The sequence below is a fragment of the Phyllobates terribilis genome, unplaced genomic scaffold, assembly GCF_046119375.1.
Source record: "Phyllobates terribilis strain yellow unplaced genomic scaffold, ASM4611937v1 Scaffold_2__4_contigs__length_985480577, whole genome shotgun sequence".
Lineage (NCBI taxonomy): Eukaryota > Metazoa > Chordata > Amphibia > Anura > Dendrobatidae > Phyllobates > Phyllobates terribilis.
This window is the reverse complement of record NW_027362762.1, coordinates 699271917-699344005: the sequence shown is the minus strand read 5'-3', so window position 1 is coordinate 699344005 and position 72089 is coordinate 699271917.

The following is a 72089-nucleotide window of genomic DNA, read 5'->3' as shown; positions in this document are numbered from 1 at the left end:
AGCCTTTATAGTCTATACTTTATACTGTATCCGTACCCCAGAGCTCATACCTGAGAGCGCGCACAAAGCATGGTATGGATGTAGTAAGACACAAAGCCTTTATAGTCTATACTTTCTACTGTATCCGTACCCCAGAGCTCATACCTGAGAGCGCGCACAGAGCATGGTATGGATGTAGTAAGACACAAAGCCTTTATAGTCTATACTTTGTACTGTATCCGTACCCCAGAGCTCATACCTGAGAGCGCACACAGAGCATGGTATGGATGTAATAAGACACAAAGCCTTTATAGCCTACACTTTATACTGTATCCGTACTCCAGAGCTCATACCTGAGAGCACACACAGAGCATGGTATGGATGTAATAAGACACAAAGCCTTTATAGCCTACACTTTCTACTGTATCTGTACCCCAGAGTTCATACCTGAGAGCGCACACAGAGCATGGTATAGATGTAATAAGACACAAAGCCTTTATAGCCTACACTTTATACTGTATCCGTACCCCAGAGCTCATACCTGAGAGCACACACAGAGAATGGTATGGATGTAATAAGACACAAAGCCTTTATAGCCTACACTTTATACTGTATCCGTACCCCAGAGCTCATACCTGAGAGCACACACAGAGAATGGTATGGATGTAATAAGACACAAAGCCTTTATAGCCTACACTTTCTACTGTATCCGTACCCCAGAGCTCATACCTGAGTGTGCACACAGAGCATGGTATGGATGTAATAAGACACAAAGCCTTTATAGCCTACACTTTCTACTGTATCTGTACCCCAGAGCTCATACCTGAGAGCGCACACAGAGCATGGTATGGATGTAGTAAGACACAAAGCCTTTATAGTCTACACTTTCTACTGTATCCGTACCCCAGAGCTCATACCTGAGAGCACACACAGAGCATGGTATGGATGTAATAAGACACAAAGCCTTTATAGCCTACACTTTCTACTGTATCCGTACCCCAGAGCTCATACCTGAGAGCACACACAGAGCATGGTATGGATGTAATAAGACACAAAGCCTTTATAGCCTACACTTTATACTGTATCCGTACCCCAGAGCTCATACCTGAGAGCGCACACAGAGCAAGGTATGGATGTAATAAGACACAAAGCCTTTATAGCCTACACTTTCTACTGTATCCGTACCCCAGAGCTCATACCTGAGAGCACACACACAGCATGGTATGGATGTAATAAGACACAAAGCCTTTATAGCCTACACTTTCTACTGTATCCGTACCCCAGAGCTCATACCTGAGAGCACACACAGAGCATGGTATGGATGCAATAAGACACAAAGCCTTTATAGTCTATACTTTCTACTGTATCCGTACCCCAGAGCTCATACCTGAGAGCGCACACAGAGCATGGTATGGATGTAGTAAGACACAAAGCCTTTATAGTCTATACTTTGTACTGTATCTGTACCCCAGAGCTCATACCTGAGAGCGCACACAGAGCATGGTATGGATGTAATAAGACACAAAGCCTTTATACCCTACACTTTATACTGTATCCGTACCCCAGAGCTCATACCTGAGAGCGCACACAGAGCAAGGTATGGATGTAATAAGACACAAAGCCTTTATAGCCTACACTTTCTACTGTATCCGTACCCCAGAGCTCATACCTGAGAGCGCACACAGAGCATGGTATGGATGTAATAAGACACAAAGCCTTTATAGCCTACACTTTATACTGTATCCGTACCCCAGAGCTCATACCTGAGAGCACACACAGAGCATGGAATGGATGTAATAAGACACAAAGCCTTTATAGTCTATACTTTATACTGTATCCGTACCCCAGAGCTCATACCTGAGAGCGCGCACAAAGCATGGTATGGATGTAGTAAGACACAAAGCCTTTATAGTCTATACTTTGTACTGTATCCGTACCCCAGAGCTCATACCTGAGAGCGCGCACAGAGCATGGTATGGATGTAGTAAGACACAAAGCCTTTATAGTCTATACTTTGTACTGTATCCGTACCCCAGAGCTCATACCTGAGAGCGCACACAGAGCATGGTATGGATGTAATAAGACACAAAGCCTTTATAGCCTACACTTTATACTGTATCCGTACTCCAGAGCTCATACCTGAGAGCACACACAGAGCATGGTATGGATGTAATAAGACACAAAGCCTTTATAGCCTACACTTTCTACTGTATCTGTACCCCAGAGTTCATACCTGAGAGCGCACACAGAGCATGGTATGGATGTAATAAGACACAAAGCCTTTATAGCCTACACTTTATACTGTATCCGTACCCCAGAGCTCATACCTGAGAGCACACACAGAGCATGGTATGGATGTAATAAGCACAAAGCCTTTATAGCCTACACTTTCTACTGTATCCGTACCCCAGAGCTCATACCTGAGTGTGCACACAGAGCATGGTATGGATGTAATAAGACACAAAGCCTTTATAGCCTACACTTTCTACTGTATCTGTACCCCAGAGCTCATACCTGAGAGCGCACACAGAGCATGGTATGGATGTAGTAAGACACAAAGCCTTTATAGTCTACACTTTCTACTGTATCCGTACCCCAGAGCTCATACCTGAGAGCACACACAGAGCATGGTATGGATGTAATAAGACACAAAGCCTTTATAGCCTACACTTTCTACTGTATCCGTACCCCAGAGCTCATACCTGAGAGCACACACAGAGCATGGTATGGATGTAATAGGACACAAAGCCTTTATAGCCTACACTTTATACTGTATCCGTACCCCAGAGCTCATACCTGAGAGCGCACACAGAGCAAGGTATGGATGTAATAAGACACAAAGCCTTTATAGCCTACACTTTCTACTGTATCCGTACCCCAGAGCTCATACCTGAGAGCACACACACAGCATGGTATGGATGTAATAAGACACAAAGCCTTTATAGCCTACACTTTCTACTGTATCCGTACCCCAGAGCTCATACCTGAGAGCACACACAGAGCATGGTATGGATGCAATAAGACACAAAGCCTTTATAGTCTATACTTTCTACTGTATCCGTACCCCAGAGCTCATACCTGAGAGCGCACACAGAGCATGGTATGGATGTAGTAAGACACAAAGCCTTTATAGTCTATACTTTGTACTGTATCTGTACCCCAGAGCTCATACCTGAGAGCGCACACAGAGCATGGTATGGATGTAATAAGACACAAAGCCTTTATACCCTACACTTTATACTGTATCCGTACCCCAGAGCTCATACCTGAGAGCGCACACAGAGCATGGTATGGATGTAGTAAGACACAAAGCCTTTATAGTCTACACTTTCTACTGTATCCGTACCCCAGAGCTCATACCTGAGAGCACACACAGAGCATGGTATGGATGTAATAAGACACAAAGCCTTTATAGCCTACACTTTCTACTGTATCCGTACCCCAGAGCTCATACCTGAGAGCACACACAGAGCATGGTATGGATGTAATAGGACACAAAGCCTTTATAGCCTACACTTTATACTGTATCCGTACCCCAGAGCTCATACCTGAGAGCGCACACAGAGCAAGGTATGGATGTAATAAGACACAAAGCCTTTATAGCCTACACTTTCTACTGTATCCGTACCCCAGAGCTCATACCTGAGAGCACACACACAGCATGGTATGGATGTAATAAGACACAAAGCCTTTATAGCCTACACTTTCTACTGTATCCGTACCCCAGAGCTCATACCTGAGAGCACACACAGAGCATGGTATGGATGCAATAAGACACAAAGCCTTTATAGTCTATACTTTCTACTGTATCCGTACCCCAGAGCTCATACCTGAGAGCGCACACAGAGCATGGTATGGATGTAGTAAGACACAAAGCCTTTATAGTCTATACTTTGTACTGTATCTGTACCCCAGAGCTCATACCTGAGAGCGCACACAGAGCATGGTATGGATGTAATAAGACACAAAGCCTTTATACCCTACACTTTATACTGTATCCGTACCCCAGAGCTCATACCTGAGAGCGCACACAGAGCATGGTATGGATGTAATAAGACACAAAGCCTTTATAGCCTACACTTTCTACTGTATCTGTACCCCAGAGTTCATACCTGAGAGCGCACACAGAGCATGGTATGGATGTAATAAGACACAAAGCCTTTATAGCCTACACTTTATACTGTATCCGTACCCCAGAGCTCATACCTGAGAGTGCACACAGAGCATGGTATGGATGTAATAAGACACAAAGCCTTTATAGCCTACACTTTCTACTGTATCTGTACCCCAGAGCTCATACCTGAGAGCGCACACAGAGCATGGCATGGATGTAATAAGACACAAAGCCTTTATAGCCTACACTTTCTACTGTATCCGTACCCCAGAGCTCATACCTGAGAGTGCACACAGAGCATGGCATGGATGTAATAAGACACAAAGCCTTTATAGCCTACACTTTATACTGTATCCGTACCCCAGAGCTCATACCTGAGAGCGCACACAGAGCATGGCATGGATGTAATAAGACACAAAGCCTTTATAGCCTACACTTTATACTGTATCCGTACCCCGGAGCTCATACCTGAGAGCGCACACAGAGCATGGTATGGATGTAATAAGACACAAAGCCTTTATAGCCTACACTTTCTACTGTATCCGTACCCCAGAGCTCATACCTGAGAGCACACACACAGCATGGTATGGATGTAATAAGACACAAAGCCTTTATAGCCTACACTTTCTACTGTATCCGTACCCCAGAGCTCATACCTGAGAGCACACACAGAGCATGGTATGGATGCAATAAGACACAAAGCCTTTATAGTCTATACTTTCTACTGTATCCGTACCCCAGAGCTCATACCTGAGAGCGCACACAGAGCATGGTATGGATGTAGTAAGACACAAAGCCTTTATAGTCTATACTTTGTACTGTATCTGTACCCCAGAGCTCATACCTGAGAGCGCACACAGAGCATGGTATGGATGTAATAAGACACAAAGCCTTTATACCCTACACTTTATACTGTATCCGTACCCCAGAGCTCATACCTGAGAGCGCACACAGAGCATGGTATGGATGTAGTAAGACACAAAGCCTTTATAGTCTACACTTTCTACTGTATCCGTACCCCAGAGCTCATACCTGAGAGCACACACAGAGCATGGTATGGATGTAATAAGACACAAAGCCTTTATAGCCTACACTTTCTACTGTATCCGTACCCCAGAGCTCATACCTGAGAGCACACACAGAGCATGGTATGGATGTAATAGGACACAAAGCCTTTATAGCCTACACTTTATACTGTATCCGTACCCCAGAGCTCATACCTGAGAGCGCACACAGAGCAAGGTATGGATGTAATAAGACACAAAGCCTTTATAGCCTACACTTTCTACTGTATCCGTACCCCAGAGCTCATACCTGAGAGCACACACACAGCATGGTATGGATGTAATAAGACACAAAGCCTTTATAGCCTACACTTTCTACTGTATCCGTACCCCAGAGCTCATACCTGAGAGCACACACAGAGCATGGTATGGATGCAATAAGACACAAAGCCTTTATAGTCTATACTTTCTACTGTATCCGTACCCCAGAGCTCATACCTGAGAGCGCACACAGAGCATGGTATGGATGTAGTAAGACACAAAGCCTTTATAGTCTATACTTTGTACTGTATCTGTACCCCAGAGCTCATACCTGAGAGCGCACACAGAGCATGGTATGGATGTAATAAGACACAAAGCCTTTATACCCTACACTTTATACTGTATCCGTACCCCAGAGCTCATACCTGAGAGCGCACACAGAGCATGGTATGGATGTAATAAGACACAAAGCCTTTATAGCCTACACTTTCTACTGTATCTGTACCCCAGAGTTCATACCTGAGAGCGCACACAGAGCATGGTATGGATGTAATAAGACACAAAGCCTTTATAGCCTACACTTTATACTGTATCCGTACCCCAGAGCTCATACCTGAGAGTGCACACAGAGCATGGTATGGATGTAATAAGACACAAAGCCTTTATAGCCTACACTTTCTACTGTATCTGTACCCCAGAGCTCATACCTGAGAGCGCACACAGAGCATGGCATGGATGTAATAAGACACAAAGCCTTTATAGCCTACACTTTCTACTGTATCCGTACCCCAGAGCTCATACCTGAGAGTGCACACAGAGCATGGCATGGATGTAATAAGACACAAAGCCTTTATAGCCTACACTTTATACTGTATCCGTACCCCAGAGCTCATACCTGAGAGCGCACACAGAGCATGGCATGGATGTAATAAGACACAAAGCCTTTATAGCCTACACTTTATACTGTATCCGTACCCCGGAGCTCATACCTGAGAGCGCACACAGAGCATGGTATGGATGTAATAAGACACAAAGCCTTTATAGCCTACACTTTCTACTGTATCTGTACCCCAGAGCTCATACCTGAGAGCACACACAGAGCATGGTATAGATGCAATAAGACACAAAGCCTTTATAGCCTACACTTTCTACTGTATCTGTACCCCAGAGCTCATACCTGAGAGCACACACAAAGCATGGTATGGATGTAATAAGACACAAAGCCTTTATAGCCTACACTTTCTACTGTATCCGTACCCCAGAGCTCATACCTGAGAGCGCACACAGAGCATGGTATGGATGTAATAAGACACAAAGCCTTTATAGTCTACACTTTCTACTGTATCCGTACCCCAGAGCTCATACCTGAGAGCGCAAACAGAGCATGGTATGGATGTAATAAGACACAAAGCCTTTATAGCCTACACTTTCTACTGTATCCGTACCCCAGAGCTCATACCTGAGAGTGCACACAGAGCATGGTATGGATGTAATAAGACACAAAGCCTTTATAGTCTACACTTTCTACTGTATCCGTACCCCAGAGCTCATACCTGAGAGCGCACACAGAGCATGGTATGGATGTAATAAGACACAAAGCCTTTATAACCTACACTTTCTACTGTATCCGTACCCCAGAGCTCATACCTGAGAGCGCACACAGAGCATGGTATGGATGTAATAAGACACAAAGCCTTTATAGCCTACACTTTCTACTGTATCTGTACCCCAGAGCTCATACCTGAGAGCACACACAGAGCATGGTATGGATGTAATAAGACACAAAGCCTTCATACCCTACACTTTCTACTGTATCCGTACCCCAGAGCTCATACCTGAGAGCTCACACAGAGCATGGTATGGATGTAATAAGACACAAAGCCTTTATAGCCTACACTTTCTACTGTATCTGTACCCCAGAGCTCATACCTGAGAGCACACAGAGCATGGTATGGATGTAATAAGACACAAAGCCTTTATAGTCTATACTTTCTACTGTATCCGTACCCCAGAGCTCATACATGAGAGCGCACACAGAGCATGGTATGGATGCAATAAGACACAAAGCCTTTATAGTCTACACTTTCTACTGTATCCGTACCACAGAGCTCATACCTGAGAGCGCACACAGAGCATGGTATGGATGTAATAAGACACAAAGCCTTTATAGCCTACACTTTCTACTGTATCTGTACCCCAGAGCTCATACCTGAGAGCGCACACAGAGCATGGTATGGATGTAATAAGACACAAAGCCTTTATAGCCTACACTTTCTACTGTATCCTCACCCCAGAGCTCATACCTGAGAGCGCACACAGAGCATGGTATGGATGTAATAAGACACAAAGCCTTTATAGCCTACACTTTCTACTGTATCCGTACCCCAGAGCTCATACCTGAGAGCTCACACAGAGCATGGTATGGATGTAATAAGACACAAAGCCTTTATAGCCTACACTTTCTACTGTATCTGTACCCCAGAGCTCATACCTGAGAGCGCACACAGAGCATGGTATGGATGTAATAAGACACAAAGCCTTTATAGCCTACACTTTCTACTGTATCCTCACCCCAGAGCTCATACCTGAGAGCGCACACAGAGCATGGTATGGATGTAATAAGACACAAAGCCTTTATACCCTACACTTTATACTGTATCTGTACCCCAGAGCACATACCTGAGAGCACACACAGAGCATGGTATGGATGTAATAAGACACAAAGCCTTTATAGTCTACACTTTCTATTGTATCCGTACCCCAGAGCTCATACCTGAGAGCACACACAGAGCATGGTATGGATGTAATAAGACACAAAGCCTTTATAGTCTACACTTTCTACTGTATCCGTACCCCAGAGCTCATACCTGAGAGCGCACACAGAGCATGATATGGATGTAATAAGACACAAAGCCTTTATAGCCTACACTTTCCACTGTATCTGTACCCCAGAGCTCATACCTGAGAGTGCACACAGAGCATGGTATGGATGTAATAAGACACAAAGCCTTTATAGTCTACACTTTCTACTGTATCCGTACCCCAGAGCTCATACCTGAGAGCGCACACAGAGCATGATATGGATGTAATAAGACACAAAGCCTTTATAGCCTACACTTTCCACTGTATCTGTACCCCAGAGCTCATACCTGAGAGCGCACACAGAGCATGGTATGGATGTAATAAGACACAAAGCCTTTATACCCTACAATTTCTACTGTATCTGTACCCCAGAGCTCATACCTGAGAGCGCCCACAGAGCATGGTATGGATGTAATAAGACACAAAGCCTTTATAGTCTACACTTTCTACTGTATCTGTACCCCAGAGCTCATACCTGAGAGCACACACAGAGCATGGTATGGATGCAATAAGACACAAAGCCTTTATAGCCTACACTTTCTACTGTATCCGTACCCCAGAGCTCATACCTGAGAGCGCACACAGAGCATGGTATGGATGCAATAAGACACAAAGCCTTTATAGCCTACACTTTATACTGTATCCGTACCCCAGAGCTCATACCTGAGAGCACACACAGAGCATGGTATGGATGCAATAAGACACAAAGCCTTTATAGCCTACACTTTATACTGTATCCGTACCCCAGAGCTCATACCTGAGAGCGCACACAGAGCATGGTATGGATGTAATAAGACACAAAGCCTTTATAGCCTACACTTTCTATTGTATCTGTACCCCAGAGCTCATACCTGAGAGGGCACACAGAGAATGGTATGGATGTAATAAGACACAAAGCCTTTATAGTCTACACTTTCTACTGTATCCGTACCCCAGAGCTCATACCTGACAGCACACACAGAGCATGGTATGGATGTAATAAGACACATAGCCTTTATAGCCTACACTTTCTACTGTATCTGTACTCCAGAGCTCATACCTGAGAGCGCACACAGAGCATGGTATGGATGTAATAAGGCACAAAGCCTTTATAGCCTACACTTTCTACTGTATCCGTACCCCAGAGCTCATACCTGAGAGCACACACAGAGCATGGTATGGATGTAATAAGACACAAAGCCTTTATAGTCTACACTTTCTACTGTATCCGTACCCCAGAGGTCATACCTGAGAGCACACACAGAGCATAGTATGGATGTAATAAGACACAAAGCCTTTATAGCCTACACTTTCTACTGTATCCGTACCCCAGAGCTCATACCTGAGAGCACACAGAGCATGGTATGGATGTAATAAGACACAAAGCCTTTATAGCCTACACTTTCTATTGTATCCGTACCCCAGAGCTCATACCTGAGAGTGCACACAGAGCATGGTATGGATGTAATAAGACACAAAGCCTTTATAGCCTACACTTTCTACTGTATCTGTAGCCCAGAGCTCATACCTGAGAGCGCACACAGAGCATGGTATGGATGTAATAAGACACAAAGCCTTTATAGCCTACACTTTCTACTGTATCTGTAGCCCAGAGCTCATACCTGAGAGCGCACACAGAGAATGGTATGGATGTAATAAGACACAAAGCCTTTATAGCCTACACTTTCTACTGTATCCGTACCCCAGAGCTCATACCTGAGAGCGCACACAGAGCATGGTATGGATGTAATAAGACACAAAGCCTTTATAGTCTACACTTTCTACTGTATCCGTACCCCAGAGCTCATACCTGAGAGCACACAGAGCAAGGTATAGATGTAATAAGACACAAAGCCTTTATAGCCTACACTTTCTATTGTATCCGTACCCCAGAGCTCATACCTGAGAGCACACACAGAGCATGGTATGGATTTAATAAGACACAAAGCCTTTATAGCCTACACTTTCTACTGTATCCGTACCCCAGAGCTCATACCTGAGAGCGCACACAGAGCATGGTATGGATGTAATAAGACACAAAGCCTTTATAGCCTACACTTTCTACTGTATCCGTACCCCAGAGCTCATACCTGAGAGCACACACAGAGCATGGTATGGATGTAATAAGACACAAAGCCTTTATAGCCTACACTTTATACTGTATCCGTACCCCAGAGCTCATACCTGAGAGCGCACACAGAGCATGGTATGGATGTAATAAGACACAAAGCCTTTATAGCCTACACTTTATACTGTATCCGTACCCCAGAGCTCATACCTGAGAGCGCACACAGAGAATGGTATGGATGTAATAAGACACAAAGCCTTTATAGTCTATACTTTCTATTGTATCCGTACCCCAGAGCTCATACCTGAGAGCACACACAGAGCATGGTATGGATGTAATAAGACACAAAGCCTTTATAGCCTACACTTTCTACTGTATCCGTACCCCAGAGCTCATACCTGAGAGCGCACACAGAGCATGGTATGGATGTAATAAGACACAAAGCCTTTATAGCCTACACTTTCTACTGTATCCGTACCCCAGAGCTCATACCTGAGAGCACACACAGAGCAAGGTATGGATGTAATAAGACACAAAGCCTTTATAGTCTACACTTTCTACTGTATCCGTACCCCAGAGCTCCTGCCTGAGAGCACACACAGAGCATGGTATGGATGTAATAAGACACAAAGCCTTTATAGCCTACACTTTCTATTGTATCCGTACCCCAGAGCTCATACCTGAGAGCGCACACAGAGCATGGTATGGATGTAATAAGACACAAAGCCTTTATAGCCTACACTTTATACTGTATCCGTACCCCAGAGCTCATACCTGAGAGCGCACACAGAGAATGGTATGGATGTAATAAGACACAAAGCCTTTATAGTCTATACTTTCTATTGTATCCGTACCCCAGAGCTCATACCTGAGAGCACACACAGAGCATGGTATGGATGTAATAAGACACAAAGCCTTTATAGCCTACACTTTCTACTGTATCCGTACCCCAGAGCTCATACCTGAGAGCGCACACAGAGCATGGTATGGATGTAATAAGACACAAAGCCTTTATAGCCTACACTTTCTACTGTATCCGTACACCAGAGCTCATACCTGAGAGCACACACAGAGCAAGGTATGGATGTAATAAGACACAAAGCCTTTATAGCCTACACTTTCTACTGTATCCGTACCCCAGAGCTCATACCTGAGAGCGCACACAGAGCATGGTATGGATGTAATAAGACACAAAGCCTTTATAGTCTATACTTTCTACTGTATCCGTACCCCAGAGCTCATACCTGAGAGCGCACACAGAGCAAGGTATAGATGTAATAAGACACAAAGCCTTTATAGCCTACACTTTCTACTGTATCCGTAACCCAGAGCTCATACCTGAGAGCACACACAGAGCATGGTATGGATGTAATAAGACACAAAGCCTTTATATCCTACACTTTCTACTGTATCCGTACCCCAGAGCTCATACCTGAGAGCACACACAGAGCATGGTATAGATGTAATAAGACACAAAGCCTTTATAGCCTACACTTTCTATTGTATCCGTACCCCAGAGCTCATACCTGAGAGCACACACAGAGCAAGGTATGGATGTAATAAGACACAAAGCCTTTATAGCCTACACTTTCTACTGTATCCGTACCCCAGAGCTCATACCTGAGAGCGCACACAGAGCAAGGTATAGATGCAATAAGACACAAAGCCTTTATAGCCTACACTTTCTACTGTATCCGTACCCCAGAGCTCATACCTGAGAGCGCACACAGAGCATGGTATGGATGTAATAAGACACAAAGCCTTTATAGTCTACACTTTGTACTGTATCTGTACCCCAGAGCTCATACCTGAGAGCGCACACAGAGCATGGTATGGATGTAATAAGACACAAAGCCTTTATAGCCTACACTTTATACTGTATCCGTACCCCAGAGCTCATACCTGAGAGCGCACACAGAGCATGGTATGGATGTAATAAGACACAAAGTCTTTATAGTCTACACTTTCTACTGTATCCGTACCCCAGAGCTCATACCTGAGAGCGCACACAGAGCATGGTATGGATGTAATAAGACACAAAGCCTTTATAGTCTATACTTTCTACTGTATCCGTACTCCAGAGCTCATACCTGAGAGCACACACACAGCATGGTATGGATGTAATAAGACACAAAGCCTTTATAGCCTACACTTTCTACTGTATCCGTACTCCAGAGCTCATACCTGAGAGTGAACACAGAGCATGGTATGGATGTAGTAAGACACAAAGCCTTTATAGTCTATACTTTCTACTGTATCCGTACCCCAGAGCTCATACCTGAGAGCACACACAGAGCATGGTATGGATGTAATAAGACACAAAGCCTTTATAACCTACACTTTCTACTGTATCCGTACCCCAGAGCTCATACCTGAGAGTGCACACAGAGCATGGTATGGATGCAATAAGACACAAAGCCTTTATAGCCTACACTTTCTACTGTATCCGTACCCCAGAGCTCATACCTGAGAGAGCACACAGAGCATGGTATGGATGTAATAAGACACAAAGCCTTTATAGCCTACACTTTCTACTGTATCCGTACTCCAGAGCTCATACCTGAGAGTGAACACAGAGCATGGTATGGATGTAGTAAGACACAAAGCCTTTATAGTCTATACTTTCTACTGTATCCGTACCCCAGAGCTCATACCTGAGAGCACACACAGAGCATGGTATGGATGTAATAAGACACAAAGCCTTTATAACCTACACTTTCTACTGTATCCGTACCCCAGAGCTCATACCTGAGAGCGCGCACAGAGCATGGTATGGATGTAATAAGACACAAAGTCTTTATAGTCTATACTTTCTACTGTATCCGTACCCCAGAGCTCATACCTGAGAGCACACACAGAGCATGGTATGGATGTAATAAGACACAAAGCCTTTATAGCCTACACTTTCTACTGTATCCGTACCCCAGAGCTTATACCTGAGAGCACACACAGAGCATGGTATGGATGTAGTAAGACACAAAGCCTTTATAGCCTACACTTTCTACTGTATCCGTACCCCAGAGCTCATACCTGAGAGCACACACAGAGCAAGGTATGGATGTAATAAGACACAAAGCCTTTATAGTCTACACTTTCTACTGTATCCGTACCCCAGAGCTCATACCTGAGAGCACACACAGAGCATGGTATGGATGCAATAAGACACAAAGCCTTTATAGTCTACACTTTCTACTGTATCCGTACCCCAGAGCTCATACCTGAGAGCGCACACAGAGCATGGTATGGATGCAATAAGACACAAAGCCTTTATAGCCTACACTTTCTACTGTATCCGTACCCCAGAGCTCATACCTGAGAGCGCACACAGAGCATGGTATGGATGTAGTAAGACACAAAGCCTTTATAGTCTATACTTTGTACTGTATCTGTACCCCAGAGCTCATACCTGAGAGCGCACACAGAGCATGGTATGGATGTAATAAGACACAAAGCCTTTATAGCCTACACTTTCTACTGTATCTGTACCCCAGAGCTCATACCTGAGAGCACACACAGAGCATGGTATGGATGTAATAAGACACAAAGCCTTTATAGCCTACAGTTTATACTGTATCCGTACCCCAGAGCTCATACCTGAGAGTGCACACAGAGCATGGTATGGATGTAATAAGACACAAAGCCTTTATAGCCTACACTTTCTACTGTATCTGTACCCCAGAGCTCATACCTGAGAGCGCACACAGAGCATGGTATGGATGTAATAAGACACAAAGCCTTTATAGCCTACACTTTCTACTGTATCCGTACCCCAGAGCTCATACCTGAGAGCGCACACAGAGCATGGTATGGATGTAATAAGACACAAAGCCTTTATAGCCTACACTTTCTACTGTATCTGTACTCCAGAGCTCATACCTGAGAGCACACACAGAGCATGGTATGGATGTAATAAGACACAAAGCCTTTATAGTCTACACTTTCTACTGTATCCGTACCCCAGAGCTCATACCTGAGAGCACACACAGAGCATGGTATGGATGTAATAAGACACAAAGCCTTTATAGCCTACACTTTCTACTGTATCCGTACCCCAGAGCTCATACCTGAGAGTGCACACAGAGCATGGTATGGATGTAATAAGACACAAAGCCTTTATAGCCTACACTTTCTACTGTATCCGTACTCCAGAGCTCATACCTGAGAGCACACAGAGCATGGTATGGATGTAATAAGACACAAAGCCTTTATAGACTACACTTTCTACTGTATCCGTACCCCAGAGCTCATACCTGAGAGCGCACACAGAGCATGGTATGGATCTAATAAGACACAAAGCCTTTATAGCCTACACTTTCTACTGTATCTGTACTCCAGAGCTCATACCTGAGAGCGCACACAGAGCATGGTATGGATGTAATAAGACACAAAGCCTTTATAGTCTACACTTTCTACTGTATCTGTACCCCAGAGCTCATACCTGAGAGCGCACACAGAGCATGGTATGGATGTAATAAGACACAAAGCCTTTATAGTCTACACTTTCTACTGTATCCGTACTCCAGAGCTCATACCTGAGAGCACACAGAGCATGGTATGGATGTAATCAGACACAAAGCCTTTATAGACTACACTTTCTACTGTATCCGTACCCCAGAGCTCATACCTGAGAGCGCACAGAGCATGGTATGGATGTAATAAGACACAAAGCCTTTATAGCCTACACTTTCTACTGTATCTGTACCCCAGAGCTCATACCTGAGAGTGCACACAGAGCATGGCATGGATGTAATAAGACACAAAGCCTTTATAGCCTACACTTTCTATTGTATCTGTACCCCAGAGCTCATACCTGAGAGCGCACACACAGAGCATGGTATGGATGTAATAAGACACAAAGCCTTTATAGCCTACACTTTCTACTGTATCTGTACCCCAGAGCTCATACCTGAGAGCGCACACAGAGCATGGTATAGATGCAATAAGACACAAAGCCTTTATAGTCTACACTTTCTATTGTATCCGTACCCCAGAGCTCATACCTGAGAGCACACACAGAGCATGGTATAGATGCAATAAGACACAAAGCCTTTATAGTCTACACTTTCTATTGTATCCGTACCCCAGAGCTCATACCTGAGAGGGCACACAGAGCATGGTATGGATGTAATAAGACACAAAGCCTTTATACCCTACACTTTCTATTGTATCCGTACCCCAGAGCTCATACCTGAGAGCGCACACAGAGCATGGTATGGATGTAGTAAGACACAAAGCCTTTATAGTCTATACTTTCTACTGTATCCGTACCCCAGAGCTCATACCTGAGAGCACACACAGAGCATGGTATGGATGTAATAAGACACAAAGCCTTTATAGCCTCCACTTTCTACTGTATCCGTACCCCAGAGCTCATACCTGAGAGTGCACATAGAGCATGGTATGGATGTAATAAGACACAAAGCCTTTATAGCCTACACTTTCTACTGTATCCGTACCCCAGAGCTCATACCTGACAGCACACACAGAGCATGGCATGGATGTAATAAGACACAAAGACTTTATAGCCTACACTTTCTACTGTGTCCGTACCCCAGAGCTCATACCTGAGAGCGCACACAGAGCATGGTATGGATGTAATAGGACACAAAGCCTTTATAGCCTACACTTTCTACTGTATCCGTACCCCAGAGCTCATACCTGAGAGCGCACACAAAGCATGGTATGGATGTAATAAGACACAAAGCCTTTATAGCCTACACTTTATACTGTATCCGTACCCCAGAGCTCATACCTGAGAGCGCACACAGAGCATGGTATAGATGTAATAAGACACAAAGCCTTTATAGCCTAAACTTTCTACTGTATCCGTACTCCAGAGCTCATACCTGAGAGCACACAGAGCATGGTATGGATGTAATAAGACACAAAGCCTTTATAGCCTACACTTTCTATTGTATCCGTACCCCGGAGCTCATACCTGACAGCACACACAGAGCATGGTATGGATGTAATAAGACACAAAGCCTTTATAGCCTACACTTTCTACTGTATCCGTACCCCAGAGCTCATACCTGAGAGCGCACACAGAGCATGGTATAGATGCAATAAGACACAAAGCCTTTATAGCCTACACTTTCTACTGTATCCGTACCCCAGAGCTCATACCTGAGAGCACACACAGAGCATGGTATAGATGCAACAAGACACAAAGCCTTTATAGTCTACACTTTCTACTGTATCTGTACCCCAGAGCTCATACCTGAGAGCGCACACAGAGCATGGTATGGATGTAGTAAGACACAAAGCCTTTATAGTCTACACTTTCTACTGTATCCGTACCCTAGAGCTCATACCTGAGAGCGCACACAGAGCATGGTATAGATGCAATAAGACACAAAGCCTTTATAGCCTACACTTTCTACTGTATCTGTACCCCAGAGCTCATACCTGAGAGCGCACACAGAGCATGGTATGGATGTAGTAAGACACAAAGCCTTTATAGTCTACACTTTCTACTGTATCCGTACCCCAGAGCTCATACCCGAGAGCACACACAGAGCATGGTATGGATGTAATAAGCACAAAGCCTTTATAGCCTACACTTTCTACTGTATCCGTACCCCAGAGCTCATACCTGAGAGCACACACAGAGCATGGTATGGATGTAATAAGACACAAAGCCTTTATAGTCTATACTTTCTACTGTATCCGTACCCCAGAGCTCATACCTGAGAGCGCACACAGAGCATGGCATGGATGTAATAAGACACAAAGCCTTTATAGTCTACACTTTCTACTGTATCCGTACCCCAGAGCTCATACCTGAGAGCACACACAGAGCATGGTATGGATGTAATAAGACACAAAGCCTTTATAGTCTATACTTTCTACTGTATCCGTACCCCAGAGCTCATACCTGAGAGCGCACACAGAGCATGGCATGGATGTAATAAGACACAAAGCCTTTATAGCCTACACTTTCTACTGTATCTGTACCCCAGAGCTCATACCTGAGAGCGCACACAGAGCATGGTATGGATGTAGTAAGACACAAAGCCTTTATAGTCTATACTTTCTACTGTATCTGTACCCCAGAGCTCATACCTGAGAGCGCACACAGAGCATGGTATGGATGTAATAAGACACAAAGCCTTTATACCCTACACTTTCTATTGTATCCGTACCCCAGAGCTCATACCTGAGAGCGCACACAGAGCATAGTATGGATGTAATAAGACACAAAGCCTTTATAGCCTACACTTTCTACTGTATCCGTACCCCAGAGCTCATACCTGAGAGCACACACAGAGCTTAGTATGGATGTAATAAGACACAAAGCCTTTATAGCCTACACTTTCTACTGTATCCGTACCCCAGAGCTCATACCTGAGAGCGCACACAGAGCATGGTATAGATGTAATAAGACACAAAGCCTTTATAGTCTATACTTTCTACTGTATCCGTACCCCAGAGCTCATACCTGAGAGCACACACAGAGCAAGGTATGGATGTAATAAGACACAAAGCCTTTATAGCCTACACTTTCTACTGTATCCGTACCCCAGAGCTCATACCTGAGAGCGCACACAGAGAATGGTATGGATGTAATAAGACACAAAGCCTTTATAGCCTACACTTTCTACTGTATCCGTACCCCAGAGCTCATACCTGAGAGCGCACACAGAGCAAGGTATGGATGTAATAAGACACAAAGCCTTTATAGCCTACACTTTCTACTGTATCCGTACCCCAGAGCTCATACCTGAGAGCGCACACAGAGCAAGGTATGGGTGTAATAAGACACAAAGCCTTTATAGTCTACACTTTCTACTGTATCCGTACCCCAGAGCTCATACCTGAGAGCACACACAGAGCATGGTATGGATGTAATAAGACACAAAGCCTTTATAGTCTACACTTTCTACTGTATCTGTACCCCAGAGCTCATACCTGAGAGCGCACACAGAGCATGGTATGGATGTAATAAGACACAAAGCCTTTATAGTCTACACTTTCTACTGTATCCGTACCCCAGAGCTCATACCTGAGAGCACACACAGAGCATGGTATGGATGTAATAAGACACAAAGTCTTTATAGCCTACACTTTCTACTGTATCCGTACCCCAGAGCTCATACCTGAGAGCGCACACAGAGTATGGTATGGATGTAATAAGACACAAAGCCTTTATAGTCTACACTTTCTACTGTATCTGTACCCCAGAGCTCATACCTGAGAGCACACACAGAGCAAGGTATGGATGTAATAAGACACAAAGCCTTTATAGCCTACACTTTCTACTCTATCCGTACCCCAGAGCTCATACCTGAGAGCGCACACAGAGCATGGTATGGATGTAATAAGACACAAAGTCTTTATAGCCTACACTTTCTACTGTATCCGTACCCCAGAGCTCATACCTGAGAGCGCACACAGAGCATGGTATGGATGTAATAAGACACAAAGCCTTTATAGCCTACACTTTCTACTGTATCCGTACCCCAGAGCTCATACCTGAGAGCGCACACAGAGCATGGTATGGATGTAATAAGACACAAAGCCTTTATAGTCTATACTTTCTACTGTATCCGTACCCCAGAGCTCATACCTGAGAGCGCACACAGAGCAAGGTATAGATGTAATAAGACACAAAGCCTTTATAGCCTACACTTTCTACTGTATCCGTACCCCAGAGCTCATACCTGAGAGCGCACACAGAGCAAGGTATAGATGTAATAAGACACAAAGCCTTTATAGCCTACACTTTCTACTGTATCTGTACCCCAGAGCTCATACCTGAGAGCGCACACAGAGCAAGGTATAGATGTAATAAGACACAAAGCCTTTATAGTCTACACTTTCTACTGTATCCGTACCCCAGAGCTCATACCTGAGAGCGCACACAGAGCAAGGTATAGATGTAATAAGACACAAAGCCTTTATAGCCTACACTTTCTACTGTATCCGTACCCCAGAGCTCATACCTGAGAGCGCACACAGAGTATGGTATGGATGTAATAAGACACAAAGCCTTTATAGCCTACACTTTCTACTGTATCCGTACCCCAGAGCTCATACCTGAGAGCGCACACAGAGAATGGTATGGATGTAATAAGACACAAAGCCTTTATAGTCTATACTTTCTACTGTATCCGTACCCCAGAGCTCATACCTGAGAGCGCACACAGAGAATGGTATGGATGTAATAAGACACAAAGCCTTTATAGCCTACACTTTATACTGTACCCGTACCCCAGAGCTCATACCTGAGAGCGCACACAGAGCAAGGTATGGATGTAATAAGACACAAAGCCTTTATAGCCTACACTTTCTACTGTATCCGTACCCCAGAGCTCATACCTGAGAGCGCACACAGAGCATGGTATGGATGCAATAAGACACAAAGCCTTTATAGCCTACACTTTCTACTGTATCCGTACACCAGAGCTCATACCTGAGAGCACACACAGAGCATGGTATAGATGTAATAAGACACAAAGCCTTTATAGCCTACACTTTCTATTGTATCCGTACCCCAGAGCTCATACCTGAGAGCGCACACAGAGCATGGTATGGATGTAATAAGACACAAAGCCTTTATAGCCTACACTTTATACTGTATCCGTACCCCAGAGCTCATACCTGAGAGCGCACACAGAGCATGGTATGGATGTAATAAGACACAAAGCCTTTATAGCCTACACTTTCTACTGTATCCGTACCCCAGAGCTCATACCTGAGAGCACACACAGAGCATGGTATGGATGTAATAAGACACAAAGCCTTTATACCCTACACTTTCTACTGTATCCGTACCCCAGAGCTCATTCCTGAGAGCGCACACAGAGCATGGTATGGATGTAATAAGACACAAAGCCTTTATAGCCTACACTTTATACTGTATCCGTACCCCAGAGCTCATACCTGAGAGCGCACACAGAGAATGGTATGGATGTAATAAGACACAAAGCCTTTATAGCCTACACTTTCTACTGTATACGTACCCCAGAGCTCATACCTGAGAGCACACACAGAGCATGGTATGGATGTAATAAGACACAAAGCCTTTATACCCTACACTTTCTACTGTATCTGTACCCCAGAGCTCATTCCTGAGAGCGCACACAGAGCATGGTATGGATGTAATAAGACACAAAGCCTTTATAGCCTACACTTTCTACTGTATCCATACCCCAGAGCTCATACCTGAGAGCACACAGAGCATGGTATGGATGTAATAAGACAGAAAGCCTTTATAGCCTACACTTTCTACTGTATCCGTACCCCAGAGCTCATACCTGAGAGCGCACACAGAGCATGGTATGGATGTAATAAGACACAAAGCCTTTATAGTCTATACTTTCTACTGTATCCGTACCCCAGAGCTCATACCTGAGAGCACACACAGAGCATGGTATGGATGTAATAAGACACAAAGCCTTTATAGTCTACACTTTATACTGTATCTGTACCCCAGAGCTCATACCTGAGAGCGCACACAGAGCATGGTATGAATGCAATAAGACACAAAGCCTTTATAGCCTACACTTTCTATTGTATCCGTACCCCAGAGCTCATACCTGAGAGCGCACACAGAGCATGGTATGGATGTAATAAGACACAAAGCCTTTATAGTCTACACTTTCTACTGTATCCGTACCCCAGAGCTCATACCTGAGAGTGCACACAGAGCATGGTATGGATGTAATAAGACACAAAGCCTTTATAGCCTACACTTTCTACTGTATCCTCACCCCAGAGCTCATACCTGAGAGCGCACACAGAGCATGGTATGGATGTAATAAGACACAAAGCCTTTATAGTCTATACTTTCTACTGTATCCGTACCCCAGAGCTCATACCTGAGAGCGCACACAGAGCAAGGTATAGATGTAATAAGACACAAAGCCTTTATAGCCTACACTTTCTACTGTATCCGTACCCCAGAGCTCATACCTGAGAGCGCACACAGAGCATGGTATGGATGTAATAAGACACAAAGCCTTTATAGCCTAGACTTTCTACTGTATCCGTACCCCAGAGCTCATACCTGAGAGCACACACAGAGCATGGTATGGATGTAATAAGACACAAAGCCTTTATAGCCTACACTTTCTACTGTATCCGTACCCCAGAGCTCATACCTGAGAGCGCACACAGAGCATGGTATGGATGTAATAAGACACAAAGCCTTTATAGCCTACACTTTCTACTGTATCCTCACCCCAGAGCTCATACCTGAGAGCGCACACAGAGCATGGTATGGATGTAATAAGACACAAAGCCTTTATAGCCTACACTTTCTACTGTATCCGTACCCCAGAGCTCATACCTGAGAGCGCACACAAAGCATGGTATAGATGCAATAAGACACAAAGCCTTTATAGCCTACACTTTCTACTGTATCCGTACCCCAGAGCTCATACCTGAGAGCGCACACAGAGCATGGTATGGATGCAATAAGACACAAAGCCTTTATAGCCTACACTTTCTACTGTATCCGTACCCCAGAGCTCATACCTGAGAGCACACACAGAGCAAGGTATGGATGTAATAAGACACAAAGCCTTTATAGCCTACACTTTCTACTGTATCCGTACCCCAGAGCTCATACCTGAGATCGCACACAGAGCATGGTATAGATGTAATAAGACACAAAGCCTTTATAGCCTACACTTTCTACTGTATCCGTACCCCAGAGCTCATACCTGAGAGCACACACAGAGCATGGTATAGATGCAATAAGACACAAAGCCTTTATAGCCTACACTTTCTACTGTATCCGTACCCCAGAGCTCATACCTGAGAGCACACACAGAGCATGGTATAGATGCAATAAGACACAAAGCCTTTATAGTCTACACTTTCTATTGTATCCGTACCCCAGAGCTCATACCTGAGAGCGCACACAGAGCATGGTATGGATGTAATAAGACACAAAGCCTTTATAGTCTATACTTTCTACTGTATCCGTACCCCAGAGCTCATACCTGAGAGCGCACACAGAGCATGGTATGGATGTAATAAGACACAAAGCCTTTATAGCCTACACTTTCTACTGTATCTGTACCCCAGAGCTCATACCTGAGAGCACAAACAGAGCATGGTATGGATGTAATAAGACACAAAGCCTTTATAGTCTACACTTTCTACTGTATCTGTACCCCAGAGCTCATACCTGAGAGCGCACACAGAGCATGGTATGGATGTAATAAGACACAAAGCCTTTATAGTCTATACTTTCTACTGTATCCGTACCCCAGAGCTCATACCTGAGAGCGCACACAGAGCATGGTATAGATGTAATAAGACACAAAGCCTTTATAGCCTACACTTTCTACTGTATCCGTACCCCGGAGCTCATACCTGAGAGTGCACACAGAGCATGGTATAGATGCAATAAGACACAAAGCCTTTATAGTCTACACTTTATACTGTATCCGTACCCCAGAGCTCATACCTCAGAGTGCACACAGAGCATTGTATGGATGTAATAAGACACAAAGCCTTTATAGCCTACACTTTCTACTGTATCCGTACCCCAGAGCTCATACCTGAAAGCGCACACAGAGCATGGTATAGATGCAATAAGACACAAAGCCTTTATAGCCTACACTTTCTACTGTATCCGTACCCCAGAGCTCATACCTGAGAGCGCACACAGAGCATGGTATGGATGTAATAAGACACAAAGTCTTTATAGTCTACACTTTCTACTGTATCCGTACCCCAGAGCTCATACCTGAGAGCGCACACAGAGCATGGTATGGATGCAATAAGACACAAAGCCTTTATAGCCTACACTTTCTACTGTATCCGTACCCCAGAGCTCATACCTGAGAGCGCACACAGAGCATGGCATGGATGTAATAAGACACAAAGCCTTTATAGCCTACACTTTCTACTGTATCCGTACTCCAGAGCTCATACCTGAGAGTGCACACAGAGCATGGTATGGATGTAGTAAGACACAAAGCCTTTATAGTCTATAATTTCTACTGTATCCTCACCTCAGAGCTCATACCTGAGAGCGCACACAGAGCATGGTATGGATGTAATAAGACACAAAGCCTTTATAGCCTACACTTTCTACTGTATCCTCACCTCAGAGCTCATACCTGAGAGCGCACACAGAGCATGGTATGGATGTAATAAGACACAAAGCCTTTATAGCCTACACTTTCTACTGTATCCGTACCCCAGAGCTCATACCTGAGAGCACACACAGAGCAAGGTATGGATGCAATAAGACACAAAGCCTTTATAGCCTACACTTTCTACTGTATCCGTACCCCAGAGCTCATACCTGAGAGCACACACAGAGCATGGTATGGATGTAATAAGACACAAAGCCTTTATAGCCTACAGTTTATACTGTATCCGTACCCCAGAGCTCATACCTGAGAGTGCACACAGAGCATGGTATGGATGTAATAAGACACAAAGCCTTTATAGCCTACACTTTCTACTGTATCCGTACCCCAGAGCTCATACCTGAGAGCGCACACAGAGCATGGTATGGATGTAATAAGACACAAAGCCTTTATAGCCTACACTTTCTACTGTATCCGTACCCCAGAGCTCATACCTGAGAACACACACAGAGCATGGTATGGATGTAATAAGACACAAAGCCTTTATAGCCTACAGTTTATACTGTATCCGTACCCCAGAGCTCATACCTGAGAGTGCACACAGAGCATGGTATGGATGTAATAAGACACAAAGCCTTTATAGCCTACACTTTCTACTGTATCCGTACTCCAGAGCTCATACCTGAGAGCACACAGAGCATGGTATGGATGTAATAAGACACAAAGCCTTTATAGACTACACTTTCTACTGTATCCGTACCCCAGAGCTCATACCTGAGAGTGCACACAGAGCATGGCATGGATGTAATAAGACACAAAGCCTTTATAGCCTACACTTTCTACTGTATCCGTACTCCAGAGCTCATACCTGAGAGCACACAGAGCATGGTATGGATGTAATAAGACACAAAGCCTTTATAGCCTACACTTTCTACTGTATCCGTACCCCAGAGCTCCTGCCTGAGAGCGCACACAGAGCATGGTATAGATGCAATAAGACACAAAGCCTTTATAGTCTACACTTTCTACTGTATCCGTACCCCAGAGCTCATACCTGAGAGCACACACAGAGCATGGTATGGATGTAATAAGACACAAAGCCTTTATAGCCTACACTTTCTACTGTATCCGTACCCCAGAGCTCATACCTGAGAGCGCACACAGAGCATGGTATGGATGTAATAAGACACAAAGCCTTTATAGCCTACACTTTCTACTGTATCCGTACCCCAGAGCTCATACCTGAGAGCGCACACAGAGCATGGTATGGATGTAATAAGACACAAAGCCTTTATAGTCTACACTTTCTACTGTATCCGTACCCCAGAGCTCATACCTGAGAGCGCACACAGAGCATGGTATAGATGTAATAAGACACAAAGCCTTTATAGTCTACACTTTCTACTGTATCCGTACCCCAGAGCTCATACCTGAGAGCGCACACAGAGCATGGTATGGATGTAATAAGACACAAAGCCTTTATAGCCTACACTTTCTACTGTATCCGTACCCCAGAGCTCATACCTGAGAGCGCACACAGAGCATGGTATGGATGTAATAAGACACAAAGCCTTTATAGCCTACACTTTCTACTGTATCCGTACCCCAGAGCTCATACCTGAGAGCGCACACAGAGCATGGCATGGATGTAACAAGACACAAAGCCTTTATAGCCTACATTTTCTACTGTATCCGTACTCCAGAGCTCATACCTGAGAGCACACAGAGCATGGTATGGATGTAATAAGACACAAAGCCTTTATAGCCTACACTTTCTACTGTATCCGTACCCCAGACCTCATACCTGAGAGCGCACACAGAGCATGGCATGGATGTAATAAGACACAAAGCCTTTATAGTCTACACTTTCTACTGTATCCGTACCCCAGACCTCATACCTGAGAGCGCACACAGAGCATGGTATGGATGTAATAAGACACATAGCCTTTATAGTATACACTTTCTACTGTATCCGTACCCCAGAGCTCATACCTGAGAGTGCACACAGAGCATGGTATGGATGTAATAAGACACAAAGCCTTTATAGCCTACACTTTAAACTGTATCCGTACCCCAGAGCTCATACCTGAGAGCACACACAGAGCATGGTATGGATGTAATAAGACACAAAGCCTTTATAGTCTACACTTTCTACTGTATCCGTACCCCAGAGCTCATACCTGAGAGCGCACACAGAGCATGGTATGGATGTAATAAGACACAAAGCCTTTATAGTCTACACTTTCTACTGTATCCGTACCCCAGAGCTCATACCTGAGAGCGCACACAGAGCATGGTATGGATGTAATAAGACACAAAGCCTTTATAGCCTACACTTTCTACTGTATCTGTACCCCAGAGCTCATACCTGACAGCGCACACAGAGCATGGTATGGATGTAATAAGACACAAAGCCTTTATAGCCTACACTTTCTACTGTATCTGTACCCCAGAGCTCATACCCGAGAGCACACACAGAGCATGGTATGGATGTAATAAGACACAAAGCCTTTATAGCCTACACTTTCTACTGTATCCGTACCCCAGAGCTCATACCTGAGAGCGCACACAGAGCATGGTATGGATGTAGTAAGACACAAAGCCTTTATAGTCTATACTTTCTACTGTATCCGTACCCCAGAGCTCATACCTGAGAGCGCACACAGAGCATGGTATAGATGTAATAAGCACAAAGCCTTTATAGCCTACACTTTCTACTGTATCCGTACCCCAGAGCTCATACCTGAGAGCGCACACAGAGCATGGTATGGATGTAGTAAGACACAAAGCCTTTATAGTCTATACTTTCTACTGTATCCGTACCCCAGAGCTCATACCTGAGAGCGCGGACAGAGCATGGTATGGATGTAGTAAGACACAAAGCCTTTATAGTCTATACTTTCTACTGTATCTGTACCCCAGAGCTCATACCTGAGAGCGCACACAGAGCATGGTATGGATGTAATAAGGCACAAAGCCTTTATAGTCTACACTTTCTACTGTATCCGTACCCCAGAGCTCATACCTGAGAGCACACACAGAGCATGGTATGGATGTAGTAAGACACAAAGTCTTTATAGTCTACACTTTCTACTGTATCCGTACCCCAGATCTCATACCTGAGAGCGAACACAGACCATGGCATGGATGTAATAAGACACAAAGCCTTTATAGCCTACACTTTAAACTGTATCCGTACCCCAGAGCTCATACCTGAGAGCACACACAGAGCAAGGTATGGATGTAATAAGACACAAAGCCTTTATAGTCTACACTTTCTACTGTATCCGTACCCCAGAGCTCATACCTGAGAGCGCACACAGAGCATGGTATGGATGTAATAAGACACAAAGCCTTTATAGCCTACACTTTAAACTGTATCCGTACCCCAGAGCTCATACCTGAGAGCACACACAGAGCATGGTATGGATGTAATAAGACACAAAGCCTTTATAGTCTACACTTTCTACTGTATCCGTACCCCAGAGCTCATACCTGAGAGCGCACACAGAGCATGGTATGGATGTAATAAGACACAAAGCCTTTATAGTCTACACTTTCTACTGTATCCGTACCCCAGAGCTCATACCTGAGAGCGCACACAGAGCATGGTATGGATGTAATAAGACACAAAGCCTTTATAGCCTACACTTTCTACTGAATCTGTACCCCAGAGCTCATACCTGAGAGCACACACAGAGCATGGTATGGATGTAATAAGACACAAAGCCTTTATAGCCTACACTTTCTACTGTATCCGTACCCCAGAGCTCATACCTGAGAGCGCACACAAAGCATGGTATGGATGTAGTAAGACACAAAGCCTTTATAGCCTACACTTTCTACTGTATCCGTACCCCAGAGCTCATACCTGAGAGCGCACACACAGAGCATGGTATGGATGTAATAAGACACAAAGCCTTTATAGCCTACACTTTCTACTGTATCCGTACCCCAGAGCTCATACCTGAGAGCGCACACACAGAGCATGGTATGGATGTAATAAGACACAAAGCCTTTATAGCCTACACTTTCTACTGTATCCGTACCCCAGAGCTCATACCTGAGAGCGCACACAGAGCATGGTATGGATGTAGTAAGACACAAAGCCTTTATAGTCTACACTTTCTACTGTATCCGTACCCCAGAGCTCATACCTGAGAGCGCACGCAGAGCATGGTATGGATGTAATAAGACACAAAGCCTTTATAGCCTACACTTTCTACTGTATCCGTACCCCAGAGCTCATACCTGAGAGCACACACAGAGCATGGTATGGATGTAATAAGACACAAAGCCTTTATAGCCTACACTTTCTACTGTATCCGTACCCCAGAGCTCATACCTGAGAGCACACACAGAGCATGGTATAGATGCAATAAGACACAAAGCCTTTATAGCCTACACTTTCTACTGTATCCGTACCCCAGAGCTCATACCTGAGAGCACACACAGAGCATGGTATGGATGTAGTAAGACACAAAGCCTTTATAGTCTACACTTTCTACTGTATCCGTACCCCAGAGCTCATACCTGAGAGCGCACGCAGAGCATGGTATGGATGTAATAAGACACAAAGCCTTTATAGCCTACACTTTCTACTGTATCCGTACCCCAGAGCTCATACCTGAGAGCACACACAGAGCATGGTATGGATGTAATAAGACACAAAGCCTTTATAGTCTACACTTTCTACTGTATCCGTACCCCAGAGCTCATACCTGAGAGCGCACGCAGAGCATGGTATGGATGTAATAAGACACAAAGCCTTTATAGCCTACACTTTCTACTGTATCCGTACCCCAGAGCTCATACCTGAGAGCACACACAGAGCATGGTATGGATGTAGTAAGACACAAAGCCTTTATAGTCTACACTTTCTATTGTATCCGTACCCCAGAGCTCATACCTGAGAGCGCACACAGAGCATGGTATGGATGTAATAAGACACAAAGCCTTTATAGTCTACACTTTCTATTGTATCCGTACCCCAGAGCTCATACCTGAGAGCGCACACAGAGCATGGTATGGATGTAATAAGACACAAAGCCTTTATACCCTACACTTTCTATTGTATCCGTACCCCAGAGCTCATACCTGAGAGCGCACACAGAGCATGGTATGGATGTAATAAGACACAAAGCCTTTATAGCCTACACTTTCTACTGTATCTGTACCCCAGAGCTCATACCTGAGAGCGCGCACAGAGCATGGTATGGATGTAGTAAGACACAAAGCCTTTATACCCTGCACTTTCTACTGTATCTGTACCCCAGAGCTCATACCTGAGAGCGCACACAGAGCATGGTATGGATGTAATAAGACACAAAGCCTTTATAGCCTACACTTTCTACTGTGTCCGTACCCCAGAGCTCCTGCCTGAGAGCACACAGAGCATGGTATAGATGTAATAAGACACAAAGCCTTTATAGCCTACACTTTCTACTGTATCCGTACCCCAGAGCTCATACCTGAGAGCGCACACAGAGCATGGTATGGATGTAATAAGACACAAAGCCTTTATAGTCTACACTTTCTATTGTATCTGTACCCCAAAGCTCATACCTGAGAGCGCACACAGAGCATGGTATGGATGTAATAAGACACAAAGCCTTTATAGCCTACACTTTATACTGTATCCGTACCCCAGAGCTCATACCTGAGAGCACACACAGAGCATGGTATGGATGTAATAAGACACAAAGCCTTTATAGCCTACACTTTCTACTGTATCCGTACCCCAGAGCTCATACCTGACAGCACACACAGAGCATGGTATGGATGTAATAAGACACAAAGCCTTTATAGTCTACACTTTCTACTGTATCTGTACCCCAGAGCTCATACCTGAGAGTGCACACAGAGCATGGTATGGATGTAATAAGACACAAAGCCTTTATAGCCTACACTTTCTACTGTATCCGTACCCCAGAGCTCATACCTGAGAGCGCACACAGAGCAAGGTATGGATGTAATAAGACACAAAGCCTTTATAGTCTACACTTTCTACTGTATCCGTACCCCAGAGCTCATACCTGAGAGCACACACAGAGCATGGTATGGATGTAATAAGACACAAAGACTTTATAGTCTACACTTTCTATTGTATCTGTACCCCAAAGCTCATACCTGAGAGCGCACACAGAGCATGGTATGGATGTAATAAGACACAAAGCCTTTATAGCCTACACTTTATACTGTTTCCGTACCCCAAAGCTCATACCTGAGAGCGCACACAGAGCATGGTATGGATGTAATAAGACACAAAGCCTTTATACCCTGCACTTTCTACTGTATCTGTACCCCAGAGCTCATACCTGAGAGCGCACACAGAGCATGGTATGGATGTAATAAGACACAAAGCCTTTATAGTCTACACTTTCTACTGTGTCCGTACCCCAGAGCTCCTGCCTGAGAGCACACAGAGCATGGTATGGATGTAATAAGACACAAAGCCTTTATAGCCTACACTTTCTACTGTATCCGTACCCCAGAGCTCATACCTGAGAGCGCACACAGAGCATGGTATGGATGTAATAAGACACAAAGCCTTTATAGCCTACACTTTCTACTGTATCGGTACCCCAGAGCTCATACCTGAGAGCGCACACAGAGCATGGTATGGATGTAATAAGACACAAAGCCTTTATAGTCTACACTTTCTATTGTATCTGTACCCCAAAGCTCATACCTGAGAGCGCACACAGAGCATGGTATGGATGTAATAAGACACAAAGACTTTATAGTCTACACTTTCTATTGTATCTGTACCCCAAAGCTCATACCTGAGAGCGCACACAGAGCATGGTATGGATGTAATAAGACACAAAGCCTTTATAGTCTACACTTTATACTGTTTCCGTACCCCAAAGCTCATACCTGAGAGCGCACACAGAGCATGGTATGGATGTAATAAGACACAAAGCCTTTATAGTCTACACTTTCTACTGTATCCGTACCCCAGAGCTCATACCTGAGAGCGCACACACAGCATGGTATGGATGTAATAAGACACAAAGCCTTTATAGTCTACACTTTCTACTGTATCCGTACCCCAGAGCTCATACCTGAGAGCGCACAGAGCATGGTATGGATGTAATAAGACACAAAGCCTTTATAGCCTACACTTTCTACTGTATCCGTACCCCAGAGCTCATACCTGAGAGCGCACACAGAGCATGGTATGGATGTAATAAGACACAAAGCCTTTATAGTCTACACTTTCTACTGTATCCGTACCCCAGAGCTCATACCTGAGAGCGCACACAGAGCATGGTATGGATGTAGTAAGACACAAAGCCTTTATAGTCTATACTTTGTACTGTATCTGTACCCCAGAGCTCATACCTGAGAGCGCACACAGAGCATGGTATAGATGTAATAAGACACAAAGCCTTTATAGCCTACACTTTCTACTGTATCCGTACCCCAGAGCTCATACCTGAGAGCGCACAGAGCATGGTATGGATGTAATAAGACACAAAGCCTTTATAGTCTACACTTTCTACTGTATCCGTACCCCAGAGCTCATACCTGAGAGCGCACACAGAGCATGGTATGGATGTAATAAGACACAAAGCCCTCATAGCCTACACTTTCTACTGTATCCGTACCCCAGAGCTCATACCTGAGAGCGCGCACAGAGCATGGTATGGATGTAGTAAGACACAAAGCCTTTATAGTCTATACTTTGTACTGTATCTGTACCCCAGAGCTCATACCTGAGAGCGCACACAGAGCATGGTATGGATGTAATAAGACACAAAGCCTTTATACCCTACACTTTCTATTGTATCCGTACCGCAGAGCTCATACCTGAGAGCGCACACAGAGCATGGTATGGATGTAGTAAGACACAAAGCCTTTATAGTCTATACTTTGTACTGTATCTGTACCCCAGAGCTCATACCTGAGAGCGCACACAGAGCATGGTATAGATGTAATAAGACACAAAGCCTTTATAGCCTACACTTTCTACTGTATCTGTACCCCATAGCTCATACCTGAGAGCGCACACAGAGCATGGTATGGATGTAATAAGACACAAAGCCTTTATAGTCTACACTTTCTACTGTATCTGTACCCCAGAGCTCATACCTGAGAGCACACACAGAGCATGGTATGGATGTAATAAGACACAAAGCCTTTATAGCCTACACTTTCTACTGTATCCGTACCCCAGAGCTCATACCTGAGAGCGCACACAAAGCATGGTATGGATGTAATAAGACACAAAGCCTTTATAGCCTACACTTTCTACTGTATCCGTACCCCAGAGCTCATACCTGAGAGCGCACACAAAGCATGGTATGGATGTAATAAGACACAAAGCCTTTATAGTCTACACTTTCTACTGTATCTGTACCCCAGAGCTCATACCTGAGAGCACACACAGAGCATGGTATGGATGTAATAAGACACAAAGCCTTTATAGTCTACACTTTCTACTGTATCCGTACCCCAGAGCTCATACCTGAGAGCGCGCACAGAGCATGGTATGGATGTAATAAGACACAAAGCCTTTATAGTCTATACTTTGTACTGTATCTGTACCCCAGAGCTCATACCTGAGAGCGCACACAGAGCATGGTATAGATGTAATAAGACACAAAGCCTTTATAGCCTACACTTTCTACTGTATCCGTACCCCAGAGCTCATACCTGAGAGCGCACAGAGCATGGTATGGATGTAATAAGACACAAAGCCTTTATAGTCTACACTTTCTACTGTATCCGTACCCCAGAGCTCATACCTGAGAGCGCACACAGAGCATGGTATGGATGTAATAAGACACAAAGCCCTCATAGCCTACACTTTCTACTGTATCCGTACCCCAGAGCTCATACCTGAGAGCGCGCACAGAGCATGGTATGGATGTAGTAAGACACAAAGCCTTTATAGTCTATACTTTGTACTGTATCTGTACCCCAGAGCTCATACCTGAGAGCGCACACAGAGCATGGTATGGATGTAATAAGACACAAAGCCTTTATACCCTACACTTTCTATTGTATCCGTACCGCAGAGCTCATACCTGAGAGCGCACACAGAGCATGGTATGGATGTAGTAAGACACAAAGCCTTTATAGTCTATACTTTGTACTGTATCTGTACCCCAGAGCTCATACCTGAGAGCGCACACAGAGCATGGTATAGATGTAATAAGACACAAAGCCTTTATAGCCTACACTTTCTACTGTATCTGTACCCCATAGCTCATACCTGAGAGCGCACACAGAGCATGGTATGGATGTAATAAGACACAAAGCCTTTATAGTCTACACTTTCTACTGTATCCGTACCCCAGAGCTCATACCTGAGAGCACACACAGAGCAAGGTATGGATGCAATAAGACACAAAGCCTTTATAGTCTACACTTTCTACTGTATCTGTACCCCAGAGCTCAGACCTGAGAGCACACACAGCATGGTATGGATGTAATAAGACACAAAGCCTTTATAGTCTATACTTTCTACTGTATCTGTACCCCAGAGCTCATACCTGAGAGCACACACAGAGCATGGTATGGATGTAATAAGACACAAAGCCTTTATAGTCTACACTTTCTACTGTATCTGTACCCCAGAGCTCATACCTGAGAGCACACACAGAGCATGGTATGGATGTAATAAGACACAAAGCCTTTATAGCCTACACTTTCTACTGTATCCGTACCCCAGAGCTCATACCTGAGAGCGCACACAAAGCATGGTATGGATGTAATAAGACACAAAGCCTTTATAGCCTACACTTTCTACTGTATCCGTACCCCAGAGCTCATACCTGAGAGCGCACACAAAGCATGGTATGGATGTAATAAGACACAAAGCCTTTATAGCCTACACTTTCTACTGTATCCGTACCCCAGAGCTCATACCTGAGAGCACACACAGAGCATGGTATGGATGTAATAAGACACAAAGCCTTTATAGTCTACACTTTCTACTGTATCCGTACCCCAGAGCTCATACCTGAGAGCGCACACAAAGCATGGTATGGATGTAATAAGACACAAAGCCTTTATAGCCTACACTTTCTATTGTATCCGTACCCCAGAGCTCATACCTGAGAGCGCACACAGAGCATGGTATGGATGTAATAAGACACAAAGCCTTTATAGCCTACACTTTCTACTGTATCCGTACCCCAGAGCTCATACCTGAGAGCGCACACAAAGCATGGTATGGATGTAATAAGACACAAAGCCTTTATAGCCTACACTTTCTACTGTATCCGTACCCCAGAGCTCATACCTGAGAGTGCACACAGAGAATGGTATGGATGTAATAAGACACAAAGCCTTTATAGCCTACACTTTCTACTGTATCCGTACCCCAGAGCTCATACCTGAGAGCACACACAGAGCATGGTATGGATGTAATAAGACACAAAGCCTTTATAGCCTACACTTTCTACTGTATCCGTACCCCAGAGCTCATACCTGAGAGCACACACAGAGCAAGGTATGGATGTAATAAGACACAAAGCCTTTATAGCCTACACTTTCTACTGTATCCGTACCCCAGAGCTCATACCTGAGAGCACACACAGAGCATGGTATGGATGTAATAAGACACAAAGCCTTTATAGCCTACACTTTCTACTGTATCTGTACTCCAGAGCTCATACCTGAGAGCGCACACAGAGCAAGGTATGGATGTAATAAGACACAAAGCCTTTATAGCCTACACTTTCTACTGTATCCGTACCCCAGAGCTCCTGCCTGAGAGCGCACACAGAGCATGATATGGATGTAATAAGACACAAAGCCTTTATAGCCTACACTTTCTACTGTATCTGTACCCCAGAGCTCATACCTGAGAGCACACACAGAGCATGGTATGGATGTAATAAGACACAAAGCCTTTATAGCCTACACTTTCTACTGTATCCGTACCCCAGAGCTCATACCTGAGAGCACACGCACAGCATGGTATGGATGTAATAAGACACAAAGCCTTTATAGTCTACACTTTATACTGTATCCGTACCCCAGAGCTCATACCTGAGAGCGCACAAAGAGCATGGTATAGATGTAGTAAGACACAAAGCCTTTATAGCCTACACTTTCTACTGTATCCGTACCCCAGAGCTCATACCTGAGAGCGCACACAGAGCATGGTATGGATGTAATAAGACACAAAGCCTTTATAGCCTACACTTTCTATTGTATCCGTACCCCAGAGCTCATACCTGAGAGCGGACACAGAGCATGGTATGGATGTAATAAGACACAAAGCCTTTATAGTCTACACTTTCTACTGTATCCGTACCCCAGAGCTCATACCTGAGAGCACACACAGAGCATGGTATGGATGTAATAAGACACAAAGCCTTTATAGTCTACACTTTCTACTGTATCCGTACCCCAGAGCTCATACCTGAGAGCGCACACAGAGCATGGTATGGATGTAGTAAGACACAAAGCCTTTATAGCCTACACTTTCTACTGTATCCGTACCCCAGAGCTCATACCTGAGAGCGCAAACAGAGAAGGTATGGATGTAATAAGACACAAAGCCTTTATAGTCTACACTTTCTACTGTATCCGTACCCCAGAGCTCATACCTGAGAGCACACACAGAGCATGGTATGGATGCAATAAGACACAAAGCCTTTATAGCCTACACTTTCTACTGTATCCGTACCCCAGAGCTCATACCTGAGAGCACACACAGAGCATGGTATGGATGTAATAAGACACAAAGCCTTTATACCTACAATTTCTACTGTATCCGTACCCCAGAGCTCATACCTGAGAGCGCACACAAAGCATGGTATGGATGTAATAAGACACAAAGCCTTTATAACCTACACTTTCTATTGTATCCGCACCCCAGAGCTCATACCTGAGAGCGCACACAGAGCATGGTATGGATGTAATAAGACACAAAGCCTTTATAGCCTACACTTTCTACTGTATCCGTACCCCAGAGCTCATACCTGAGAGCACACGCACAGCATGGTATGGATGTAATAAGACACAAAGCCTTTATAGTCTACACTTTATACTGTATCCGTACCCCAGAGCTCATACCTGAGAGCACACACAGAGCATGGTATGGATGTAATAAGACACAAAGCCTTCATACCTACAATTTCTACTGTATCCGTACCCCAGAGCTCATACCTGAGAGCACACACAGAGCATGGTATGGATGTAATAAGACACAAAGCCTTTATAGCCTACACTTTCTACTGTATCCGTACCCCAGAGCTCATACCTGAGAGCGCACACAAAGCATGGTATGGATGTAATAAGACACAAAGCCTTTATAGCCTACACTTTCTATTGTATCCGCACCCCAGAGCTCATACCTGAGAGCGCACACAGAGCATGGTATGGATGTAATAAGACACAAAGCCTTTATAGCCTACACTTTCTACTGTATCCGTACCCCAGAGCTCATACCTGAGAGCGCAAACAAAGCATGGTATGGATGTAATAAGACACAAAGCCTTTATAACCTACACTTTCTACTGTATCCATACTCCACAGCTCATACCTGAGAGCGCACACAAAGCATGGTATGGATGTAATAAGACACAAAGCCTTTATAGCCTACACTTTCTATTGTATCCGCACCCCAGAGCTCATACCTGAGAGCGCACACAGAGCATGGTATGGATGTAATAAGACACAAAGCCTTTATAGCCTACACTTTCTACTGTATCCATACTCCACAGCTCATACCTGAGAGCGCACACAAAGCATGGTATGGATGTAATAAGACACAAAGCCTTTATAGCCTACACTTTCTATTGTATCCGCACCCCAGAGCTCATACCTGAGAGCTCACACAGAGCATGGTTTGGATGTAATAAGACACAAAGCCTTTATAGTCTACACTTTCTACTGTATCCGTACCCCAGAGCTCATACCTGAGAGCACACACAGAGCATGGTATGGATGTAATAAGACACAAAGCCTTTATAGCCTACACTTTCTACTGTATCCGTACCCCAGAGCTCATACCTGAGAGCACACACAGAGCATGGTATGGATGTAATAAGACACAAAGCCTTTATAGCCTACACTTTCTACTGTATCCGTACCCCAGAGCTCATACCTGAGAGCGCAAACAAAGCATGGTATGGATGTAATAAGACACAAAGCCTTTATAACCTACACTTTCTACTGTATCCATACTCCACAGCTCATACCTGAGAGCGCACACAAAGCATGGTATGGATGTAATAAGACACAAAGCCTTTATAGCCTACACTTTCTATTGTATCCGCACCCCAGAGCTCATACCTGAGAGCGCACACAGAGCATGGTATGGATGTAATAAGACACAAAGCCTTTATAGCCTACACTTTCTACTGTATCCATACTCCACAGCTCATACCTGAGAGCGCACACAAAGCATGGTATGGATGTAATAAGACACAAAGCCTTTATAGCCTACACTTTCTATTGTATCCGCACCCCAGAGCTCATACCTGAGAGCTCACACAGAGCATGGTTTGGATGTAATAAGACACAAAGCCTTTATAGTCTACACTTTCTACTGTATCCGTACCCCAGAGCTCATACCTGAGAGCACACACAGAGCATGGTATGGATGTAATAAGACACAAAGCCTTTATAGCCTACACTTTCTACTGTATCCGTACCCCAGAGCTCATACCTGAGAGCACACACAGAGCATGGTATGGATGTAATAAGACACAAAGCCTTTATAGCCTACACTTTCTACTGTATCCGTACCCCAGAGCTCATACCTGAGAGCACACACAGAGCATGGTATGGATGTAATAAGACACAAAGCCTTTATAGCCTACACTTTCTACTGTATCCGTACCCCAGAGCTCATACCTGAGAGTGCACAGAGCATGGTATGGATGTAATAAGACACAAAGCCTTTATAGTCTACACTTTCTACTGTATCCGTACCCCAGAGCTCATACCTGAGAGCACACACAGAGCATGGTATGGATGTAATAAGACACAAAGCCTTTATAGCCTACACTTTCTACTGTATCCGTACCCCAGAGCTCATACCTGAGAGCACACACAGAGCATGGTATGGATGTAATAAGACACAAAGCCTTTATAGCCTACACTTTCTACTGTATCCGTACCCCAGAGCTCATACCTGAGAGCACACACAGAGCATGGTATGGATGTAGTAAGACACAAAGCCTTTATAGTCTATACTTTCTACTGTATCCGTACCCCAGAGCTCATACCTGAGAGCACACACAGAGCAAGGTATGGATGTAATAAGACACAAAGCCTTTATAGCCTACACTTTCTACTGTATCCGTACCCCAGAGCTCATACCTGAGAGCACACACAGAGCATGGTATGGATGTAATAAGACATAAAGCCTTTATAGTCTACACTTTCTACTGTATCCGTACCCCAGAGCTCATACCTGAGAGCGCACACAGAGCATGGTATGGATGTAATAAGACACAAAGCCTTTATAGCCTACACTTTCTACTGTATCCGTACCCCAGAGCTCATACCTGAGAGCACACACAGAGCATGGTATGGATGTAATAAGACACAAAGCCTTTATAGCCTACACTTTCTACTGTATCCGTACCCCAGAGCTCATACCTGAGAGCGCACACAGAGCATGGTATGGATGTAGTAAGACACAAAGCCTTTATAGCCTACACTTTCTACTGTATCCGTACCCCTGAGCTCATACCTGAGAGCACACACAGAGCATGGTATGGATGCAATAAGACACAAAGCCTTTATAGTCTACACTTTCTACTGTATCCGTATCCCAGAGCTCATACCTGAGAGCACACACAGAGCATGGTATGGATGTAATAAGACACAAAGCCTTTATAGCCTACACTTTCTACTGTATCCGTACCCCAGAGCTCATACCTGAGAGCGCACACAGAGCATGGTATGGATGTAATAAGACACAAAGCCTTTATAGTCTATACTTTCTACTGTATCCGTACCCCAGAGCTCATACCTGAGAGCGCACACAGAGCATGGTATGGATGTAGTAAGACACAAAGCCTTTATAGTCTATACTTTATACTGTTTCCGTACCCCAGAGCTCATACCTGAGAGCGCACACAGAGCATGGTATGGATGTAATAAGACACAAAGCCTTTATAGTCTACACTTTATACTGTATCCGTACCCCAGAGCTCATACCTGAGAGCGCACACAGAGCATGGTATGGATGTAATAAGACACAAAGCCTTTATAGCCTACACTTTCTATTGTATCTGTACCCCAGAGCTCATACCTGAGAGCGCACACAGAGCATGGTATGGATGTAATAAGACACAAAGCCTTTATAGCCTACACTTTCTACTGTATCCGTACCCCAGAGCTCATACCTGAGAGCGCACAGAGCATGGTATAGATGCAATAAGACACAAAGCCTTTATAGTCTACACTTTCTACTGTATCCGTACCCCAGAGCTCATACCTGAGAGCACACACAGAGCATGGTATGGATGTAATAAGACACAAAGCCTTTATAGCCTAAACTTTATACTGTATCCGTACCCCAGAGCTCATACCTGAGAGCACACACAGAGCATGGTATGGATGTAATAAGACACAAAGTCTTTATAGCCTACACTTTATACTGTATCCGTACCCCAGAGCTCATACCTGAAAGCACACACAGAGCATGGTATGGATGCAATAAACACAAAGCCTTTATAGCCTACACTTTCTACTGTATCCGTACCCCAGAGCTCATACCTGAGAGCGCACACAGAGAATGGTATGGATGTAATAAGACACAAAGCCTTTATAGCCTACACTTTCTACTGTATCCGTACCCCAGAGCTCATACCTGAGAGCGCACACAGAGAATGGTATGGATGTAATAAGACACAAAGCCTTTATAGCCTACACTTTCTACTGTATCCATACCCCAGAGCTCATACCTGAAAGCACACACAGAGCATGGTATGGATGTAATAAGACACAAAGCCTTTATAGCCTACACTTTCTACTGTATCCGTACCCCAGAGCTCATACCTGAGAGCGCACACAGAGCATGGTATGGATGTAATAAGACACAAAGCCTTTATAGTCTACACTTTCTACTGTATCCGTACCCCAGAGCTCATACCTGACAGCACACACAGAGCATGGTATAGATGTAATAAGACACAAAGCCTTTATAGTCTACACTTTCTACTGTATCCGTACCCCAGAGCTCATACCTGAGAGCGCACACAGAGCATGGTATGGATGTAATAAGACACAAAGCCTTTATAGCCTACACTTTCTACTGTATCCGTACCCCAGAGCTCATACCTGAGAGCGCACACAGAGCATGGTATGGATGTAATAAGACACAAAGCCTTTATAGTCTACACTTTTTACTGTATCCGTACCCCAGAGCTCATACCTGAGAGCGCACACAGAGCATGGTATAGATGTAATAAGACACAAAGCCCTTATAGCCTACACTTTCTACTGTATCCGTACCCCAGAGCTCATACCTGAGAGCGCACACAGAGCATGGTATAGATGTAATAAGACACAAAGCCTTTATAGTCTACACTTTCTACTGTATCCGTACCCCAGAGCTCATACCTGAGAGCGCACACAGAGCATGGTATAGATGTAATAAGACACAAAGCCCTTATAGCCTACACTTTCTACTGTATCTGTACCCCAGAGCTCATACCTGAGAGCACACACAGAGCATGGTATAGATGTAATAAGACACAAAGCCTTTATAGTCTACACTTTCTACTGTATCCGTACCCCAGAGCTCATACCTGAGAGCGCACACACAGAGCATGGTATGGATGTAATAAGACACAAAGCCTTTATAGCCTACACTTTCTACTGTATCTGTACCCCAGAGCTCATACCTGAGAGCACACACAGAGCATGGTATGGATGTAATAAGACACAAAGCCCTTATAGCCTACACTTTCTACTGTATCCGTACCCCAGAGCTCATACCTGAGAGCACACACAGAGCATGGTATAGATGTAATAAGACACAAAGCCTTTATAGTCTACACTTTATACTGTATCTGTACCCCAGAGCTCATACCTGAGAGCACACACAGAGCATGGTATGGATGTAATAAGACACAAAGCCTTTATAGCCTACACTTTCTACTGTATCCGTACCCCAGAGCTCATACCTGAGAGCACACACAGAGCATGGTATAGATGTAATAAGACACAAAGCCTTTATATCCTACACTTTCTACTGTATCCGTACCCCAGAGCTCATACCTGAGAGCACACACAGAGCATGGTATGGATGTAATAAGACACAAAGCCTTTATAGCCTACACTTTCTACTGTATCTGTACCCCAGAGCTCATACCTGAGAGCGCACACAGAACATGGTATGGATGTAATAAGACACAAAGCCTTTATAGCCTACACTTTCTACTGTATCCGTACCACAGAGCTCATACCTGAGAGCGCACACAGAGCATGGTATAGATGCAACAAGACACAAAGCCTTTATAGCCTACACTTTCTACTGTATCCGCACCCCAGAGCTCATACCTGAGAGCGCACACAGAGCATGGTATGGATGTAATAAGACACAAAGCCTTTATAGCCTACACTTTCTACTGTATCTGTACCCCAGAGCTCATACCTGAGAGCGCACACAGAGCATGGTATGGATGTAATAAGACACAAAGCCTTTATAGCCTACACTTTCTACTGTATCTGTACCCCAGAGCTCATACCTGAGAGCGCACACAGAGCATGGTATGGATGTAATAAGACACAAAGCCTTTATAGCCTACACTTTCTACTGTATCTGTACCCCGGAGCTCATACCTGAGAGCACACACAGAGCATGGTATGGATGTAATAAGACACAAAGCCTTTATAGTCTATACTTTCTACTGTATCCGTACCCCAGAGCTCATACCTGAGAGCGCACACAGAGCATGGTATGGATGTAATAAGACACAAAGCATTTATAGCCTACACTTTCTACTGTATCCGTACCCCAGAGCTCATACCTGAGAGCGCACACAGAGCATGGTATGGATGCAATAAGACACAAAGCCTTTATAGCCTACACTTTCTACTGTATCCGTACCCCGGAGCTCATACCTGAGAGCGCACACAGAGCATGGTATGGATGTAATAAGACACAAAGCCTTTATAGCCTACACTTTCTACTGTATCCGTACCCCAGAGCTCATACCTGAGAGCGCACACAGAGCATGGTATGGATGTAATAAGACACAAAGCCTTTATAGCCTACACTTTCTACTGTATCCGTACCCCAGAGCTCATACCTGAGAGCACACACAGAGCATGGTATGGATGTAATAAGACACAAAGCCTTTATAGCCTACACTTTCTACTGTATCCGTACCCCAGAGCTCATACCTGAGAGCGCACACAGAGCATGGTATGGATGCAATAAGACACAAAGCCTTTATAGCCTACACTTTCTACTGTATCCGTACCCCGGAGCTCATACCTGAGAGCACACACAGAGCATGGTATGGATGTAATAAGACACAAAGCCTTTATAGCCTACACTTTCTACTGTATCTGTACCCCAGAGCTCATACCTGAGAGCGCACACAGAGCATGGTATGGATGCAATAAGACACAAAGCCTTTATAGCCTACACTTTCTACTGTATCCGTACCCCAGAGCTCATACCTGAGAGTGCACACAGAGCATGGTATGGATGTAATAAGACACAAAGCCTTTATAGCCTACACTTTCTACTGTATCCGTACCCCAGAGCTCCTGTCTGAGAGCGCACACAGAGCATGGTATGGATGTAATAAGACACAAAGCCTTTATAGCCTACACTTTCTACTGTATCCGTACCCCAGAGCTCATACCTGAGAGCGCACACAGAGCATGGTATGGATGTAATAAGACACAAAGCCTTTATAGCCTACACTTTCTACTGTATCCGTACCCCAGAGCTCCTGCCTGAGAGCGCACACAGAGCATGGTATGGATGTAATAAGACACAAAGCCTTTATAGCCTACACTTTCTACTGTATCCGTACCCCAGAGCTCATACCTGAGAGCGCACACAGAGCATGGTATGGATGTAATAAGACACAAAGCCTTTATAGCCTACACTTTCTACTGTATCCGTAACCCAGAGCTCATACCTGAGAGCACACACAGAGCAAGGTATGGATGCAATAAGACACAAAGCCTTTATAGTCTACACTTTCTACTGTATCCGTACCCCAGAGCTCATACCTGAGAGCGCACACAGAGCATGGTATGGATGTAATAAGACACAAAGCCTTTATAGCCTACACTTTCTACTGTATCCGTACCCCAGAGCTCATACCTGAGAGCACACACAGAGCATGGTATAGATGCAATAAGACACAAAGCCTTTATAGCCTACACTTTCTACTGTATCTGTACCCCAGAGCTCATACCTGAGAGCACACACAGAGCAAGGTATGGATGCAATAAGACACAAAGCCTTTATAGTCTACACTTTCTACTGTATCCGTACCCCAGAGCTCATACCTGAGAGCACACACAGAGCATGGTATGGATGTAATAAGACACAAAGCCTTTATAGCCTACACTTTCTACTGTATCTGTACCCCAGAGCTCATACCTGAGAGCACACACAGAGCATGGTATAGATGCAATAAGACACAAAGCTTTTATAGTCTACACTTTCTACTGTATCCGTACCCCAGAGCTCATACCTGAGAGCACACACAGAGCATGGTATGGATGTAATAAGACACAAAGCCTTTATAGCCTACACTTTCTACTGTATCCGTACCCCAGAGCTCATACCTGAGAGCACACACAGAGCATGGTATAGATGCAATAAGACACAAAGCCTTTATAGCCTACACTTTCTACTGTATCTGTACCCCAGAGCTCATACCTGAGAGCACACACAGAGCAAGGTATGGATGCAATAAGACACAAAGCCTTTATAGCCTACACTTTCTACTGTATCCGTACCCCAGAGCTCATACCTGAGAGCACACACAGAGCAAGGTATGGATGCAATAAGACACAAAGCCTTTATAGTCTACACTTTCTACTGTATCTGTACCCCAGAGCTCATACCTGAGAGCGCACACAGAGCATGGTATGGATGTAATAAGACACAAAGCCTTTATAGCCTACACTTTCTACTGTATCTGTACCCCAGAGCTCATACCTGAGAGCACACACAGAGCATGGTATAGATGCAATAAGACACAAAGCCTTTATAGTCTACACTTTCTACTGTATCCGTACCCCAGAGCTCATACCTGAGAGCACACACAGAGCATGGTATGGATGTAATAAGACACAAAGCCTTTATAGCCTACACTTTCTACTGTATCCGTACCCCAGAGCTCATACCTGAGAGCACACACAGAGCATGGTATAGATGCAATAAGACACAAAGCCTTTATAGCCTACACTTTCTACTGTATCTGTACCCCAGAGCTCATACCTGAGAGCACACACAGAGCAAGGTATGGATGCAATAAGACACAAAGCCTTTATAGTCTACACTTTCTACTGTATCCGTACCCCAGAGCTCATACCTGAGAGCACACACAGAGCATGGTATAGATGCAATAAGACACAAAGCCTTTATAGCCTACACTTTCTACTGTATCTGTACCCCAGAGCTCATACCTGAGAGCACACACAGAGCAAGGTATGGATGCAATAAGACACAAAGCCTTTATAGTCTACACTTTCTACTGTATCCGTACCCCAGAGCTCATACCTGAGAGCACACACAGAGCATGGTATGGATGTAATAAGACACAAAGCCTTTATAGCCTACACTTTCTACTGTATCCGTACCCCAGAGCTCATACCTGAGAGCACACAGAGCATGGTATGGATGTAATAAGACACAAAGCCTTTATAGCCTACACTTTCTACTGTATCCGTACTCCAGAGCTCATACCTGAGAGCACACAGAGCATGGTATGGATGTAATAAGACACAAAGCCTTTATAGCCTACACTTTCTACTGTATCCGTACCCCATAGCTCATACCTGAGAGCACACACAGAGCATGGTATGGATGTAATAAGACACAAAGCCTTTATACCTACAATTTCTACTGTATCCGTACCCCAGAGCTCATACCTGAGAGCACACACAGAGCATGGTATGGATGTAATAAGACACAAAGCATTTATAGTCTACACTTTCTACTGTATCCGTACCCCAGAGCTCATACCTGAGAGCGCACACAGAGCATGGTATGGATGCAATAAGACACAAAGCCTTTATAGCCTACACTTTCTACTGTATCCGTACCCCGGAGCTCATACCTGAGAGCGCACACAGAGCATGGTATGGATGTAATAAGACACAAAGCCTTTATAGCCTACACTTTCTACTGTATCCGTACCCCAGAGCTCATACCTGAGAGCACACACAGAGCATGGTATGGATGTAATAAGACACAAAGCATTTATAGTCTACACTTTCTACTGTATCCGTACCCCAGAGCTCATACCTGAGAGCGCACACAGAGCATGGTATGGATGCAATAAGACACAAAGCCTTTATAGCCTACACTTTCTACTGTATCCGTACCCCGGAGCTCATACCTGAGAGCACACACAGAGCATGGTATGGATGCAATAAGACACAAAGCCTTTATAGCCTACACTTTCTACTGTATCCGTACCCCAGAGCTCATATCTGAGAGCGCACACAGAGCATGGTATGGATGTAATAAGACACAAAGCCTTTATAGCCTACACTTTCTACTGTATCCGTACCCCAGAGCTCCTGCCTGAGAGCGCACACAGAGCATGGTATGGATGTAATAAGACACAAAGCCTTTATAGCCTACACTTTCTACTGTATCCGTACCCCAGAGCTCATACCTGAGAGCACACACAGAGAATGGTATAGATGCAATAAGACACAAAGCCTTTATAGCCTACACTTTCTACTGTATCCGTACCCCAGAGCTCCTGTCTGAGAGCGCACACAGAGCATGGTATGGATGTAATAAGACACAAAGCCTTTATAGCCTACACTTTCTACTGTATCCGTACCCCAGAGCTCATACCTGAGAGCACACACAGAGCATGGTATGGATGTAATAAGACACAAAGCCTTTATAGCCTACACTTTCTACTGTATCCGTACCCCAGAGCTCCTGCCTGAGAGCGCACACAGAGCATGGTATGGATGTAATAAGACACAAAGCCTTTATAGCCTACACTTTCTACTGTATCCGTACCCCAGAGCTCATACCTGAGAGCGCACACAGAGCATGGTATGGATGTAATAAGACACAAAGCCTTTATAGCCTACACTTTCTACTGTATCCGTAACCCAGAGCTCATACCTGAGAGCGCACACAGAGCAAGGTATGGATGCAATAAGACACAAAGCCTTTATAGTCTACACTTTCTACTGTATCTGTACCCCAGAGCTCATACCTGAGAGCGCACACAGAGCAAGGTATGGATGCAATAAGACACAAAGCCTTTATAGTCTACACTTTCTACTGTATCCGTACCCCAGAGCTCATACCTGAGAGCGCACAAAGAGCATGGTATGGATGTAATAAGACACAAAGCCTTTATAGCCTACACTTTCTACTGTATCCGTACCCCAGAGCTCATACCTGAGAGCGCACACAGAGCATGGTATGGATGTAATAAGACACAAAGCCTTTATAGCCTACACTTTCTACTGTATCCGTAACCCAGAGCTCATACCTGAGAGCACACACAGAGCAAGGTATGGATGCAATAAGACACAAAGCCTTTATAGTCTACACTTTCTACTGTATCTGTACCCCAGAGCTCATACCTGAGAGCACACACAGAGCAAGGTATGGATGCAATAAGACACAAAGCCTTTATAGTCTACACTTTCTACTGTATCCGTACCCCAGAGCTCATACCTGAGAGCGCACACAGAGCATGGTATGGATGTAATAAGACACAAAGCCTTTATAGTCTACACTTTCTACTGTATCCGTACCCCAGAGCTCATACCTGAGAGCGCACACAGAGCATGGTATAGATGCAATAAGACACAAAGCCTTTATAGCCTACACTTTCTACTGTATCTGTACCCCAGAGCTCATACCTGACAGCACACACAGAGCATGGTATGGATGTAATAAGACACAAAGCCTTTATAGTCTACACTTTCTACTGTATCCGTACCCCAGAGCTCATACCTGAGAGCACACACAGAGCAAGGTATGGATGCAATAAGACACAAAGCCTTTATAGTCTACACTTTCTACTGTATCCGTACCCCAGAGCTCATACCTGAGAGCACACACAGAGCAAGGTATGGATGCAATAAGACACAAAGCCTTTATAGTCTACACTTTATACTGTATCCGTACCCCAGAGCTCATACCTGAGAGCGCACACAGAGCATGGTATGGATGTAATAAGACACAAAGCCTTTATAGCCTACACTTTCTACTGTATCCGTACCCCAGAGCTCATACCTGAGAGCACACACAGAGCATGGTATGGATGTAATAAGACACAAAGCCTTTATAGCCTACACTTTCTACTGTATCCGTACCCCAGAGCTCATACCTGAGAGCACACAGAGCATGGTATGGATGTAATAAGACACAAAGCCTTTATAGCCTACACTTTCTACTGTATCTGTACCCCATAGCTCATACCTGAGAGCACACACAGAGCATGGTATGGATGTAATAAGACACAAAGCCTTTATACCTACAATTTCTACTGTATCCGTACCCCAGAGCTCATACCTGAGAGCGCACACAGAGCATGGTATGGATGTAATAAGACACAAAGCCTTTATAGCCTACACTTTCTACTGTATCCGTAACCCAGAGCTCATACCTGAGAGCACACACAGAGCATGGTATGGATGTAATAAGACACAAAGCCTTTATAGCCTACACTTTCTACTGTATCCGTACCCCAGAGCTCATACCTGAGAGCACACACAGAGCATGGTATGGATGTAATAAGACACAAAGCCTTTATAGCCTACACTTTCTACTGTATCCGTACCCCAGAGCTCATACCTGAGAGCGCACACAGAGCATGGTATAGATGCAATAAGACACAAAGCCTTTATAGTCTACACTTTCTACTGTATCCGTACCCCAGAGCTCATACCTGAGAGCGCACACAGAGCATGGTATGGATGTAATAAGACACAAAGCCTTTATAGTCTATACTTTCTACTGTATCCGTACCCCAGAGCTCATACCTGAGAGCGCACAGAGCATGGTATGGATGTAATAAGACACAAAGCCTTTATAGCCTACACTTTCCACTGTATCTGTACCCCAGAGCTCATACCTGAGAGCACACACAGAGCATGGTATGGATGTAATAAGACACAAAGCCTTTATAGTCTACACTTTCTACTGTATCCGTACCCCAGAGCTCATACCTGAGAGCGCACACAGAGCATGGTATGGATGTAATAAGACACAAAGCCTTTATAGCCTACACTTTCTACTGTATCTGTACCCCAGAGCTCATACCTGAGAGTGCACACAGAGCATGGTATGGATGTAATAAGACACAAAGCCTTTATAGCCTACACTTTCTACTGTATCCGTACCCCAGAGCTCATACCTGAGAGCGCACACAGAGCATGGTATAGATGCAATAAGACACAAAGCCTTTATAGTCTACACTTTCTACTGTATCCGTACCCCAGAGCTCATACCTGAGAGTGCACACAGAGCATGGTATGGATGTAATAAGACACAAAGCCTTTATAGCCTACACTTTCCACTGTATCTGTACCCCAGAGCTCATACCTGAGAGCACACACAGAGCATGGTATGGATGTAATAAGACACAAAGCCTTTATAGCCTACACTTTCTACTGTATCCGTACCCCAGAGCTCATACCTGAGAGCGCACACAGAGCATGGTATGGATGTAATAAGACACAAAGCCTTTATAGCCTACACTTTCTACTGTATCTGTACCCCAGAGCTCATACCTGAGAGTGCACACAGAGCATGGTATGGATGTAATAAGACACAAAGCCTTTATAGCCTACACTTTCTACTGTATCCGTACCCCAGAGCTCATACCTGAGAGCGCACACAGAGCATGGTATGGATGTAATAAGACACAAAGCCTTTATAGCCTACACTTTCTACTGTATCTGTACCCCAGAGCTCATACCTGAGAGCGCACACAGAGCATGGTATGGATGTAATAAGACACAAAGCCTTTATAGCCTACACTTTCTACTGTATCCGTACCCCAGAGCTCATACCTGAGAGCGCACACAGAGCATGGTATGGATGTAATAAGACACAAAGCCTTTATAGCCTACACTTTCTACTGTATCTGTACCCCAGAGCTCATACCTGAGAGTGCACACAGAGCATGGTATGGATGTAATAAGACACAAAGCCTTTATAGCCTACACTTTCTACTGTATCCGTACCCCAGAGCTCATACCTGAGAGCACACACAGAGCATGGTATGGATGTAATAAGACACAAAGCCTTTATAGTCTACACTTTCTACTGTATCCGTACCCCAGAGCTCATACCTGAGAGTGCACACAGAGCATGGCATGGATGTAATAAGACACAAAGCCTTTATAGACTACACTTTCTACTGTATCCGTACCCCAGAGCTCATACCTGAGAGCGCACACAGAGCATGGCATGGATGTAATAAGACACAAAGCCTTTATAGTCTACACTTTCTACTGTATCCGTACCCCAGAGCTCATACCTGAGAGCTCACACAGAGCATGGTATGGATGTAATAAGACACAAAGCCTTTATAGTCTACACTTTCTACTGTATCCGTACCCCAGAGCTCATACCTGAGAGCACACACAGAGAATGGTATGGATGTAATAAGACACAAAGCCTTTATAGTCTATACTTTCTACTGTATCCGTACCCCAGAGCTCATACCTGAGAGCACACACAGAGCATGGTATGGATGTAATAAGACACAAAGCCTTTATAGCCTACACTTTATACTGTATCCGTACCGCAGAGCTCATAACTGAAAGCGCACACAGAGCATGGTATGGATGTAATAAGACACAAAGCCTTTATAGCCTACACTTTCTACTGTATCCGTACTCCAGAGCTCATACCTGAGAGCACACAGAGCATGGTATAGATGCAATAAGACACAAAGCCTTTATAGTCTACACTTTCTACTGTATCCGTACCCCAGAGCTCATACCTGAGAGCTCACACAGAGCATGGTATGGATGTAATAAGACACAAAGCCTTTATAGTCTACACATTCTACTGTATCCGTACCCCAGAGCTCATACCTGAGAGCACACACAGAGAATGGTATGGATGTAATAAGACACAAAGCCTTTATAGTCTATACTTTCTACTGTATCCGTACCCCAGAGCTCATACCTGAGAGCACACACAGAGCATGGTATGGATGTAATAAGACACAAAGCCTTTATAGCCTACACTTTATACTGTATCCGTACCGCAGAGCTCATAACTGAAAGCGCACACAGAGCATGGTATGGATGTAATAAGACACAAAGCCTTTATAGCCTACACTTTCTACTGTATCCGTACCCCAGAGCTCATACCTGAGAGCGCACACAGAGCATGGTATAGATGCAATAAGACACAAAGCCTTTATAGTCTACACTTTCTACTGTATCCGTACCCCAGAGCTCATACCTGAGAGCGCACACAGAGCATGGTATGGATGTAATAAGACACAAAGCCTTTATAGCCTACACTTTCCACTGTATCTGTACCCCAGAGCTCATACCTGAGAGCACACACAGAGCATGGTATGGATGTAATAAGACACAAAGCCTTTATAGCCTACACTTTCTACTGTATCCGTACCCCAGAGCTCATACCTGAGAGCGCACACAGAGCATGGTATGGATGTAATAAGACACAAAGCCTTTATAGCCTACACTTTCTACTGTATCTGTACCCCAGAGCTCATACCTGAGAGTGCACACAGAGCATGGTATGGATGTAATAAGACACAAAGCCTTTATAGCCTACACTTTCTACTGTATCCGTACCCCAGAGCTCATACCTGAGAGCGCACACAGAGCATGGTATGGATGTAATAAGACACAAAGCCTTTATAGCCTACACTTTCTACTGTATCTGTACCCCAGAGCTCATACCTGAGAGCGCACACAGAGCATGGTATGGATGTAATAAGACACAAAGCCTTTATAGCCTACACTTTCTACTGTATCCGTACCCCAGAGCTCATACCTGAGAGCGCACACAGAGCATGGTATGGATGTAATAAGACACAAAGCCTTTATAGCCTACACTTTCTACTGTATCTGTACCCCAGAGCTCATACCTGAGAGTGCACACAGAGCATGGTATGGATGTAATAAGACACAAAGCCTTTATAGCCTACACTTTCTACTGTATCCGTACCCCAGAGCTCATACCTGAGAGCGCACACAGAGCATGGTATGGATGTAATAAGACACAAAGCCTTTATAGTCTACACTTTCTACTGTATCCGTACCCCAGAGCTCATACCTGAGAGTGCACACAGAGCATGGCATGGATGTAATAAGACACAAAGCCTTTATAGACTACACTTTCTACTGTATCCGTACCCCAGAGCTCATACCTGAGAGCGCACACAGAGCATGGCATGGATGTAATAAGACACAAAGCCTTTATAGTCTACACTTTCTACTGTATCCGTACCCCAGAGCTCATACCTGAGAGCTCACACAGAGCATGGTATGGATGTAATAAGACACAAAGCCTTTATAGTCTACACTTTCTACTGTATCCGTACCCCAGAGCTCATACCTGAGAGCACACACAGAGAATGGTATGGATGTAATAAGACACAAAGCCTTTATAGTCTATACTTTCTACTGTATCCGTACCCCAGAGCTCATACCTGAGAGCACACACAGAGCATGGTATGGATGTAATAAGACACAAAGCCTTTATAGCCTACACTTTATACTGTATCCGTACCGCAGAGCTCATAACTGAAAGCGCACACAGAGCATGGTATGGATGTAATAAGACACAAAGCCTTTATAGCCTACACTTTCTACTGTATCCGTACTCCAGAGCTCATACCTGAGAGCACACAGAGCATGGTATGGATGTAATAAGACACAAAGCCTTTATAGTCTACACTTTCTACTGTATCCGTACTCCAGAGCTCATACCTGAGAGCACACAGAGCATGGTATGGATGTAATAAGACACAAAGCCTTTATAGTCTACACTTTATACTGTATCTGTACCCCAGAGCTCATACCTGAGAGCGCACACAGAGCATGGTATGGATGTAATAAGACACAAAGCCTTTATAGTCTACACTTTCTACTGTATCCGTACTCCAGAGCTCATACCTGAGAGCACACAGAGCATGGTATGGATGCAATAAGACACAAAGCCTTTATAGTCTACACTTTCTACTGTATCCGTATCCCAGAGCTCATACCTGAGAGCACACAGAGCATGGTATGGATGTAATAAGACACAAAGCCTTTATAGCCTACACTTTCTACTGTATCTGTACCCCAGAGCTCATACCTGAGAGCACACACAGAGCATGGTATAGATGCAATAAGACACAAAGCCTTTATAGCCTACACTTTCTACTGTATCTGTACCCCAGAGCTCATACCTGAGAGCACACAGAGCATGGTATGGATGTAATAAGACACAAAGCCTTTATAGCCTACACTTTCTACTGTATCTGTACCCCAGAGCTCATACCTGAGAGCACACAGAGCATGGTATGGATGTAATAAGACACAAAGCCTTTATAGTCTACACTTTCTACTGTATCCTCACCCCAGAGCTCATACCTGAGAGCACACACAGAGCATGGTATGGATGTAATAAGACACAAAGCCTTTATAGCCTACACTTTATACTGTATCTGTACCACAGAGCTCATACCTGAGAGCACACACAGAGCATGGTATAGATGCAATAAGACACAAAGCCTTTATAGCCTACACTTTCTACTGTATCTGTACCCCAGAGCTCATACCTGAGAGCACACAGAGCATGGTATGGATGTAATAAGACACAAAGCCTTTATAGCCTACACTTTCTACTGTATCCTCACCCCAGAGCTCATACCTGAGAGCACACACAGAGCATGGTATGGATGTAATAAGACACAAAGCCTTTATAGCCTACACTTTATACTGTATCTGTACCCCAGAGCTCATACCTGAGAGCACACACAGAGCATGGTATGGATGTAATAAGACACAAAGCCTTTATAGCCTACACTTTCTACTGTATCTGTACCCCAGAGCTCATACCTGAGAGCGCACACAGAGCATGGTATAGATGCAATAAGACAAAAAGCCTTTATAGCCTACACTTTCTACTGTATCCGTACCCCAGAGCTCATACCTGAGAGCACACACAGAGCATGGTATGGATGTAATAAGACACAAAGCCTTTATAGCCTACACTTTCTACTGTATCCGTACCCCAGAGCTCATACCTGAGAGCACACACAGAGCATGGTATGGATGTAATAAGACACAAAGCCTTTATAGCCTACACTTTCTACTGTATCTGTACCCCAGAGCTCATACCTGAGAGCACACACAGAGCATGGTATAGATGCAATAAGACACAAAGCCTTTATAGCCTACACTTTCTACTGTATCTGTACCCCAGAGCTCATACCTGAGAGCACACACAGAGCATGGTATAGATGCAATAAGACACAAAGCCTTTATAGCCTACACTTTCTACTGTATCTGTACCCCAGAGCTCATACCTGAGAGCACACAGAGCATGGTATGGATGTAATAAGACACAAAGCCTTTATAGCCTACACTTTCTACTGTATCCTCACCCCAGAGCTCATACCTGAGAGCACACACAGAGCATGGTATGGATGTAATAAGACACAAAGCCTTTATAGTCTATACTTTCTACTGTATCCGTACCCCAGAGCTCATACCTGAGAGCACACACAGAGCATGGTATGGATGTAATAAGACACAAAGCCTTTATAGCCTACACTTTATACTGTATCCGTACCGCAGAGCTCATAACTGAAAGCGCACACAGAGCATGGTATGGATGTAATAAGACACAAAGCCTTTATAGCCTACACTTTCTACTGTATCCGTACTCCAGAGCTCATACCTGAGAGCACACAGAGCATGGTATGGATGTAATAAGACACAAAGCCTTTATAGTCTACACTTTCTACTGTATCCGTACTCCAGAGCTCATACCTGAGAGCACACAGAGCATGGTATGGATGTAATAAGACACAAAGCCTTTATAGCCTACACTTTCTACTGTATCCGTACTCCAGAGCTCATACCTGAGAGCACACAGAGCATGGTATGGATGTAATAAGACACAAAGCCTTTATAGCCTACACTTTCTACTGTATCCGTACCCCAGAGCTCATACCTGAGAGCGCACACAGAGCATGGTATGGATGTAATAAGACACAAAGCCTTTATAGTCTACACTTTCTACTGTATCCGTACTCCAGAGCTCATACCTGAGAGCACACAGAGCATGGTATGGATGTAATAAGACACAAAGCCTTTATAGTCTACACTTTCTACTGTATCCGTACCCCAGAGCTCATACCTGAGAGCGCACACAGAGCATGGTATGGATGTAATAAGACACAAAGCCTTTATAGCCTACACTTTCCACTGTATCTGTACCCCAGAGCTCATACCTGAGAGCACACACAGAGCATGGTATGGATGTAATAAGACACAAAGCCTTTATAGCCTACACTTTCTACTGTATCCGTACCCCAGAGCTCATACCTGAGAGCGCACACAGAGCATGGTATGGATGTAATAAGACACAAAGCCTTTATAGCCTACACTTTCTACTGTATCCGTACCCCAGAGCTCATACCTGAGAGCGCACACAGAGCATGGTATGGATGTAATAAGACACAAAGCCTTTATAGCCTACACTTTCTACTGTATCTGTACCCCAGAGCTCATACCTGAGAGCGCACACAGAGCATGGTATGGATGTAATAAGACACAAAGCCTTTATAGCCTACACTTTCTACTGTATCCGTACCCCAGAGCTCATACCTGAGAGCGCACACAGAGCATGGTATGGATGTAATAAGACACAAAGCCTTTATAGTCTACACTTTCTACTGTATCCGTACCCCAGAGCTCATACCTGAGAGTGCACACAGAGCATGGCATGGATGTAATAAGACACAAAGCCTTTATAGACTACACTTTCTACTGTATCCGTACCCCAGAGCTCATACCTGAGAGCGCACACAGAGCATGGCATGGATGTAATAAGACACAAAGCCTTTATAGTCTACACTTTCTACTGTATCCGTACCCCAGAGCTCATACCTGAGAGCTCACACAGAGCATGGTATGGATGTAATAAGACACAAAGCCTTTATAGTCTACACTTTCTACTGTATCCGTACCCCAGAGCTCATACCTGAGAGCACACACAGAGAATGGTATGGATGTAATAAGACACAAAGCCTTTATAGTCTATACTTTCTACTGTATCCGTACCCCAGAGCTCATACCTGAGAGCACACACAGAGCATGGTATGGATGTAATAAGACACAAAGCCTTTATAGCCTACACTTTATACTGTATCCGTACCGCAGAGCTCATAACTGAAAGCGCACACAGAGCATGGTATGGATGTAATAAGACACAAAGCCTTTATAGCCTACACTTTCTACTGTATCCGTACTCCAGAGCTCATACCTGAGAGCACACAGAGCATGGTATGGATGTAATAAGACACAAAGCCTTTATAGTCTACACTTTCTACTGTATCCGTACTCCAGAGCTCATACCTGAGAGCACACAGAGCATGGTATGGATGTAATAAGACACAAAGCCTTTATAGTCTACACTTTATACTGTATCTGTACCCCAGAGCTCATACCTGAGAGCGCACACAGAGCATGGTATGGATGTAATAAGACACAAAGCCTTTATAGTCTACACTTTCTACTGTATCCGTACTCCAGAGCTCATACCTGAGAGCACACAGAGCATGGTATGGATGCAATAAGACACAAAGCCTTTATAGTCTACACTTTCTACTGTATCCGTATCCCAGAGCTCATACCTGAGAGCACACACAGAGCATGGTATAGATGCAATAAGACACAAAGCCTTTATAGCCTACACTTTCTACTGTATCTGTACCCCAGAGCTCATACCTGAGAGCACACACAGAGCATGGTATAGATGCAATAAGACACAAAGCCTTTATAGCCTACACTTTCTACTGTATCTGTACCCCAGAGCTCATACCTGAGAGCACACAGAGCATGGTATGGATGTAATAAGACACAAAGCCTTTATAGCCTACACTTTCTACTGTATCTGTACCCCAGAGCTCATACCTGAGAGCACACAGAGCATGGTATGGATGTAATAAGACACAAAGCCTTTATAGTCTACACTTTCTACTGTATCCTCACCCCAGAGCTCATACCTGAGAGCACACACAGAGCATGGTATGGATGTAATAAGACACAAAGCCTTTATAGCCTACACTTTATACTGTATCTGTACCACAGAGCTCATACCTGAGAGCACACACAGAGCATGGTATAGATGCAATAAGACACAAAGCCTTTATAGCCTACACTTTCTACTGTATCTGTACCCCAGAGCTCATACCTGAGAGCACACAGAGCATGGTATGGATGTAATAAGACACAAAGCCTTTATAGCCTACACTTTCTACTGTATCCTCACCCCAGAGCTCATACCTGAGAGCACACACAGAGCATGGTATGGATGTAATAAGACACAAAGCCTTTATAGCCTACACTTTATACTGTATCTGTACCCCAGAGCTCATACCTGAGAGCACACACAGAGCATGGTATGGATGTAATAAGACACAAAGCCTTTATAGCCTACACTTTCTACTGTATCTGTACCCCAGAGCTCATACCTGAGAGCGCACACAGAGCATGGTATAGATGCAATAAGACAAAAAGCCTTTATAGCCTACACTTTCTACTGTATCCGTACCCCAGAGCTCATACCTGAGAGCACACACAGAGCATGGTATGGATGTAATAAGACACAAAGCCTTTATAGCCTACACTTTCTACTGTATCCGTACCCCAGAGCTCATACCTGAGAGCACACACAGAGCATGGTATGGATGTAATAAGACACAAAGCCTTTATAGCCTACACTTTCTACTGTATCTGTACCCCAGAGCTCATACCTGAGAGCACACACAGAGCATGGTATAGATGCAATAAGACACAAAGCCTTTATAGCCTACACTTTCTACTGTATCTGTACCCCAGAGCTCATACCTGAGAGCACACACAGAGCATGGTATAGATGCAATAAGACACAAAGCCTTTATAGCCTACACTTTCTACTGTATCTGTACCCCAGAGCTCATACCTGAGAGCACACAGAGCATGGTATGGATGTAATAAGACACAAAGCCTTTATAGTCTACACTTTCTACTGTATCCTCACCCCAGAGCTCATACCTGAGAGCACACACAGAGCATGGTATGGATGTAATAAGACACAAAGCCTTTATAGCCTACACTTTATACTGTATCTGTACCCCAGAGCTCATACCTGAGAGCACACACAGAGCATGGTATGGATGTAATAAGACACAAAGCCTTTATAGCCTACACTTTCTACTGTATCTGTACCCCAGAGCTCATACCTGAGAGCGCACACAGAGCATGGTATAGATGCAATAAGACAAAAAGCCTTTATAGCCTACACTTTCTACTGTATCCGTACCCCAGAGCTCATACCTGAGAGCACACACAGAGCATGGTATGGATGTAATAAGACACAAAGCCTTTATAGCCTACACTTTCTACTGTATCCGTACCCCAGAGCTCATACCTGAGAGCACACACAGAGCATGGTATGGATGTAATAAGACACAAAGCCTTTATAGCCTACACTTTCTACTGTATCCGTACCCCAGAGCTCATACCTGAGAGCACACAGAGCATGGTATGGATGTAATAAGACACAAAGCCTTTATAGCCTACACTTTCTACTGTATCCGTACCCCAGAGCTCATACCTGAGAGCGCACACAGAGCATGGTATGGATGTAATAAGACACAAAGCCTTTATAGTCTATACTTTCTACTGTATCCGTACCCCAGAGCTCATACCTGAGAGCGCACACAGAGCATGGTATGGATGTAATAAGACACAAAGCCTTTATAGTCTATACTTTCTACTGTATCCGTACCCCAGAGCTCATACCTGAGAGCGCACACAGAGCATGGTATGGATGTAATAAGACACAAAGCCTTTATAGTCTTTACTTTCTACTGTATCTTTACCCCAGAGCTCATACCTGAGAGCGCACACAGAGCATGGTATGGATGTAATAAGACACAAAGCCTTTATAGCCTACACTTTCTACTGTATCCGTACCCCAGAGCTCATACCTGAGAGCACACACAGAGCATGGTATGGATGTAATAAGACACAAAGCCTTTATAGTCTATACTTTCTACTGTATCCGTACCCCAGACCTCATACCTGAGAGCGCACACAGAGCATGGTATGGATGTAATAAGACACAAAGCCTTTATAGCCTACACTTTCTATTGTATCTGTACCCCAGAGCTCATACCTGAGAGTGCACACAGAGCATGGTATGGATGTAATAAGACACAAAGCCTTTATAGCCTACACTTTCTACTGTATCTGTACCCCAGAGCTCATACCTGAGAGCGCACACAGAGCATGGTATGGATGTAGTAAGACACAAAGCCTTTATAGTCTATACTTTCTACTGTATCTGTACCCCAGAGCTCATACCTGAGAGCGCACACAGAGCATGGTATGGATGTAATAAGGCACAAAGCCTTTATAGTCTACACTTTCTACTGTATCCGTACCCCAGAGCTCATACCTGAGAGCACACACAGAGCATGGTATGGATGTAGTAAGACACAAAGCCTTTATAGCCTACACTTTCTACTGTATCCGTACCCCAGAGCTCATACCTGAGAGCGCACACAGAGCATGGTATGGATGTAATAAGACACAAAGCCTTTATAGCCTACACGTTATACTGTATCCGTACCCCAGAGCTCATACCTGAGAGCACACAGAGCATGGTATGGATGTAATAAGACACAAAGCCTTTATAGTCTACACTTTCTACTGTATCCGTACCCCAGAGCTCATACCTGAGAGCGCACACAGAGCATGGTATGGATGTAATAAGACACAAAGTCTTTATACCCTACACTTTCTATTGTATCCGTACCCCAGAGCTCATACCTGAGAGCACACAGAGCATGGTATGGATGTAATAAGACACAAAGCCTTTATAGCATACACTTTCTACTGTATCTGTACCCCAGAGCTCATACCTGAGAATGCACACAGAGCATGGTATGGATGTAGTAAGACACAAAGCCTTTATAGTCTACACTTTCTACTGTATCCGTAGCCCAGAGCTCATACCTGAGAGCACACACAGAGCATGGTATGGATGTAATAAGACACAAAGCCTTTATAGCCTACACTTTATACTGTATCCGTACCCCAGAGCTCATACCTGAGAGCGCACACAGAGCATGGTATGGATGTAATAAGACACAAAGCCTTTATGGCCTACACTTTATACTGTATCTGTACCCCAGAGCTCATACCTGAGAGCGCACAGAGCATGGTATGGATGCAATAAGACACAAAGCCTTTATAGCCTACACTTTATACTGTATCCGTACCCCAGAGCTCATACCTGAGAGCACACAGAGCATGGTATGGATGTAATAAGACACAAAGCCTTTATAGCCTACACTTTCTACTGTATCCGTACCCCAGAGCTCATACCTGAAAGTGCACACAGAGCATGGCATGGATGTAATAAGACACAAAGCCTTTATAGCCTACACTTTCTACTGTATCTGTACCCCAGAGCTCATACCTGAGAGCGCACACAGAGCATGGTATGGATGTAATAAGACACAAAGCCTTTATACCCTACACTTTCTATTGTATCCGTACCCCAGAGCTCATACCTGAGAGCGCACACAGAGCATGGTATGGATGTAATAAGACACAAAGCCTTTATAGTCTATACTTTCTACTGTATCCGTACCCCAGAGCTCATACCTGAGAGCACACACAGAGCATGATATGGATGTAATAAGACACAAAGCCTTTATAGTCTACACTTTCTACTGTATCCGTACCCCAGAGCTCATACCTGAGAGTGCACACAGAGCATGGTATGGATGTAATAAGACACAAAGCCTTTATAGTCTACACTTTCTATTGTATCCGTACCCCAGAGCTCATACCTGAGAGCGCACACAGAGCATGGTATGGGTGTAATAAGACACAAAGCCTTTATAGTCTACACTTTCTATTGTATCCGTACCCCAGAGCTCATACCTGAGAGCACGCACAGAGCATGGTATGGATGTAATAAGACACAAAGCCTTTATAGTCTACACTTTCTATTGTATCCGTACCCCAGAGCTCATACCTGAGAGCACACACAGAGCATGGTATGGGTGTAATAAGACACAAAGCCTTTATAGTCTACACTTTCTATTGTATCCGTACCCCAGAGCTCATACCTGAGAGCGGACACAGAGCATGGTATGGATGTAATAAGACACAAAGCCTTTATACCCTACACTTTCTATTGTATCCGTACCCCAGAACTCATACCTGAGAGCACACACAGAGCATGGTATGGGTGTAATAAGACACAAAGCCTTTATAGTCTACACTTTCTATTGTATCCGTACCCCAGAGCTCATACCTGAGAGCGCACACAGAGCATGGTATGGATGTAATAAGACACAAAGCCTTTATAGCCTACACTTTATACTGTATCCGTACCCCAGAGCTCATACCTGAGAGCGCACACAGAGCATGGTATGGATGTAATAAGACACAAAGCCTTTATAGCCTACACTTTCTACTGTATCTGTACCCCAGAGCTCATACCTGAGAGCGCACACAGAGCATGGTATGGATGTAATAAGACACAAAGCCTTTATAGCCTACACTTTCTACTGTATCCGTACCCCAGAGCTCATACCTGAGAGCGCACACAGAGCATGGTATGGATGTAATAAGACACAAAGCCTTTATAGCCTACACTTTCTACTGTATCTGTACCCCATAGCTCATACCTGAGAGCGCACACAGAGCATGGTATGGATGTAATAAGACACAAAGCCTTTATAGTCTACACTTTCTACTGTATCTGTACCCCAGAGCTCATACCTGAGAGCACACACAGAGCATGGTATGGATGTAATAAGACACAAAGCCTTTATAGCCTACACTTTCTACTGTATCCGTACCCCAGAGCTCATACCTGAGAGCGCACACAAAGCATGGTATGGATGTAATTAGACACAAAGCCTTTATAGCCTACACTTTCTACTGTATCCGTACCCCAGAGCTCCTGCCTGAGAGCGCACACAAAGCATGGTATGGATGTAATTAGACACAAAGCCTTTATAGCCTACACTTTCTACTGTATCCGTACCCCAGAGCTCATACCTGAGAGCGCACACAAAGTATGGTATGGATGTAATTAGACACAAAGCCTTTATAGCCTACACTTTCTACTGTATCCGTTCCCCAGAGCTCATACCTGAGAGCGCACACAGAGCATGGTATGGATGTAATAAGACACAAAGCCTTTATAGCCTACACTTTATACTGTATCCGTACCCCAGAGCTCATACCTGAGAGCGCACACAAAGCATGGTATGGATGTAATAAGACACAAAGCCTTTATACCTACAATTTCTACTGTATCCGTACCCCAGAGCTCATACCTGAGAGCACACACAGAGCATGGTATGGATGTAATAAGACACAAAGCCTTTATAGTCTACACTTTATACTGTATCCGTACCCCAGAGCTCATACCTGAGAGCGCACACAGAGCATGGTATGGATGTAATAAGACACAAAGCCTTTATAGCCTACACTTTCTACTGTATCCGTACCCCAGAGCTCATACCTGAGAGCACACACAGAGCATGGTATGGATGTAATAAGACACAAAGCCTTTATACCTACAATTTCTACTGTATCCGTACCCCAGAGCTCATACCTGAGAGCGCACACAAAGCATGGTATGGATGTAATAAGACACAAAGCCTTTATAGCCTACACTTTCTACTGTATCCGTACCCCAGAGCTCATACCTGAGAGCACACACAGAGCAAGGTATGGATGTAATAAGACACAAAGCCTTTATAGTCTACACTTTCTACTGTATCCGTACCCCAGAGCTCATACCTGAGAGCACACACAGAGCATGGTATGGATGTAATAAGACACAAAGCCTTTATACCTACAATTTCTACTGTATCCGTACCCCAGAGCTCATACCTGAGAGCGCACACAAAGCATGGTATGGATGTAATAAGACACAAAGCCTTTATAGCCTACACTTTCTATTGTATCCGCACCCCAGAGCTCATACCTGAGAGCACACAGAGCATGGTATGGATGTAATAAGACACAAAGCCTTTATAGCCTACACTTTCTACTGTATCTGTACCCCAGAGCTCATACCTGAGAGCGCACACAGAGCATGGTATGGATGTAATAAGACACAAAGCCTTTATAGCCTACACTTTCTACTGTATCCGAACCCCACAGCTCATACCAGAAAGCACACACAGAGCATGGTATGGATGTAATAAGACACAAAGCCTTTATAGTCTACACTTTCTACTGTATCTGTACCCCAGAGCTCATACCTGAGAGCACACACAGAGCATGGTATGGATGTAATAAGACACAAAGCCTTTATAACCTACACTTTCTATTGTATCCGCACCCCAGAGCTCATACCTGAGAGCACACAGAGCATGGTATGGATGTAATAAGACACAAAGCCTTTATAGCCTACACTTTCTACTGTATCCGTACCCCAGAGCTCATACCTGAGAGCACACGCACAGCATGGTATGGATGTAATAAGACACAAAGCCTTTATAGTCTACACTTTCTACTGTATCCGTACCCCAGAGCTCATACCTGAGAGCGCACACAGAGCATGGTATGGATGTAATAAGACACAAAGCCTTTATAGCCTACACTTTATACTGTACCCGTACCCCAGAGCTCATACCTGAGAGCGCACACAGAGCATGGTATGGATGTAATAAGACACAAAGCCTTTATAGCCTACACTTTCTACTGTATCCGTACCCCAGAGCTCATACCTGAGAGCGCACACAGAGCATGGTATGGATGCAATAAGACACAAAGCCTTTATAGTCTACACTTTCTACTGTATCTGTACCCCAGAGCTCATACCTGAGAGCGCACACAGAGCATGGTATGGATGCAATAAGACACAAAGCCTTTATAGCCTACACTTTCTACTGTATCCGTACCCCAGAGCTCATACCTGAGAGTGCACACAGAGCATGGTATGGATGTAATAAGACACAAAGCCTTTATAGCCTACACTTTCTACTGTATCCGTACCCCAGAGCTCATACCTGAGAGCGCACACAGAGCATGGTATGGATGCAATAAGACACAAAGCCTTTATAGTCTACACTTTCTACTGTATCTGTACCCCAGAGCTCATACCTGAGAGCGCACACAGAGCATGGTATGGATGTAATAAGACACAAAGCCTTTATAGCCTACACTTTCTACTGTATCCGTACCCCAGAGCTCATACCTGAGAGCGCACACAGAGCATGGTATGGATGCAATAAGACACAAAGCCTTTATAGCCTACACTTTCTACTGTATCCGTACCCCAGAGCTCATACCTGAGAGCGCACACAGAGCATGGTATGGATGTAATAAGACACAAAGCCTTTATAGCCTACACTTTCTACTGTATCCGTACCCCAGAGCTCATACCTGAGAGCGCACACAGAGCATGGTATGGATGTAATAAGACACAAAGCCTTTATAGCCTACACTTTCTACTGTATCCGTACCCCAGAGCTCATACCTGAGAGCGCACACAGAGCATGGTATGGATGTAGTAAGACACAAAGCCTTTATAGTCTATACTTTCTACTGTATCCGTACCCCAGAGCTCATACCTGAGAGCACACACAGAGCATGGTATGGATGTAATAAGACACAAAGCCTTTATACCTACAATTTCTACTGTATCCGTACCCCAGAGCTCATACCTGAGAGCACACACAGAGCATGGTATGGATGTAATAAGACACAAAGCCTTTATAGCCTACACTTTCTACTGTATCCGTACCCCAGAGCTCATACCTGAGAGCGCACACAGAGCATGGTATGGATGTAATAAGACACAAAGCCTTTATAGCCTACACTTTCTACTGTATCCGTACCCCAGAGCTCATACCTGAGAGCGCACACAGAGCATGGTATGGATGTAGTAAGACACAAAGCCTTTATAGTCTATACTTTCTACTGTATCCGTACCCCAGAGCTCATACCTGAGAGCACACACAGAGCATGGTATGGATGTAATAAGACACAAAGCCTTTATACCTACAATTTCTACTGTATCTGTACCCCAGAGCTCATACCTGAGAGCGCACACAGAGCATGGTATGGATGTAGTAAGACACAAAGCCTTTATAACCTACACTTTCTATTGTATCCGCACCCCAGAGCTCATACCTGAGAGCACACACAGAGCATGGTATGGATGTAATAAGACACAAAGCCTTTATAGCCTACACTTTCTACTGTATCCATACCCCAGAGCTCATACCTGAGAGCGCACACAAAGCATGGTATGGATGTAATAAGACACAAAGCCTTTATAGCCTACACTTTCTACTGTATCCGTACCCCAGAGCTCATACCTGAGAGCGCACACAGAGCATGGTATGGATGTAATAAGACACAAAGCCTTTATAGCCTACACTTTCTACTGTATCCATACCCCAGAGCTCATACCTGAGAGCGCACACAAAGCATGGTATGGATGTAATAAGACACAAAGCCTTTATACCTACAATTTCTACTGTATCCGTACCCCAGAGCTCTTACCTGAGAGCGCACACAGAGCATGGTATGGATGTAATAAGACACAAAGCCTTTATAGTCTATACTTTCTACTGTATCCGTACCCCAGAGCTCCTGCCTGAGAGCGCACACAGAGAATGGTATGGATGTAATAAGACACAAAGCCTTTATACCCTACACTTTCTACTGTATCCGTACCCCAGAGCTCATACCTGAGAGCTCACACAGAGCAAGGTATGGATGTAATAAGACACAAAGCCTTTATAGCCTACACTTTCTACTGTATCCGTACCCCAGAGCTCATACCTGAGAGCACACGCACAGCATGGTATGGATGTAATAAGACACAAAGCCTTTATAGTCTACACTTTCTACTGTATCCGTACCCCAGAGCTCATACCTGAGAGCACACGCACAGCATGGTATGGATGTAATAAGACACAAAGCCTTTATAGCCTACACTTTCTACTGTATCTGTACCCCAGAGCTCATACCTGAGAGCACACACAGAGCATGGTATGGATGTATTAAGACACAAAGCCTTTATAGCCTACACTTTCTACTGTATCCGTACCCCAGAGCTCATACCTGAGAGCACACACAGAGCATGGTATGGATGTAATAAGACACAAAGCCTTTATAGCCTACACTTTCTACTGTATCCGTACCCCAGAGCTCATACCTGAGAGCGCACACAGAGCATGGTATGGATGCAATAAGACAAAAAGCCTTTATAGCCTACACTTTATACTGTATCCGTACCCCAGAGCTCATACCTGAGAGTGCACACAGAGCATGGTATAGATGCAATAAGACAAAAAGCCTTTATAGCCTACACTTTCTACTGTATCCGTACCCCAGAGCTCATACCTGAGAGCACACACAGAGCATGGTATGGATGTAATAAGACACAAAGCCTTTATACCTACAATTTCTACTGTATCCGTACCCCAGAGCTCATACCTGAGAGCACACACAGAGCATGGTATGGATGTAATAAGACACAAAGCCTTTATAGCCTACACTTTCTACTGTATCCGTACCCCAGAGCTCATACCTGAGAGCACACACAGAGCAGGGTATGGATGTAATAAGACACAAAGCCTTTATAGTCTATACTTTCTACTGTATCTGTACCCCAGACCTCATACCTGAGAGCGCACACAGAGCATGGTATGGATGTAATAAGACACATAGCCTTTATAGTATACACTTTCTACTGTATCTGTACCCCAGAGCTCATACCTGAGAGTGCACACAGAGCATGGTATGGATGCAATAAGACACAAAGCCTTTATAGCCTACACTTTCTACTGTATCCGTACCCCAGAGCTCATACCTGAGAGCACACACAGCATGGTATGGATGTAATAAGACACAAAGCCTTTATAGTCTACACTTTCTACTGTATCCGTACCCCAGAGCTCATACCTGAGAGCACACACAGCATGGTATGGATGTAATAAGACACATAGCCTTTATAGTCTACACTTTCTACTGTATCCGTACCCCAGAGCTCATACCTGAGAGCACACACAGCATGGTATGGATGTAATAAGACACAAAGCCTTTATAGCCTACACTTTCTACTGTATCTGTACCCCAGAGCTCATACCTGAGAGCGCACACAGAGCATGGTATGGATGTAATAAGACACAAAGCCTTTATAGTCTACACTTTCTACTGTATCCGTACCCCAGAGCTCATACCCGAGAGCACACACAGAGCATGGTATGGATGTAATAAGACACATAGCCTTTATAGTATACACTTTCTACTGTATCTGTACCCCAGAGCTCATACCTGAGAGTGCACACAGAGCACGGTATGGATGTAATAAGACAGAAAGCCTTTATAGTCTATACTTTCTACTGTATCCGTACCCCAGAGCTCATACCTGAGAGCACACACAGAGCATGGTATGGATGTAGTAAGACACAAAGCCTTTATAGTCTATACTTTCTACTGTATCCGTACCCCAGAGCTCATACCTGAGAGCGCACACAGAGCATGGTATGGATGTAATAAGACACAAAGCCTTTATAGCCTACACTTTCTACTGTATCCGTACCCCAGAGCTCATACCTGAGAGCACACACAGAGCATGGTATGGATGTAATAAGACACATAGCCTTTATAGTATACACTTTCTACTGTATCTGTACCCCAGAGCTCATACCTGAGAGTGCACACAGAGCATGGTATGGATGCAATAAGACACAAAGCCTTTATATCCTACACTTTCTACTGTATCCGTACCCCAGTGCTCATACCCGAGAGCACACACAGAGCATGGTATGGATGTAATAAGCACAAAGCCTTTATAGCCTACACTTTCTACTGTATCCGTACTCCGGAGCTCATACCTGAGAGCACACAGAGCAAGGTATGGATGTAATAAGACACAAAGCCTTTATAGCCTACACTTTCTACTGTATCCGTACCCCAGAGCTCATACCTGAGAGCACACATAGAGCATGGTATGGATGCAATAAGACACAAAGCCTTTATATCCTACACTTTCTACTGTATTCGTACCCCAGAGCTCATACCTGAGAGCACACACAGAGCATGGTATGGATGTAATAAGACACAAAGCCTTTATAGCCTACACTTTCTACTGTATCTGTACCCCAGAGATCATACCTGAGAGCGCACACAGAGCATGGTATGGATGTAATAAGACACAAAGCCTTTATAGTCTATACTTTCTACTGTATCCGTACCCCAGACCTCATACCTGAGAGCGCACACAGAGCATGGTATGGATGTAATAAGACACATAGCCTTTATAGTATACACTTTCTACTGTATCTGTACCCCAGAGCTCATACCTGAGAGTGCACACAGAGCATGGTATGGATGCAATAAGACACAAAGCCTTTATATCCTACACTTTCTACTGTATCCGTACCCCAGAGCTCATACCCGAGAGCACACACAGAGCATGGTATGGATGTAATAAGCACAAAGCCTTTATAGCCTACACTTTCTACTGTATCCGTACCCCAGAGCTCATACCTGAGAGCACACACAGAGCATGGTATGGATGTAATAAGACACAAAGCCTTTATAGCCTACACTTTCTACTGTATCCGTACCCCAGAGCTCATACCTGAGAGCGCACACAGAGCATGGTATGTATGTAATAAGACACAAAGCCTTTATAGCCTACACTTTCTACTGTATCCGTACCCCAGAGCTCATACCTGAGAGCGCACAGAGCATGGTATGGATGTAATAAGACACAAAGCCTTTATAGCCTACACTTTCTATTGTATCTGTACCCCAGAGCTCATACCTGAGAGCGCACACAGAGCATGGTATGGATGTAGTAAGACACAAAGCCTTTATAGTCTATACTTTCTACTGTATCCGTACCCCAGAGCTCATACCTGAGAGCGCGCACAGAGCATGGTATGGATGTAGTAAGACACAAAGCCTTTATAGTCTATACTTTCTACTGTATCTGTACCCCAGAGCTCATACCTGAGAGCGCACACAGAGCATGGTATGGATGTAATAAGGCACAAAGCCTTTATAGCCTACACTTTCTACTGTATCCGTACCCCAGAGCTCATACCTGAGAGCACACACAGAGCATGGTATGGATGTAGTAAGACACAAAGCCTTTATAGTCTACACTTTCTATTGTATCCGTACCCCAGAGCTCATACCTGAGAGCGCGCACAGAGCATGGTATGGATGTAGTAAGACACAAAGCCTTTATAGTCTACACTTTCTACTGTATCTGTACCCCAGAGCTCATACCTGAGAGCGCACACAGAGCATGGTATGGATGTAATAAGGCACAAAGCCTTTATAGTCTACACTTTCTACTGTATCCGTACCCCAGAGCTCATACCTGAGAGCACACACAGAGCATGGTATGGATGTAATAAGACACAAAGCCTTTATAGTCTACACTTTCTACTGTATCTGTACCCCAGAGCTCATACCTGAGAGCACACAGAGCATGGTATGGATGTAATAAGACACAAAGCCTTTATAGCCTACACTTTCTACTGTATCCGTACCCCAGAGCTCATACCTGAGAGCGCACACAGAGCATGGTATGGATGTAATAAGGCACAAAGCCTTTATAGTCTACACTTTCTACTGTATCCGTACCCCAGAGCTCATACCTGAGAGCACACACAGAGCATGGTATGGATGTAATAAGACACAAAGCCTTTATAGTCTACACTTTCTACTGTATCCGTACCCCAGAGCTCATACCTGAGAGCGCACACAGAGCATGGTATGTATGTAATAAGACACAAAGCCTTTATAGTCTACACTTTCTACTGTATCTGTACCCCAGAGCTCATACCTGAGAGCGCACACAGAGCATGGTATGGATGTAATAAGGCACAAAGCCTTTATAGTCTACACTTTCTACTGTATCCGTACCCCAGAGCTCATACCTGAGAGCACACACAGAGCATGGTATGGATGTAATAAGACACAAAGCCTTTATAGTCTACACTTTCTACTGTATCCGTACCCCAGAGCTCATACCTGAGAGCGCACACAGAGCATGGTATGTATGTAATAAGACACAAAGCCTTTATAGCCTACACTTTCTACTGTATCCGTACCCCAGAGCTCATACCTGAGAGCGCACAGAGCATGGTATGGATGTAATAAGACACAAAGCCTTTATAGCCTACACTTTCTATTGTATCTGTACCCCAGAGCTCATACCTGAGAGCACACAGAGCATGGTATGGATGCAATAAGACACAAAGCCTTTATATCCTACACTTTCTACTGTATTCGTACCCCAGAGCTCATACCTGAGAGCACACACAGAGCATGGTATGGATGTAATAAGACACAAAGCCTTTATAGCCTACACTTTCTACTGTATCTGTACCCCAGAGATCATACCTGAGAGCACACACAGAGCATGGTATGGATGTAATAAGACACAAAGCCTTTATAGCCTACACTTTCTACTGTATCCGTACCCCAGAGCTCATACCTGAGAGCGCGCACAGAGCATGGTATGGATGTAGTAAGACACAAAGCCTTTATAGTCTATACTTTCTACTGTATCTGTACCCCAGAGCTCATACCTGAGAGCGCACACAGAGCATGGTATGGATGTAATAAGGCACAAAGCCTTTATAGCCTACACTTTCTACTGTATCCGTACCCCAGAGCTCATACCTGAGAGCGCACACAGAGCATGGTATGGATGTAGTAAGACACAAAGCCTTTATAGTCTACACTTTCTATTGTATCCGTACCCCAGAGCTCATACCTGAGAGCGCGCACAGAGCATGGTATGGATGTAGTAAGACACAAAGCCTTTATAGTCTACACTTTCTACTGTATCTGTACCCCAGAGCTCATACCTGAGAGCGCACACAGAGCATGGTATGGATGTAATAAGGCACAAAGCCTTTATAGTCTACACTTTCTACTGTATCCGTACCCCAGAGCTCATACCTGAGAGCACACACAGAGCATGGTATGGATGTAATAAGACACAAAGCCTTTATAGTCTACACTTTCTACTGTATCTGTACCCCAGAGCTCATACCTGAGAGCACACAGAGCATGGTATGGATGTAATAAGACACAAAGCCTTTATAGTCTATACTTTCTACTGTATCCGTACCCCAGAGCTCATACCTGAGAGCGCACACAGAGCATGGTATGGATGTAATAAGACACAAAGTCTTTATACCCTACACTTTCTATTGTATCCGTACCCCAGAGCTCATACCTGAGAGCACACAGAGCATGGTATGAATGTAATAAGACACAAAGCCTTTATAGCCTACACTTTCTACTGTATCTGTACCCCAGAGCTCATACCTGAGAATGCACACAGAGCATGGTATGGATGTAATAAGACACATAGTCTTTATAGCCTACACTTTCTACTGTATCCGTACCCCAGAGCTCATACCTGAGAGCGCACACAGAGCATGGTATGGATGTAATAAGACACAAAGCCTTTATAGCCTACACTTTCTACTGTATCCGTACCCCAGAGCTCATACCTGAGAGCGCACACAGAGCATGGTATGGATGTAATAAGACACAAAGCCTTTATAGCCTACACTTTATACTGTATCTGTACCCCAGAGCTCATACCTGAGAGCACACACAGAGCATGGTATGGATGTAATAAGACACAAAGCCTTTATAGCCTACACTTTATACTGTATCTGTACCCCAGAGCTCATACCTGAGAGCGCACACAGAGCATGGTATGGATGCAATAAGACACAAAGCCTTTATAGCCTACACTTTCTACTGTATCCGTACCCCAGAGCTCATACCTGAGAGCACACAGAGCATGGTATGGATGTAATAAGACACAAAGCCTTTATAGCCTACACTTTCTACTGTATCCGTACCCCAGAGCTCATACCTGAGAGCACACAGAGAGCATGGTATGGATGTAATAAGACACAAAGCCTTTATAGCCTAGACTTTCTACTGTATCCGCACCCCAGAGCTCATACCTGAGATCGCACACAGAGCATGGTATGGATGTAATAAGACACAAAGCCTTTATAGTCTACACTTTCTACTGTATCCGTACCCCAGAGCTCATACCTGAGAGCACACACAGAGCATGGTATGGATGTAATAAGACACAAAGCCTTTATACCCTACACTTTCTATTGTATCCGTACCCCAGAGCTCATACCTGAGAGCGCACACAGAGCATGGTATGGATGTAATAAGACACAAAGCCTTTATAGTCTACACTTTCTACTGTATCCGTACCCCAGAGCTCATACCTGAGAGCGCACACAGAGCATGGCATGGATGTAATAAGACACAAAGCCTTTATAGCCTACACTTTCTACTGTATCCGTACCCCAGAACTCATACCTGAGAGCGCACACAAAGCATGGTATGGATGTAGTAAGACACAAAGCCTTTATAGTCTATACTTTCTACTGTATCCGTACCCCAGAGCTCATACCTGAGAGCACACACAGAGCATGGTATGGATGTAATAAGACACAAAGCCTTTATAGCCTACACTTTCTACTGTATCCGTAACCCAGAGCTCATACCTGAGAGCGCACACAGAGCATGGTATGGATGTAGTAAGACACAAAGCCTTTATAGTCTATACTTTCTACTGTATCCGTACCCCAGAGCTCATACCTGAGAGCGCACACAGAGCATGGTATGGATGTAATAAGACACAAAGCCTTTATAGCCTACACTTTCCACTGTATCTGTACCCCAGAGCTCATACCTGAGAGTGCACACAGAGCATGGTATGGATGTAATAAGACACAAAGCCTTTATAGCCTACACTTTATACTGTATCTGTACCCCAGAGCTCATACCTGAGAGCGCACACAGAGCATGGTATGGATGTAATAAGACACAAAGCCTTTATAGCCTACACTTTATACTGTATCCGTACCCCAGAGCTCATACCTGAGAGCGCACAGAGCATGGTATGGATGCAATAAGACACAAAGCCTTTATAGCCTACACTTTATACTGTATCTGTACCCCAGAGCTCATACCTGAGAGCACACACAGAGCATGGTATGGATGCAATAAGACACAAAGCCTTTATAGCCTACACTTTATACTGTATCCGTACCCCAGAGCTCATACCTGAGAGCGCACAGAGCATGGTATGGATGCAATAAGACACAAAGCCTTTATAGCCTACACTTTATACTGTATCCGTACCCCAGAGCTCATACCTGAGAGCACACGCACAGCATGGTATGGATGTAATAAGACACAAAGCCTTTATAGTCTACACTTTCTACTGTATCCGTACCCCAGAGTTCATACCTGAGAGCACACACAGAGCATGGTATGGATGTAATAAGACAGAAAGCCTTTATAGCCTACACTTTCTACTGTATCCG